Source organism: Benincasa hispida, chromosome 10 (assembly GCF_009727055.1).
Source record: "Benincasa hispida cultivar B227 chromosome 10, ASM972705v1, whole genome shotgun sequence".
Taxonomy (NCBI): Eukaryota; Viridiplantae; Streptophyta; class Magnoliopsida; order Cucurbitales; family Cucurbitaceae; genus Benincasa; species Benincasa hispida.
Window position 1 is genome coordinate 9,519,849 of NC_052358.1, and position 72,089 is coordinate 9,591,937.

At 32.7% G+C, this 72,089-nt stretch overlaps 4 protein-coding genes across 8 annotated transcripts; 2 read left to right on the forward strand and 2 right to left on the reverse strand.

Moving 5' to 3' along the window:
- Nucleotides 1-20,830: 20,830 nt before the first annotated feature.
- On the forward strand, nucleotides 20,831-22,126 carry LOC120087983 (F-box/kelch-repeat protein At2g44130-like). Its single transcript, XM_039045006.1, has one exon. The coding sequence runs from the start codon at nucleotides 20,883-20,885 to the stop codon at nucleotides 21,924-21,926; it is 1,044 nt and encodes a 347-aa protein (XP_038900934.1). The 5' UTR covers nucleotides 20,831-20,882; the 3' UTR covers nucleotides 21,927-22,126.
- A 1,059-nt stretch (nucleotides 22,127-23,185) lies between these two features.
- LOC120087984 (lipid phosphate phosphatase gamma) lies at nucleotides 23,186-26,350 on the reverse strand. Of its 2 annotated transcripts, XR_005484762.1 has the most exons (3): nucleotides 25,300-26,350; nucleotides 24,762-24,888; nucleotides 23,186-23,582 (listed from the first exon to the last, which is right to left on the reverse strand). XR_005484762.1 is itself a non-coding variant. In XM_039045007.1 (2 exons), exon 1 carries the CDS (start codon nucleotides 25,992-25,994, stop codon nucleotides 25,326-25,328), a length of 669 nt encoding a protein of 222 aa, XP_038900935.1. In that variant the 5' UTR covers nucleotides 25,995-26,348; the 3' UTR covers nucleotides 23,186-23,582; nucleotides 25,300-25,325. The 2 variants fall into 2 exon arrangements, 1 of the variants encoding a protein (XP_038900935.1); XM_039045007.1 differs by lacking the exon at nucleotides 24,762-24,888 and having other exon boundaries at nucleotides 25,300-26,348.
- A 30,207-nt stretch (nucleotides 26,351-56,557) lies between these two features.
- Nucleotides 56,558-62,592, forward strand: LOC120089361 (importin subunit alpha-9). Of its 4 annotated transcripts, none has more exons than XM_039046801.1 (11): nucleotides 56,558-56,781; nucleotides 57,125-57,364; nucleotides 57,811-58,209; nucleotides 58,342-58,495; nucleotides 58,848-58,950; nucleotides 59,443-59,627; nucleotides 59,770-59,849; nucleotides 60,206-60,356; nucleotides 60,838-60,919; nucleotides 61,049-61,107; nucleotides 61,195-62,198. In XM_039046801.1, exons 3-11 carry the CDS (start codon nucleotides 58,205-58,207, stop codon nucleotides 61,666-61,668), a joined length of 1,293 nt encoding a protein of 430 aa, XP_038902729.1. In that variant the 5' UTR covers nucleotides 56,558-56,781; nucleotides 57,125-57,364; nucleotides 57,811-58,204; the 3' UTR covers nucleotides 61,669-62,198. The 4 variants fall into 4 exon arrangements, with proteins under 4 accessions (XP_038902729.1, XP_038902727.1, XP_038902725.1 ...); XM_039046798.1 differs by lacking the exon at nucleotides 57,811-58,209 and having other exon boundaries at nucleotides 56,562-56,781; nucleotides 57,151-57,364; nucleotides 61,195-61,500; nucleotides 62,056-62,592; XM_039046799.1 differs by lacking the exon at nucleotides 57,811-58,209 and having other exon boundaries at nucleotides 56,559-56,781.
- Nucleotides 62,593-63,128: 536 nt separating this feature from the next.
- Nucleotides 63,129-69,402, reverse strand: LOC120089360 (probable acyl-activating enzyme 18, peroxisomal). The gene is made up of 14 exons (XM_039046796.1): nucleotides 68,992-69,402; nucleotides 68,743-68,872; nucleotides 68,389-68,642; nucleotides 67,696-67,897; nucleotides 67,286-67,326; nucleotides 66,569-66,697; nucleotides 66,299-66,372; nucleotides 65,370-65,590; nucleotides 65,157-65,251; nucleotides 64,862-65,078; nucleotides 64,640-64,765; nucleotides 64,325-64,423; nucleotides 63,685-63,891; nucleotides 63,129-63,593 (listed from the first exon to the last, which is right to left on the reverse strand). Exons 1-14 carry the CDS (start codon nucleotides 69,258-69,260, stop codon nucleotides 63,480-63,482), a joined length of 2,178 nt encoding a protein of 725 aa, XP_038902724.1. The 5' UTR covers nucleotides 69,261-69,402; the 3' UTR covers nucleotides 63,129-63,479.
- Nucleotides 69,403-72,089: the final 2,687 nt, after the last annotated feature.

Sequence of the window (72,089 nt, forward strand, 5' to 3'; positions counted from 1 at the left end):
CGGAAAAAATACATTTTTATCCCTAGATTTAGAGTCTAATGTTTATTTAATACTTAGATTTCAAAATGTCACACGTTTAGTCTTTAAATTAATTTGGTTTAGAATTCAAAAAGTTGTTATTTTACTCTTAACATTTGAGTATTGTTTGAATTTGGCCTATAGATTTCAATATTTTACAATTTTCACTTTAATTTTTCATTAAATACTCGCTTTCAAATATTAACGTCAATGTCTATTAATTTAATTTAAAACAATTGTGAAGTAAAAGTTTGAACTTAATTTTAAAAGTGATGAAAAAAAAGTGAAACTTAATTAATTATAATTTAGTTAATTAAGTACATTAACACTGAAAATAGAAAATAAGTATTTATGAAAAATTAAGATTAAAAATGTAAATTTTGAAATTTATGGATTAAATTAAAAAAAAAACTCAAACGTCAAGTGCATCTTAAAATTTAATGACTAGATTGAAATTAAACTCAAAATTTAAGGATTAAATTTATAAAATTTTAAAATGTGAGGGCCAAATAAAAATTAGATTCCGAACGAATAAAAAAAGATATTTTTATCTAATAAATTAAATAAGAGTAAGAATGACTTTAAAGAAAAGGAAAACAAATATTACGTCTCCTTTCTAAAAATAGAGAAATCGAGAAGTGGAAAAAAAGAGAGAAAAAAAAAATGGAAAAGAGGAAAGGTCAGTCACGTCTTCTAGAAGAAAATAATTAGGGAATGGAGACACAGACAGGGACATGAAATTATTTAAACGGTCGACGACAAAAACATAACCTCCGTTTGTCGAACCGGGCCCACTACTTTCCCCTAATCTCTCAACCGCCATTAGATTCCCACAGTCTCTTGCTTTTCTTTTTTTCTTTTTTTCTTTTTTCCTTCTCATTTTCTCTCTCTTAAATTGACTTGATAGGATAGGATACAATAATTAGTGTCATTTGAGAGTAGGCTAATTAAACCATTTAAGAAACGGTCTTTTTAATTATAAAATATTTACACTTTATACCCCAAACAAAATTTAAATTACAAAATATTTTTTGAAAATTTTTTATTATAGAGTGTAAATATTTTTGAATTTTTTCGATTTATAAGAATTTTACTTTAACAAATGATAAATCATCGACCTATCTTTTTTCGATCCCTACAATCACACAAAAAAGAAAAAGAAAAATAGTTTGTCACATCAATGATATATAATTCAGATTATTCAATTCATATTATAAGAATTAAGTTTATATTTTTAAAAAAATTTATTATGTTAGATTGGATCTCGTGTTGAATAAATTCTTTTCGATTGATCCAGCTCAACCTGAATTACATATATATTAATAAAGAAATATATATTTATTTTAGAGTGGATGAATTTATGAATTTTTTATGTTATTCTTTTAGGAATGTTTGTCTTTATTTAAAGTTTGTAATAAATATCATGGATATTTAGAATTAACATTTGAGTTTTATGAGATTTTAGTTATTTGACCTTTGTTGTAGATAAATTAAGTATTTTAAATTAATAAGAAAATAAATAATAATCCGACAATCCAATCCGAACTGGGTTGAGTTATAGACCATATTCAAGTTTTTCAGGTTCAAGTCAATCAACCCGAATTTTTGGGTTACTCCAAAAAAATCCTACCGTCCACTCCATGTACATCTCTATGCCACATGATAAATTATAATTAAATGATTTATAGATTACCAAAACATAGATATAATTATGATGTATCAAAATACTTTTTTAAGAATACGTGAATCTTTATGTTTGATGACGTTTTAATATATACAATTAATACGCCAATACCAATAAAAAAATATCTTAGTTCATTAAAATATTGTTTTTTTAAAGACCAGACATTCGAGTTTTTACTTTGTTAAAATTTCTTTTCAAGTTTAGTGATTAAAAAAGATGCAGCATTTTTTTTTCTTTTCTTTTATCATTTTTTAAAAATATGTTTGAAAACATAATAGAGAGAGAATGAAGAGTTAACAATTAATGAAGAAAATGATTTTTAAATCATCAAGGTTTTGAAGTATGGGCCTAGTAATTTGGAGCAATATATGTTGATTGAAATGGAAAAAGAAATTATGGATTTAATTAGTTGCCATGAATTTAAGTTGTGATATGAAGAAAATTAAAAGCCAAAGATCCATTTGATTTGGATTCAAAAGGATTGCTTCCCATGATATTATCCATATCAATTTTATTGCCATTTTGGTCTATGTAAAGAGATTAAGATGTGACACAACAATGGTAGCACTCTTTAACAACTTATTTGGTAAGGCCCCACCTAATATAAAAAGAAAAAAAAAAAGTGTCATAATCAAACAAAATAATAATAGGACACAATTAGGAGGGCCGACCTCTCATGTATTTCAACTCAATTATTATACAAAACTATACAAGTCGTCTTATTTTTTCAAATTGAAAAAATATTTGACGCATCACGAACTGCATTCATCTTTTTAGAATCTATTCAAATGTCTAAACATAAATTACCATGTCTTAAATGTTTTTCCATTTTTAAAAAAGATATATTTTTAAATTTTTCTAAAATGTACCAAAATGGTGTAGGGTGATTAGGGCGGCACCTCAGTATTATTCTTACATTTTTTTTTTCTATTTGAATTCAAATTTAAAATCTCATTTTCCTTGGGTGCATATTATCCAAACTCAAATTATATTATGTTAACTTTAAAAGTAGTTTTCTTCTAAAAAAAAAAAAAAAAAAAAAAACCTGAAGTATAATAATCCAATTTTTAACAAAACACTTCCTCCTAAGATTGTTGCAACACGATTAAGTTGAATATATATCGCGATTGATCAAAATATTATTGGATCCAATAAAAAAGAAAAATAGATTAAAGGTATTACAAAAAAGAACCATTCGCAAACATAGCAATTAAGTCTAAAATATTTGTAGATATAGTATAATGCAAAAGAATTTACAAATATAACAGAATTTATATCCAAATTTTAGAGTCTATCACTGATAGATTTTTCTATATTTACAATTATTTAAAATTGTTGTTATACACTTATTGGTTTATCCTAGAGGGACCGTTTGGAGCAAAGACTATTCTAAGACTATAATAACCACCCCTTACTATAATAAATGTTATTTTATAGTCTCCAATTTGCTATAGTATTTACTTTTTGCCACCAGTTTTACTATTTTACATTCATCATTTTATTTATTCTTTGCTATAGTGTTTACTATTTCTTTCTCAAATTAAAATAATTTACACCTCAAACACATACTATTATAACCCAAACTAAAATAATCTACACCTCAAACACAAATTATTATAATTCAACTATAATAACTAGGATTATAATAACCAATTCCTTGCCTCAGACAGTCTGAAAAATATTAATTTTTTTTAGAAGGAAACAAAAAACTTTTCATTAGTATAATGAAATGTCACACCCCCTCTCGAACCTACCTCTATAACCCGAAAGGAGGCGTGAGGACGACAGATACCACCGTTTGATGATACTTACTGCCCATCTGAACTTTTTTCACTCATTAACCTTTAAGCCAAGGATATAAACAACAACTGTTTGGCTAAACTCATTTTATTACAAATAGTATAACATTTATACAACTCTCAGATTTAACTACAAAGTTTACAACAACTTAGAACCGGAAGTATGGCTGTGACGTGGCAGACCTTAACCTTAGCAACACCCTGGAACTCCTCATCTTTTACTACCTAGGAAGAAAAACATAAAAGAAAAGAATGAACTTTAAGAAGCTCAGTGAGTGGTAAACAGCTTATAGAGTTTCTTTCAACTCATAATAATACAAGCATATCACAATTACGAAGTTAACATCCAAACCTCAATCTCCAATGAGTCTGTTCTCAACCCTACCTATACAACGGTAGATAGTTAAACTAAAACTCAACATAAATGCATACTCTCCAGTGTTCCCTATGGGCACATAGATCCCCACTTATGGGCTCATAAGCTTAGGCCCGTTGACCCTCTGACCATCTCATACGAGGTTCCTCTCACAGGCTCAGGAACTAGGTCTCATGGCCCTCTGACCATTTTGTGAGATTCTGCTTCAGGCTCAGGAACTAAGTCTGCTGACCCCCTGACCATCCCAACTACATATTCTTATTCTCGTTCCGGCTACTCATTTACAACATTAACATAAACATGAAAGATATGATTAAGACCTTAAAGGAAATACCACTCACATTGATTGGTTGGAACCTTTTTCTCTTTCCAAGTTCCTTGGTTTCCTCTGGCTTCCTTTTGAACCCTAAATTCCATATTCATTTTGAAGATCATATTACTCATCATTCCAGACCTTATTTTGAGACATTATCTTCTATAAATAGGTTTAGAAATGTCTTAACTTACTTTAAAATCTTAGCTCAGAACTCCTCGTGATTTGGCTAGAATTTTCAAATCATTAAGACTAGTTCAAGCTTACCCGAGAGCTCAACCCTTCTGTCTTTCCTTCACTCTACAGCTCGATTCCTTTGTTCTTCTTCTCGGAAGCCCTACCTTGAAAACTAGACACACAGAGCTTTCACATGGCTTTGAAATCACTCAAAACGCACGAGTATTTTGGGAGTACTCCTCGTTCCAAGTTGATGCTATTTCATGACCTTACTGTCCAATAGCATCTCCACCTCTTGGAACCACTTGACCAACACATGGTTGTGCTACCAACGCATGCCCGCTTGGATCAACGCAAAGCTTCTTCTGAATCAGCCCTTAAACACTCTTTCTAATATCCTTTGAAGAGAATTTGTATTATGATCTGAAGTGAAGCCTTGGGGTGGTATTTATAGGCTTTAGCAACCGATCCTCATCATCTTTTAAGGCTCCAACGCATGAAACCTCCTACTAAGGAACTTTTGGAGTGTCATCACCGTGTTTTGCCACCACCTACTTCCATGCCACTTCCTACTTGCATGAAGTTGTGTTGTCCTCCCCATGCACAAGTCCTCTTTGCATGCCTTAATATTCATCCATCTCCTCCTAGCTTAAGCTTAAACTTCTCACGGTTTAGTCACTTGTCCGGATGAATTGCTAACTCAGCCTTGCTCTCCAAGTTCCCCTTGTCATTGCATCCTTCCATTTACATGGTCGCATGCTTACTTGATCGCATGACTTGATCATCACATCACTCTCATTTGTGCCACACGAACCTCAAATGCCTTAACCATCGCATGGTGCCAACCTAGTCCCATCGCATGGTTGCAAGCTTTCCAACGCCTATCCCTTTGTTGGTTGCATCCTTGGTCATCACTCAACCATCGCTTGGCCTATTGTCCACGCATGACACCATCGCATGCCAAACCTTGGGTCAAGCTAAGTCTCAAGCCAACACCTCATGGTTTGTCTTATCGCATGCCCTCACTGCATGCCTACTATTAATGTGCCCTTGTATCAACGCCCAAGGCTTTCCTTGCCATCGCCTAACCTCTTGCCAATGCCCATAGTCGCGTGCATAAAACCAACACATTCACCACCTAACCTCGCAAGCTTTGTATGCCGTAAGCCCCATCAATGCATACAATACACTATGCGCCATCATGGCTTGGCCCATCGCATAGCTTCATCGTGTAGTCCCAGTGCACATCACACAGCCTTGCATTCATCGCATAGCACATCACTCACTGCCTCAATGCACGCTGCCTTAGCACGCATCGGGTAGCCAGTGTCTTGCGCTCAACGCCGCATACAAGCGCACATGCACACCCAACCTCAATCGCTTAGCTTTGCGCTCATCGTATAGCACTTCGTGCAACCTCACAAGCAGCTATGCGATTGCTCTCGCGCACGATCCAATGCCCAGCGCCCATGCTTCGCACGCAACCGATCGCATCCTTGCTAGCTTCATCGTGTAGTCCCAGCGCACATCACATAGCCTTGCACTCATCGCTCACTACCTCAATGCATGTTGCCTTAACGCACATCGAGTAGCCAGCGTCTTGCGCTCAACGCTGCATATAGGCCCGAATGCATGCCCAGCCTCAATCGCTTAGCTTTGCGCTTATCTAGTGCTATTGTTTGGCGCTATCATGCAGCCTCGCAAGCAGCCATGTGATCGCCCTCGTGCACGCTCCATGCCCAGTGTCCATGCCTCGCGCGCAACCGAACGCATCCGTGCTCGCGCCTAGCCCATCCTTGCTACTTGATAACCTTTCCTTGCTACTTGATCACGTTGCCTTTTGTCATCCCAACGTCTCATGCCAATGCTTTTGCCAACATGCTTCCATCATGGTTTGACCCATTGCTTGGTGTATTGACTACATACCCTATACCAACGCATGGTTCTTCATGCGTCCACCACTTTAGCCAACGTGACACCCTCCAATGTCAAGACCAACGCATAGCCAACTTTCACCATGTGCTCATGCCTCACAAGCCTCAACGCATGGTTGTCCTAGTGTTCAACACTTAACCAAATTTTCACTTGTTAAGCTTCAACTCAAAGCTACTCAAACGTTTACTCCAATACTTAGAATTTTATTCCGTTTAACATAAGATTTAACTTATACTTAGTTTATTTTCTTAAATACTTGCTTAAGGAGGGAAAATAGGATTCGGGTTCACATGAACATGTTCTAATGTTGAGATTATAAGAAGATATACTGAAACAAGATATAAGATAAATATAAAAATGTTAGGAAAATTATTTCAAATGGTAAAACTGTTGAAAATATTGACAAAATATAACAAAATTTTAGAATGATTAATAATAGACGCTGATAGACTTCTATCAGTGTCTATCAATATCACTGATCTATCATTGATAGTTCTAAAATTTTGCTATATTTTATAAATATTTTGCTATATTTTTTTATATTTAAAAATAACCCAAAATATTAGCCGAGAGTCTTTCGTGCTTACATTAAAGCCAACTGATTGATAGTTGGCATAAGCACGTTTTATTACAACCTTAGATAACATCTTTACCCATACTCTGAGAGTCCTTAATTCTAAATAATTTTTCTGGAGGGGTTTCTTTAGCAATTAGCAACAGCTAATCAAGAAAATATGCTGTATTAAATATTTTTTTTACTAAAGTCAAGATGACATTTCTGCTCATAATAAAATTTTTAATTTTTATTAAAATGATGCAATTAATAGAATAATTAAATGAAAGCTTTGCTTACATCGGACAGCACAGTACACGATGTCCCCCTCCCCAATAAAGTCTTTCTAAAAGATTAAAAAAATAAAAATAAAATAAAATACCCAATATTTTAAATTCAATACCGTGGTGATTAAGCCATTAATTTAATTGCACCATTATGCAAGTATCTTTACGTTACTCGTAACAATTATTTATACAATACTTCCTCAAATTATTATTAAATTTTTTTTAACACTTTCTGTTCTTTTATTATTATTTTTGGTTTACTTCATCAAAATGAAAACGTTAGAGAATCATAAAATATATTATTGAACAAAAAAAAGTTTTTTTCCTCATTATTTATATTTGTTCAGTACAATAAAAATGATGTGAGGATTGAACCATAGTCTTCTTGATCGCTAACACATATATATGTCATTTAAACTATATCGGTTCATTATTTAAATTGGTTTAACATAGTAATTGATTCTTTTAATTCAACCAGTGGGTCAAGAGATTTAAACCTCTAATTTGTTGGATGAAAAATATATATCCAAATGGGTAATTAATGGGTGCAACAATTATTTGCATGCATCTCCTTCAAATCATATATATTAAAATTATTTTTTAGATAATTCTTGATTCCAAATTAATAAGAGAATAAAAATAAAAGACGGGAAAAAAGTGATACGTTGCACCATAATAAACAAGTGAGAATGAGATATTTCCTTAAAGATTCTTTTCTTATACTACAATAATTTTAGGTGGGATTGAACTTCCGACCTTTACAGAAAAAAGGTCAAATCAATTATCGTTGAGTTAAGCTTATTTTGACATGTAAAAAAACGACAATTTAAATATATATATTATGAATTTTTTCCTTTTTTTTTTAAAAAAAAAATAGAAGACTTATAAAATTGGGAAGAAAGTACGAGTTTGAAACTAATAAAATTCAGGGTTAGAGTTGAACGTGATTATATTTGAGTAATTAATATCAATTAAGCAAAACCCTTCACCTCTCTACTTCCATCTAAGTTTGAAATTGGGACAATAATAGGGTCTCCTTGAAAATTAACACCTAAGTATTTTGGACCACTCTGTTTCATTTTAATAATTCAACGTGTCGCATAATTAAATTAATGGCGGTTTTAATCAATTTACTCTATAAATAAACAAAATTATATATTCAACCAAAGATGAGATGAGTATTATATTAGAGGGAAAATCATCTAATTTGTTTTTGGAAGTGATTTGATATCTTCAAATTCTTCGGGGATTCGGTACAATTATAAGGGATGACCTTGAATCACTGAAAGTGATAAATTTTATCAATTGATGTTGTTTATCCTTCCCCTTTAGATGAAATTTTTGCTATTCTTTAAGAGATAAAAGTTTTCTTCTCAAATGAATTTTAAGGAAATCTTGTTATAATCAGATTACTGTGAAACAATTAACCTAATATCTAATCTCGAAAAAAACGTTTTCTGATAGCAACGTATATATATGGTTGGAAGAGATTCGAGATTCTCCACTCCTTTTGATTCCATTAATTTTATATTTATCCCTAGAAATAGAAATAAGTTTGTTGATATTGTAGCTAAAAAAGGTAGAATATTAGAGATAAATGAAATTTGGGTAGATTCCTTTCGTACGTGGATTCAAAATTTTGATGTAAATGATGTATCTCAAATTTTATACTTGAAGGGTAATAAAATACTTCCTTTCTCTTAAAAATATATACATACACATATATATATAGTTGAGGCAATATGTTATTGCTTTGAAAAAATTGATCTCTAAACTATAAAAAATTGTCCTTCAATTTTGTATCCAAAATATTTTTTAACTTAAATTTTGAATTTTTGATATAATAAGTTTCTAAGGGTCCATTTAATAACGCTTTTGTTTTTCATTTCCTATATCTTGTTTCTCGTTTTTTGTTTTTTGTTTGTTCTTTTTTTTATAACAAGAAACATGACTATGTTTGATAACTATTCCTATTTCCCATTTCTTGAAAAGAAAAAAAACAAAAAATTGTTTGATAACTATTTTTGTTTATTATTTTTTTTAAACAATAATATATATATCGAAAAAGATATTATTAAAGTTTGTCATCTAACACAAGTAAGAGGGTGTACTTGAAATGCATTTTTTAAGTGTTTAATTTAAAAAATAAATTATTTTAGAAAAAATTGGAGTGTTTGGCAACCACTCAAAATAGCTTTTGAAATGTATTTTCAACAATTTTTATAAAAAATTCTTAAATAAAAATAAGTTTTTTGAAAAACATTTTTTCTTAAGTCAATCTAAACGGACCCTAAATCTCAATGACAACTAAATATATTGCCCAAATTTGATCGGCACTATCATATCTAACTCGAGTCATTTGTCTTAAATGATGTCGAGTCAAAGTCAACTTAATTATATAATTATATAAATGTCGTGGTTGTAAAATATTAAAGTTAAGCTCAATGAATATTTTAATTAGAAAAATTTATAGATAGTAAATTTCACTCGGATTCATATATACTATTAGAATTAAAATAATTTATAAACACGTATATTGCAAAATTTAATACTAAAAAATTGAAATATAAAAAAATTAATATACATATTGAAAATTAAAATAACATATAAATCTAAAATATTAGAGAGTTTAAATTTTAAAATTAAATAAAATATAAATATAAGTATAACTATTTTTGTAAATAGAAAAACTAATGAAGAAAATAATAAAAAATAAAAATTAAAGTGCCAAAGTTGAAATTTAAAATATAAGAATAAATAATACGTATCGAAATTTAAAATAATATATAAATCTAAATATCAATATTAAAGAATTATTTTTGTAAAATAAAAAATTAGTAAAAAGAAAAAAAAATAAAAATAAAGAGATGTAATGAAAGAAAGCCAGAATCTTCAAAATAAAAATAAAAATAAAAAAATCGAAAATGTCAAAAAAAAAAAAAAAAAAAAGCTTCAAAGTGGGATTTGATGCCTATATACCAAAAGCTAATAATGATTACTTGTGGAAACTGTAAAATAGAAATAGAAACAGGAATAGGGAAGCTATTTTTTTCTTTGATTCTCGATTTTGGTCCATTATTTTAGAAATCTTTCTTAAAGTTTAGAAACAAAAAACGAGAATAAATATCCAACAGTTTATTCCTTAAAAAATGAGATACAATAGAAAACGAAAACGTTATCAAATATGTCCTTAAATTTTTTAAGTTTGTTGTTTAATAGGTATCTAACCAATTTGATCTTTTTTATTTATAAAATTTTGAGAAATTTTCATAAATAAAAAAATGTCAATCTATTTAAAAAATAATAAAAAGAAACTCTGATAAACAGTGATAGACTTCTATCAGTTTTTATCACTGGTAGATACTAATAGATTTCTATTAGTCTCTATCAACTTCCATAAAAAATAAAAAATAAAAAAAATAAAGTTTTGCTATTTTGTGTAAATAGTTTCTCTTATTTTTCTATATTTTGAAAATCTCTCCAAAATTTATGTACTTACTATATACAAAATTGATAGTTTAGAGTATTATTAGATATAAAAATCAATTCTATATCTTGATCATCTAATTATATATTAAAAAATTTTGAATATGATATTGGAAGATCAATTAGATACAAAGCTAAAATTAAAGTTTATAGATTTATTAAACAATAGAAATTATTTTAAACGGGAAATTTAGATCTTCAAAGAAACCTTAAGTAGACTCACATCGCATTATGTATAGAGAATTAAAGATAAAGTTTAGTTGCTATGAGTATGAGTGAGTGTGACAAGCCAAAAATCACAAAAAAAAAAATAATGTAATAACTTAGAGAAGAAAGTGACATGTTTGCATTTGCATATGCAACTAAACCAATATTCAAATTGGGATTTGGGCTGTTTCCTTTTTCTTTATCCTTATCTTTTTGTTTATTTTCCTTTCTTTAGACTTTATGCCATGTGATACCCAATTATTATTTATTTGGAGTGCTCCCTCTTCTTTTCCTTCTTTTCCACACATCACTCTCTTCTTTCCACATAACTTATTTTTTTTTTTTTTTCCATTTTTTACTCTCTATGTTCCCACTTTATTTGCTTTTTGCTCCCCCACACAAACTTGCTTCTCTTTTTCCCCCCTATTCTTTTCAATTCACTCCAATGTATTTTTCATTTTTTGCATTTTGATACTTAACCCCAAGTCAAGCAATCTCTCCTTTTTGCCCCCCACCATTTGCTTTATTGTCACTAAAGTTCTCTTTTCACTCATTATGTGTAGCTTTTATAAGAATAGGGTTGATATTAACTATAGGATATAATATTGTTATTTAATTCGGTCCCTAGTCTTATTAAACTCCAAAAAAAACCTTTTATTTTCCATTTCAATTTCAATAATTTATTTTCATTGTTTCATGTTAAATATACCATCTACTAATGTTGTTTTTGATGTTCCATTTTCAAAACTTTGCACAATTCTTGAAGGCATCAGATTTACTTTTCAATTTTATATCTCGAATCTATGGTTGACTTAGATAGTCTTCAAGCAATTAAACTTCTCATGGTAAGAATCGTACAATAAGGAAGGAGATTTACTAGATTGAAGAGATTTGGGAGAAGATTAACTATTTTGATTCTTGTTGCTTTAATTTTTGTAACGTTATTGCATATAGAGTAGCAAAACAGGCTAGGGTTCAAGATTATAATTGGATGTGGTTGTCCCCTTTTCCTGATTGGTTATCCAAACTGATTGTTTTGGACAATAGTAATCCTTAGCCTATGTGATAATATAAATAATATTAAATATATTTTTTTTCTATCTTGATTGTAATGAAAAGTCAATAAATTTCAATATCAAATTTAAAATTATAGTTCTTCTATAATAACTTTATTTAATAGATTTATTCTCTTTTAATTCATATTTTTCCTCTCTAGAGTCGATAACACTTACAAATTTCAAGACTTAATTTAGAGTTATTTTAAGTAGAAAGGAAAGGGAAATAAACTCATTAATCGTGCACAATACGTCTAATTCTTTATTTTGTGATTTTACCTTAATTTTTTAATTTAAAAATATTTAAAATCAAATATTCTAGTAGTTGCTTATTCACTATCCCAGCCATCAACCTTCTAGAAGCTTTTTGTAAATGGTAAAAAAGGTGCAAACACAGTCCTTTTCATAGCCATAATGGACACTTTGGAAAAAGCCCAAATTTTTCAATATTTGCAAGTTGAGAAGTGCTTGCCTGGACATGATCGTTTTTTTTTCCTTTCTTGATATATCTTTTTGCAAAAGAGGGTATTTAACCTTCTAGAACTTTTTTTCCTCAAACAAAAGAATAAAAAAGAAAAAAGAAAAAAAGAAACCTTCTAGAAAATTTTGCTTGTGAGTGGTGGAAATTATGTGTCTTGCAAATTTATCCAACCTAGACGACCTGAGGATTTCTGTAACATCCTGAATTTCAGACAAATTCAATTTAGTTATCTAAAATTATTAAATTTTAATTTTTCTTTCATTTATGAAAATTAAGATTAAATTGAAATAATTGAAAAGTTTTTATTGGTTAAATTGAATTTAATTGATTAAATATTCGAATTAATTATTTTAAAAATATTGAATTTTGCGTCCTTTTGATTTTGGATTTTGGAGTTAACTTAAAACAATTAAGAGATAATTAATTTTATATAGTTTTAAATTGAGTTAAATATTTGAAAGAATTTAATTTGTATCGGATTTTATGCCATTTAATTTTGGTTTTTGAAGTCTGAGGAGTTAATTGATTTATTAATTTAATAGAATCTTTGGAGATTTTGGGATATTGTGATGAAATATTTTATTTATCTTTTTAAAATTTGAAAAAAATGAAAGAATTGAAAATTTTCGAAATTAAAGGAGAGTGAAAAGAGGTAGAAAATCAGGAGAAAGCAATTCGATTTTTCAGCGATAGCTTCCACAAAATTATCAATTGCCAAAGTTTAAACCGTTGGATCGTGCTCAAATTTGGTTAGTTTGTTTGGGACCTATAGAGTTTCATTTTGAACGGTTGGATCGTTGTTTAAAGTTATGATTTATTCGTAATCGCTGCTAAATAAAATCTATAAACTCCCATTCTCTCACTCTCGCAAACTCTCCTCATGTAAGACCTTCCCTACCAGCCGCTAGCCTAAACAATTTATGCCGTTCGACAGCAACACCCATCGCCTATCTATGGTTGCCACTGCCGCTGGCGCCATTGTCATCGGAATTGATATCTTGGGTAAGGTATTTGGTGTTTTATGGGTTTTCTGGGAAGATCTTGAATACCCATCAAATTTTTGTTTAAGTTTTGTCTTCTCATATTGTTTTCATGTTGAAATTGGATTTTATAGACATTCAAAGGTGCTTTTCGATAAGATTAAAATTGTTAGGCCCCCTTTTTTTGTTGTTGTAAGGTTTGGGGTCTTTGTTGAGAATTTTTGGATACTCACTAACTGTCGGCTTAACTTTTGTTTTAACTATGATTTTTGCAGGTTGGATTAAAGGTCTAAAGCTGCTGTCCATTAAATTAAAGGTTGATTTTGGTGATATAGTTATTGGATTGTGTTGATTTTGAAGCTTCAAAGTGGTTTTGGGATCAAACCACATGTTGGGTAAGTTGTTTGGAGACATTCGAGTTATGTTGTGATTGAAATTATGTCCTAAATGATGGAATTAATTTTGATTTTTGGTATATGATTTGATTCAAGAATCGAAAATTTTGAGGTGTTGTTCACTAAATTTGACATCAATTTTGAGACAATTTGTGTAAGTAATTGGACATTGGGACTGTAAATATTTGGCCTTAATGGATTATATAAATTGGATGATTAGGAATTTTGGCCTTATTTTGGAAATACTAATTTTTGGTTTATCACTTAACTTGGTTCGTGACCTTTTGGGCAAATAAAAGTTAAGGTTGTTTGAGGTCGTATTGACTAAAACTTGAGGTAAGTATCCTTCTATTGGTTTGTCTTTGAACCAGTCATCCCTACCAATTAGACTCTTTATTTAAGATTACTTGAACTGTTTACATGGACTGGTTACTTAAGATTACATAGATTGTTTCTTGAGACTGCTAAGACAGATTTGAATGATTATTCTACCTGTTGGGACTGATAATTTATGATTGATTGAATTGCATGACTTAATGGCATTGACTGACTGGAATGGACTGTTTTGTCTACGATGATTGTACTGTTGACTGATGATATATATAAAATTTTCCTTAAGATAAACGACTATAAAATATAACACAAGAATTATATGAAAACTGATGCATGCTAAGTTATACTGTTCTTGTTAGTTTTTCTTATCTGGGCTGGTGTACACACTATGACTGATTCATGTTCCTTCGGGTTCATGTCTATGACTGATTCATGTTCCTTCGAGTTCATGTCTATGCCTGATTCATGTTCCTTCAGGTTCATGTTTATGACTGATTGGTGGACCTTCGGGTTACAAACTGTGACTGATGCATGTTCCTTCGGGATCACTACGACTAATATGATGGGTGTACACCGATTCCTAGATAAACTAGCTAACAGGTAACCTAGAGGGCTCAGTAGCGGGTCACTTACTGAGTATTGTTATACTCATCCTTTCTTCCTTTATGTTTTTCAGGGAATGATAGGAATAGGTTGGCGAGTGACAGACGGGACGTGTGATAGAAAGCCATATGGGGACAAAAGAAATCGCTTCCGCTCAATCTATATTTTTGTGATTTGAATGTTTTGAAACTATAATTTAACGTGAGACAACAAATTTTAATGTTTTGAATGTTTTCTTTATAAATATTATTTTTAGGGGACCCCAAATAAAAGTTTTATTTATTTATTATTTATAGTTTATTTTGAAAAAACTATCCTTATTGTTTTAATGAATTTTTATGGCCAAAATATCTGGACTTTAAATGTGTATTTAGTTGTAACGGTCCCTGTCAGAGTACTCGAAAGTCGGGTCGTTACAACTTCAAATTTAAATATGTACTAAATTAATGGGTTGGGAAGAGGAATAATATGCATTCATTAAAAAAATATTAATCATCATAACCAAAAATGAATAAAAAGATATTTTAGTTTGTCAATCTTAAATCGACCCAAATGAAAAAAATCCAAAGTGGGAGAAAATAACATCGGTGGCTTGAACATAAGATTTCTTTGAACCACTTACTTTGATACCATCTTAGATCAGTGATTGACCAAAAATCTTAAATTAATGGATAAAGACAAATTTAATATCATATCATCTAACATAGAGTTATTTTCAACTTGGTCTTGCATATATTAAAAGTTTCAAATTTTTCTTTGATATATTCATTTGTTTTCATTTAAGACCTAAATGAATATATGTTATTGCTTCAAATTTTAGTACAACGATGTTAATAGGTTGATTTTTATATCAAATAATAATAAAAAAAAACTAAGCACATGTTTGAAAATAATTTTCGAATTGTTAGGTTCAAAACCATTCCAAAAGCATGTCCTTAATCCTTCAACATTAATTGAATATTTAATTTTACACTTTTAAAAGTAGTTTTCATAACATCAAAATTGGTTTTAAATAATTAACAACATATTTCACAATAACTTTGAAAATGAAAAAAAAAAAAAAAAAATTTAAGGATCACTCCTAGACATGCTGAGTCATATGATTTTTTTTCCTTTTTTTCTTTTTGAATTTTATGGATTATAATACCCCAAGTTTAGGAGGGGAATATGAATGAACTAATATCACATCCGAGAGGGATCCTAAGGATATGAAAGTATGATTAGGAAAGACTTAATATTACTATTTGTTGGTTTGTATGTCCTAAAGCCCAAATGTTATTTGAAATAATGGTTGATTATTTTATATATGCAATTATCCATTAAAGAAAAATCAAAGATTATTTTGTGAAATATGAATAGTATGTGGTAGACATACACGTGGATCATGTTCAAGTAATAACCTAAATGATCTATAGTATATGAATAAGGTTGGGTGTCTTATCTTGGCGAAATTACGGATATGATTCACTTTGTAATTGTGGCAAAAATTGTAAAGTGTTACAAATGATTTGATCCTAATCTTTCATGTGCAGAGATATGCGAGTGGGTATCCTATATAAAGAGTTTGTATAAGACCGGACCGCGACACGATTAATCTCTCTTTATAACACCGTTGATTGAAGGGATTAACATTTCATAAGATGACCATAGGTGACTCGACCTTAATCCTGAGTAAGTTATGAACTCCTATCTATGAAGGCAGTCATTTGATTTGTATGGGTGTGAGTTGCCAGATTCGTCGACTCAATATGTCTACTATTTTGGGATTTGTCTGAGTAGGGAGTTGGGAACATAGCTACATGAGATGGAACTCACTCATTTCTGTCTTGAGGGTAAGTAGATGAATTGCTCCCTTCAGTGTTGAGTCTTGAACAATGGGACCTTTCCCTCTCACTGGCCCGATAGAGTTTTAGTTATGGTAGGACCATAAATAGGCTGTTCATTAGAGGATTAGTGAGACTTAAGAAATTAGATGTAATTACAGGAGTAAAACGGTAATTTTAACCCAGTTGTAATTTCAATCGATTCGTGAAGGGAAGATTTACTGTTGGTTGGTTATATCTATGGATACATAAATATATCTACAGTGCGAATAATGCAACCGTGGGCCTTTTATAGAGTGACCTTCAGTTAGTGAATGTTGATTAATTTAATTTTAGAGTTTAATTAATTAATCTCGTATCACGGAAGTTTTTAATCTGTATGTCCATAAAGTCTCCTTGCTAGCTTACTAAGGGTAAAAACAAGAATCATTTGTTTTTTAATTAATTTGAAATGTCCAAATTAAATAAGAGAATTAATCGTATGAGATTCAATTAGTATAATGTACATGCATTGATACATTATCATATAAAGTTAATTTTGAATAAGATTCAAAATCATACTTTATTATATGATAGAGATAAATATTTGAGTAAGATTCAAATTTTAATCAATATGAATTAGATTCATATTAAAACTATAGTTCTAATTATTATGAATGAGATTCATATTTAAACTATATGTAAATGAGAGATATATATTCAAATAAGATTTAAATATTAAATATATGAATAAGATTCATAATAAAACTATAGGTTGTTGAAAGGATATTACTTGAATATGATTCAAATGAAATTTAAATATACGAAATTTAAATTTATTAATTAATCCAAGGAAGTTATTCTGTTTGACAAAATGGAATTGTAACTCCCACTCCATCTATCACTCCCACTCTCAGGAAATTTTTACATAATTTTTTATGTGATGTTGATTTTGAACACAAAAGAACTCTCTGCAAAGAAGATTCTCTTAAGGAAAACCTCATATCTCTTAAAATGAACTTTTACATAACCATTTACTTCTATAAAAATTGTTCTTCCATTCTTCAAAGTTGAGATCCCACCATCTGGATTCTTATTGGAGAATAACAAGGAAGACTTTGTGGTGGTGTCCTCATTCGTGGTTCATGAGATTGCAGAGAAGGAATTCTTGAAGAAAGTCTTCCAGAAATTCGAGTAGAAGAAAGCATCGAAGAAGGTCTTCAAGAGGTATCTTTCTCATTCCCTAATAGCATGTTGTAGATTTATGATTCATGTATTTTCTCTAACTTTCAAATTTTTCAAAATGAATTTCATTGGCACATGCGTTCGCGCGCTTTCGATTTCTTTACTATTTATACCAACAAGATGTACCTTCATTTTCAGTGGTTCAATCATATGAATTACAAAGTTACACATGTTTAGCTTGGGGCAATCCTATGTTGGGTGATCTCCTAGTACGCTCGATGTTCATCTGAAATTTCTCTTTTCGGTCACTCGCCAAGTCACCATCGCCTGACACTTTCAGTCGTTCTCACCATCGCCTCATCGCCTCTCCCCAAGTTGCCATTGGTCTCCCTTTCAGTCTCCTCTTGATCTCATCTCTCATAGTATTCCTATTAAGGTCTCAATCTCATAATGTTTCTTACTCTGTCTCTCAATCTTTCAATCTCAATCTCGTTTTTCACGGTCTCACACTCTCAGACCTCAGTCTCAATCAAACTCTTTCTCACGGTCGTGTCCCTCTCCCTCGCAATCTTTTCTAATAACCTGCCATCCCCTTCAAGTTCACGCTTAATAGCTCCATTGTTCATTATCAGACTCATGACTTCAGCTCACGGTCTCCCTTTCAATCATAGTCCGAAGAGAGAGGAAAAAAAAGGAATATGATGACCCAACCAAAAAATATATGGGTTGGGTTAACCCTTTATTAATAACCGATCGATTCACATATCTTACCAACCTAAAATTTCGAGTTGGCAAAGAAAAAAAAAAGTTTGTAACCTGACACAACCCATATACCCGTACTCACAATCATATCTCTATTGTTTTTTTGCCCTTGAATATTTCAATAATAATTCATATGTAGTCCTCATATCATTTTATACTTTTATCGGTTCTTCACTTTTTTTTTCCTTCTTTATTATGGATTCCTCCCTCTTTTTTTTCCTCTTGTTATTTAAATTAAGAAAGGATAAACTAATTGAAATTAAAATTCATATATATATACATCATTTAACAAATACATATCCCTTTACATGATAGTGACACTCATGTATCTTGCATCCTCATATAAGAAATACAAATATTTATTTTACTTTATTTTTTCCTTCTCCCAAACTTCATTTTATTAGAGAGTTCAAAGTCTTCCATAGATAATGAAATTAAATTTTTTTTGTTCTTCATAAGAGACGTTGAAATGTAATTGAAGGGAGAGAACTCAGTATTTTATTATTCTATGAAAGTTCAATTTTTTTTATCTAAACATTTTTAATTTTAAGAAGATATTACTATCTACCAACGACTTATTTGAAAATATATCGACATGCCATTGAAAAAACTATTGGGAGGTTTCATAAAAAAAAATAGTAGATAACTTTTTAATAATATCGAGTTTTATTTTTCTAATAAAAACTGATCTTATATCTAAACTTTTTTATTTTTTAAAATTTTTTTACTTAAATTTAATTAAAAGTATATTTATTTAAAATTTTATGTTTTAAAAGATTCACATGTCTTCCAACTAGTTTCTTTAAAGATACTTATAAAAAAGAATTGATTTAACTGATTTTTTTTTTTTTACAAGTTATTCCAAATACATCATAGTTTTTAGGAACTATTTTTTTTTGAATTTTTTTTTTTTAAAAAACAAAAATATCTTATACCCATACAAAATAATTCGTACAATAAAAACAATAAATCAAAAAGCAAGATACATGAATATAAAATCACAATAATGCAATATTGGCATAACATTATAAACATTTTAAAGCTATTTTGTAAAGATTTTTTGTTTAAAGCTTTACACGTCAGCCATCGTTTCATTGAAGAAGGTCAAGGAATAACATTAAATTAATACAAATTAATTGAGAAAAAATATTTTAAGTGAGAAAGAAAATAGAGTATCGTCTCTTCTCTTCTCACTATCATTAATGCAATCCTATCCACACCAAAATATTAATTAAATAACCTTATGCCAGGTGTCAATCTTTCATTGGAGTAACTTTGTCGTGGGACCACACACATTTGGCAGACTTCCGAACCAAAACATGCTCTTCGGTCCCTCGCCTTATCTTATCCCACTTTCTTTCACTTTCTAAGCACAAATGAATTTTACAACATTTCTAGTCCATAATACCTTTCTTCCGTAGTTAAGTTTATAAATATTATTTTCATTTTCAATTTTTTTTTTCATTTGTTACCTATTTTTTATAAATGGTTTAAAAAATTAAGTTAAATTTTAAAAATTAAAAAAATATATCTTTTAAAATTTTGTTTTTATTTTTAAAATTTGATTATAAATTCAATCATTGTACTCAATAAAAATCCAAATCATCTTAAGAAATAATGAGAAAATAGACTTAACTTTTAAAAACAAAAAATAAAAAACGGAATTGTTATCAAATAAGACCTTAGCTTATGAATTTTAGTAATTTTTTTATTTTAAAATTTGTGACAATTTAGTTTTAATGTAAAAAAATTATCAAAATTATATGTCAATTTTTATTATTGTATTCTATAAAAATATTCAGTTTCTAATTAGTTTATAAAGCAACAAATCTCATTGAATATTAACACTAAGTTTCAACAATATGGACTAAATCGTTACATATTTTTAAATTTATATGCTCGAGTCACTGAAAAGAAGGTGCACATTTTTGGTATAGATAATAATTTTCAATTATTTAAAACTTTTCTTAAGTATATTTTTATATATTATGATCACCTTCATTCTGATGTGATTTCGATTTATTTATATATCCATCCTAAATTCAGGTATTATACATCTTATTATAAGAGGTTTCACTTTGATACCATTGGCAAGAGCCCACCCTTTGTGAATAAAAAAGAAGAGAAAAAAAGTAAGTCTTCTTTGTATTGGAAAAAGAAAGTACGATATAGTCCTTGAGAATCAAAAAAAGGGATAAGGAAGGAATTTGGGCCATCAATAATTATAGTTTAAACCCACCGTCTAGTTTTTCCCTTTTTTTTTTAAGGAATAAATCTCACCGTTAATCCGTGAGGAATTTGGAAAAGAAGAAAATTTAAAAAAAAAAAAAGAAAAAAAGAAAAAAAAAGAAATCGTAATTGGAATTATTCATTAGTTAGTTGTATAAATAGGAGAGTGAAGCCGAGAAATATTCGGCATTCAAACAAAAATCAAAACCATCCCATCTCACAATGGAAAGATTCGAATTCGAGTTAACCGAGTTGATTCCGGGTCTTCCGGAAGAACTCGGTCTAGACTGCATAACTCGTTTGCCTCACACAACTCACCGCCTCGCCTCCGCCGTCTGCCGCCGTTGGCATCAACTCATCTCCAGCCCCGATTTCTATTACCACCGCCGAAAATCAGGCACCACCCGCCTTCTCGCCTGCTTCATCCAAGCTCTTCCCCCTGCCTTCTCCACCACCGGATGGAAGCTCTGCACCTCACTCGCTTACGGACTCACCGTTTTTGACTCACTGAGTCAATCCTGGGAACGAATCCCTCCGATTCCACAGTACCCAGATGGCGTTCCTTTGTTCTGCCACATAGCCAGTACCGAAGGAAAATTGGTGCTCATGGGCGGCTGGGATCCAGAGACTTACGATCCGATCGTTGATGTTTTCGTTTACGATTTTACCCGATGTGGCTGGAGGAAGGGGAAAGATATGCCTTCTAAGCGCTCTTTTTTTGCAATTGGGGCTTCCGATGGACGAATCTTCATCTCCGGTGGCCACGACGAGAGCAAAAACGCCTTGAAATCGGCTTGGGTTTACGATCTGAGAACCGACGAGTGGACCGAGTTGCCCCAAATGAGTCAGGGGAGGGACGAGTGCGAAGGGCTGATGGTCGGCCGCGAGTTCTGGGTGGTTAGCGGCTACGACACCGAGCGGCAGGGGATGTTCGACGCCAGCGCCGAAGTTTACGACATCGATTCCGGCGAGTGGCGGGTTGTGGATCAGGCATGGGAGGCAGGGCGGTGCCCGCGGGCATGCGTCGGAATGGATAAAGACGGAAAACTAACGAACTGGTCGGAATCGGCGCCGGCCGTGAGAGTCGGAGCGTGCGGGACGGTGATCGGAACCCGGACTGTGGTGACCGGATCGGAGTACCAAGGGGGCCCGCAGAATTTCCATTTGATGGAGACGGAAGGAGGGCAAAACGGTAAAATGAGCAAAATTAATGTTCCAGAAGAGTACAGTGGGTACGTGCAATCGGGATGCTGCGTGGAGGTGTGATTGACGAAAAATATCTGAGGGGAAGGGTAGTATCGTAATTTTGCTATGTTTGGAATATTATATAATATTATAGTTACCGACGACGATGTACATAAATACATAGAGAGTGGGAAGAGATTACGAAAATTTTTTGTTGTGGTGCGTAATTAAAATTTCCCTAATCTTCCAATATATTATGTAGTTTTTAAACTTTGGACCAATTCTCCTGTGTGCGGATTTTATTTATTTCTATTTTTGAGTCTTGTAGCCGACGGTAGTGAGTGAGCATAACATAGCTTCTTCACAAAACTTTTCACCAATTTAAAAATTTAAGGAAATTTCAACAGTTAAGATCAATTTACTCAAAATATTACAATTAACCTTATACATACTCAAATGTGCACAAACAAATTCTAAACTGTAATTTGGATTATAAGGATAAGTTCTTTTTAATTCTACATTATTTGAAAACGATCTTCGAAACTACTTTGAGATTGATGTTGAACTGTCATTCGATGATAGAATAGTTTCACCTAATTTTTTGGAGTTCTAAAATGATATATCGCAATTTAAACTCTCATGGTTGGAGTTGAATTGTGAGGTTTAAAGAGTTATAAAGTAGAGAGTTGTGAAGTCTTACCTCTTGTAAAAAATTAATAAGGTATAAAATTGATAATTTTTTAGTATTGAGAATTACGAACTCAATAGTCAAACAAAGAGTGGAGTTTTTACTTCTTAACCCCTTGAACTAAGTATGCCAGTAGGGAAGACTTATAACTAAGACCTTGTGATTCTAAGTTGGGAAAAAAAAAAATATGGTGAATAAATAGAGAGAGCAGCTGCTGCTTTAATTTACAATAAAAAATGATGAACTTGGAGACTGATTGTAGAGCACAACAATCAAAACCCCAACAACATAAGTTTACTATGGGAAGTGGACAAGTGAGCAGTTTTTATCAACAATTTATTGGTCTCCTTTTCATAAGAGAAAAGTGGAGTATCTTGTATTATCACTGTGAGTTTAATGAAAATACATGTCAAACTTTCCTTCTCGATAAGTCATCCATGGAGGTCGTCTTGCGAACCACTGAGTTACACTTGCAACTAAACGATAAGAAACGAAGGTTCCAACAAATCTGTGAATCCATTTCAGCTGAGAGAGTGGTTGAATTCCCAACTCAGACACTTCAGTAAAACTTTAATGAATCCCTGGTGATAATTTGTTATGGCGTAAAAAAAATAATTTATTTATACCTCTGGGGACTGTGCGACTTAAAATCTCAAATTAATAATTTTATCAATTAAAACACCAAACTTAATTCTTAAACCATTAAATTTTACATGTGTATGAGACTTTGTTTAAATACATGAAAAAGACATAGCACATTCAATCCAGTGAGTGAATTCAACTTTCACACGCCACATTAGCCTATCCAATCCAATATGATATTTTAAACTAAGTTTATATATCAAAGTATTTGATGATCAAATCAATGTTTCTACCTAAATAACGCTGTCTATGGCCAGAAATATTATTGCAGCCACCACGCAAGCTCTCTTCAGTAATCTACAATGGTTAATTGATCCTTTTGCAAAGCTGGTTTCTCTGAGTGTGTTCCTAACCAGGTCTCACATATGATATGGGGAAGACCATTTTCAACAGCATTCTCGGATCTCCTGAAACAAAATAAAAAAGATCGATAAAATCAAAGCATAAGCTCCCTCTTTCTCATTTCATGTGTTTGAATTAGCTTATGCATAGCTCAACTTATGTTGGCAGGTTGCTTACTTATCCTACATATTTCACATCGAAATTATTGATAAAATCAAAATATAAGCTCCCTAGATTGATAAAAGGGAACGGAAATATACAACTCAAGCCCCCTCGCTTAAACCAAGGGCGTTAAAAGAAAAGGCAGACATATATTAGCTAACCAAACAGTGTTTCCGATCAGTTTGCTCTATAGTTGTATGCTAGAATCCTTCTGCCACACTTGTTCTATTTTTATAATATCATTTGAGTTTTCTTCCACACTACCCAAATATATTTCTATAGTTGACAAGACATAGGTATCAAACCGCAAGACAGAATCACAGTTGAATTGACATCAATTTCTTCGCAAAAAGTTCGAGTTTGAACATTTTAAAGTCTATTATTAACAACAGGCAAACAACAAAAGTAAAGGGCATGAAATTTCTAATCTTTCCATGAAAATAGCTGCCATGGATTGCAATAATAACCAGAAGCCATATTACCATTTATTTAATGGATCTCTCTAACTAGTAACTTTCTAATTTAAATTAATTTATCAGAAATTTAGTTCCTCAAAAATCCTGAACCAAGAAAAAGAAAGTGAATCAAAACATACTGTAAAATCCTTCATACAGGAACAAAGAGACAACAAGCTGACCAGAAAACCAGGAGTCGAGGATGGATAGAGAAGTGAGGAGTCTCAATTTTCTTCTCAGAATCTTATGTGCATTGAAATCAAGAAAAATAGTATAACCATAGCAATGAATCAAGAAATCTAGATTGGATGAGTGAAAATTGAATTCCATACTAGTCGTATAGGAAATGGGAAAATGCAATCCAAGAAGTTGGAAAAATTTTACAGGATAATTGTAATGGGTAGCATTTTTAGAGATAATAATTAAGTGTACAACAACATTTTTTAAAAAAAATGCAAATACAACAAAATCTAACGGCGATAGATTTCTATCGTTGATAAACTCTTACCAACCATATAGTCTATCACTGATAAACTTCTACCAACGATATGGTATATCACTAATAGACTATCTAAATTTTGTCATATTTATAATTTTTTTTATATATTATGCTATATTTGCTAATACCTTGGATCCGATTGCTATATTTGCAACTGTCCCTATTTCAAAAGCCAACTCTAATGTTGTTTGGTTCTGGAAATAAAATTGACTAAGTGAAAACAATGCTGTTGACTGATTGATTGGATACTTCTAACTGTAAAAGGAAAAGTCATCAGAATCAAGTAAATCCATTATGCAAGATAAGTTTCGGACTCTCAGTCGTGCAGAAAAAGTAAATATCCGCTTAAGCAACCTTCAGCCTAACAAAAATTTCAGAAAAGTCTATCACAGAATCAATCAATCACAATAGAATCCAAATTCCTTTTTAATCTTCTATGATATCACCTTAAGCTCTTCTCCAAAAGGATTGCTAGCATAAAATTTAACGTCTGATCAAAGTAAAAGTTTCTTTCTGACATATCCAAATCAATGAACAAGCAGCAAGGAGATACAATTATCATAATGAATTCATGGAATCAAACAAAGCATGCCCATTTAAGCAAAATATCAAATTACAGCACAAATTCCAGTTTCTCTTTCTCTAAAGATTGAAAGATATACGTACCTTCTCACATATCAGATCCCACTCGATCAATCACACTTACAGTCCAACTTTTCTCTGGCAGCTCTTGCATTATCATACTCGAACTTCAAAACATTACTTATATGAGAAGTGTCCTTAATGTACAACTTCCTGCCAAATGGGCTCTCCTCTATAGCCGGGAAGTAGCAGAAAAGCACAGAATTGACAACCCAGAACCACAAAGCTCCAAGAAACATACCAAGTGTAGCTCCAGCAAAAACCTGTGCAACGGTATGGTATCCTAAATAGACCCTCGAATACATGGTCAAGAGACCCAGAGACCAAGCCAGGAGATTCAATACCCACTTGCTTTCAGTACCCCAAAGTCCAATCCCTTTATACGACAAAAGAGTGAAGTATATAGCGAAGAAAAACATATACTGAGAGTGACTAGAGGGCCAACCATGCGAATCACACATTTCCAACAACGCACACGTCTCAGGACGGGCTTGCTGAACAGAGGCCTTGATGAACTCATTTATGAATTGAGAGATTACAAGCCCTAGTGCAAAGAACATACCCTGTAATTCACGACGGAAGATGAAGTGAGAGAGAAACCCACCGAGGCTAATGAAGACGGGGACCAAAGAGATCCAAGCCAAGAAATGGCCGAGCTGATCTCCCCTCTGGTACCGGACATGCGTCAAGGACACCGCCTTAAGTGGTGCCGCCGCCATGGAAGTGGAATATGGAGAATCTTTAGGGTTGAATCAGGGCTGAATGGATCACAAATTTTGACGAATTTCAATGGAGGAACTGGACGGAGGGAACCATAAGTAGATCAGAGACGCAACGAATTTGAACGCGTGAGATCGGAGGAAAACCGGATTGAATTGGTGGAAGGGGGATGAAGAATAAAGATTTTTCACGACAGAAGGAATCAAATTACAGATTTGCGATGGAGACTTGAAGCCGTGGATGAAGCAAGAAAATGCTCGTTGTTTCTCAGAAAGTACACACAGAAAATCGACTAGAGAGAGAAACAAAAAATGATATTTTATGTCGATAGTTTACAAAGGGTCCAACCAAAAAATGGATATTTTCAACAAAATGTGGTTCGCAAAGTCTAATAAATCTACTTTACTTGATACTTCATTTTTCAATTTGAAAACTGATTTTGTTTTGGAAATTGATTATATATGCGTGTGTGAGATAAAATCAGGTCACCATTCACATTCTTAGTACATAATCGAATTTCACGACGAGAGCAGGTCGTCGCGTGCCGACCGGGGGACGGACTAAGACCCCCATGCCCAGCCCTCATAGCCAATCCTTTTCCCGAGGTTACGGATTCATTTTGTCGACTTAGTTCATGTTTGGTAATCGTTTCTTTCCTTTCTGAAAAAAGCTGGTTGTACAAATAACAATCGGACCCAAATAATAAAAGATATAACACATGGATAAATATATTAAGGATATGACATAAAATTAATGTCAGATATCACTGATAGCAACTATTAGTGATAGTCATATTGGTAAAAGATTAAAAAGCCCACACGCAGGCCACCATTTCGCTCTTCTTTTTTTCAGTTTCTCAAGTTGAAAGTGTTGGGTTTTATGCCCTAAAATTCGTAGATAATAAATGTTATTAATTGACCGTTATCAATAAAGAGTTATGGATATTAAATCAATAAATGTTATTGTTTGTATTGTTGTCTATTTTGTCTTAATAACCCTAAATCCAATAAACTAACCTCCAAGGTTGTCTTATAAGTCTTGAACTTTATGTGGAGACATACAAGGATCAATGTTCAAGATACAACATAAAAAGTTTGTAGTATAAGGATAAAATTGGTATCTTATCCTGGTAACACTATGGATACAACCCACTTTATATTTGATACAAATGTAATGATCTAACGCGTTTGTGTAGGTGACACGCAAGTGGAGGTATCCGAGTTTGCATAATACTGGGATCGCGAAGTAGTAACCACTAGATGTAACACCGTTAACTAGTTAGGTTTCTATTTCAATAGGATAACCTAGGTGACTTATCTTAATCCTGACTATATTATGAACTCTTGTTCAGGAGGGATTGTCCTTTGATTTGTATGGGTGAGGATGGTCAGTTCCCCGACCAGCCAGTTTGCCGACCCAATATGCCTACCATTTTGGGGACGAGATCGACTGGGGAGTTGGGTACATAATAATATAAAATGGAATTCATTCTGTAACGACCTGACCTTTTTTAGTACTTTGATAAAGGTCGTTACTCATAATTATACATTTACATTCAAAACATTTTGACCATTGAGAAAAATAAATTTCATTAAAATAATAAAGATAGTTTTTCAAAATAAATAATAAATAAGTAAAACCTTTGTTCGGGGCCCCTAAAATAATGAAAAAAATAACTTAAACCGATAAATTTTGACCAACATCGAGTATCAAATCAAAAATTTTAAATAGCTTGAAAACGTAAACTGGGCGGAACCGATTTACATGTCCCATATAGCACAATCACAAGTCTCTCTCGTCACCCACCGGTCCATTCCTATCCTTACCTGAAAAACATAAATTAAGAAAGGTTGAGTATAAAATACTCAGTAAGTGATCCCATTACCGGGATCAGGCTATGCATCCATGAGTAGAGAATGATGGCCCGTGGCTCATACAGCTACATCGATTTTTTATGATGAAAGGAAACCAAAAGACGTACTGTCCTACCTTGATACGCATGTCTAGCGGCCCATAGGAATACCATCAAATATGAAAATAATGTGAATATGAACCTGTTGACTCACGCATGTCGTTGAAAAACCAAATTGCTTTCTCCCCAATTTTTGGCCTCCTTTCACCCTCATTTAATTTCGAAAAAAAAACCAAAATTAAAGGGTATAAGATCCATCAATTTGATACAAGTTAAATCCTTCCAAATATTTAAATCAATTCAAAACCACATGAAATTAATTATCTCTTTTAATTATTTTTTTTAAAAGTTGGCCCTAAAATCCAAAATCAAAGGGAAGCAAAATTCAATATTTTCAAGATAATCAATTGGAATATCTAATCAATTAAATTCAATTTAACCAATAAAAGTTTTTCAATTATTTTAATTTAATCACAATTTTCCAAATGAAAGGGAAATTTAAACTAAAAAATTTTAGATAATTAATTTAAATTTTCCTGAAATTGGGGATGTTATATTCTTCCCTCCTTAAGAGACTTTCGTCCTTGAAAGTTTAAGTCCTTAAAGACTCATGATACTTAGTTCTTGTCTCATCCTCATGTTTCCAAATCGCTTCTTCAAACCAATAATTCTGCCAAAGAACTTCTAACTAGCACTATCTCCAAATTTCAGAAAGTCTTCACCTCCTACCATGAATTATATAACTTATCTGAGACAATATCATGTTACTCGTTAATCTTAAAACAAACACATACCACCATTTAGACCCTTATATGCACGAGTCTGAAAATCTCACTTAAATGAAGCTCTTGAAGTCCCCATATACTGTAGAGCATTTGTCATTCCAAAATACATCACCATAACCTCATAATAGTTGTAACCATTAACTGATGCCAGTTTCTAAGATAAAGACCTTTATGATTGCATACATTTATATTGAGAATGTTCACACTCCATAGAGTGGGTCACCTCACTGTCCATGCAACAGAAACATATCTCTCATGACATCTCAAATCCAAGATTCAGAATTCGGATTTGGCACCTAATTGCCCTAAAAATCCCCTACAACCGAGATACGCTATCGTATTCAATCCGTATTAATTGATACAAAGTTGCGTGAATCATCTTTCTTTCCTAATAAACAAAGTTGATGTGCTCCAAGGCAAAACATTAAGGCACATATGAAACACTTTGCTAAATGGTTCTTGTATCAGTGACTTAGGCTATTCCAACTCTACTAGAGTCCTTCTATGAAGAGCCTTAAGGATAGGAGTTTCCCTCAACTCAAGTTCATCTCTAGTGCTAGGGGTCATTTTAGGAGATCAAATTTACTCAACCTTAATACTCATATAGCTTGTTTTTTACTTTGAGCTAGATTACTTGCACCTTCAAATCAAATTGTGTCCACAATCAAAATCTCTAAACCTTGCTAATACCTTTCAACGTCTTTCCCCTCTTTAACGAGGCCTTACCCCTTCCATTTCCATAGTTTCTAGCAACTATTGCTACTAAACATCCTTTCATAAAACGTTATTTTCTCCGACTCCACTATAATTTGAAGAAGATTGCTAAGCACTCTTCCAACACATGATAGTCTAGCTTAATCAAATTCTCACGCTAAAACTAAGTTCCATGACCAATAGCTTAGGCAGGATATCCATTCAACCAACAAAAACTAAGATCCATAGTTCCAAATAGTAATGAGATTGTTCATACCAACTCTAAAGGTTCATAAACACATATTTCCTATCTTGGACACCAAACCAAACCTTTGTTCTTAATCTCAAAACATCAATTCCCCATACCTTCTCAAAACAACAAAATATTTCTCAAATCATTTCATCTTCCCTTATCTTTTCCAAGACCAATAAATCCAAGATGCTCTATTTCACTTTCCTAGTGAAATATATCTGTACCAAAATATGTGACTATTCGAATCCCTTTTCACAATCTACAATCCAACAACCTAAGCAAGTTATATATTTTTTTTTTAACACTGCATACTGCAGTACACAGTTAGAAATGGTATTGAGAGATTCCTATTTTACACTAAACCATGCCTTATATCCACCCATATCATGTCTTAAAATCCAAATCTTTCTTAATTATTTGAGAATCTTGAACATATTAATTTCTATTTATCTCCCCAAATGAATAACATCTTTTCTTAAATACTATTATTTTCTTCACATTTATCCTTGATTAACCCAACAACTTAAAAGTGCACTTTTTACTTTCCAAGTGAAACATAATCCCTAAACCAAAATATGTGACCCTTTATAACCTTTTCCATAAATCTAAAATTCCATTCCAAACTTGGAACTATAATAGGGTATCCTCACAAGATAACATTGCTTTTAAACTTCAAAAAGTTTATCCTTCCTCTTGTTATAGTTAATTAAACTAGAACCTTTTCATTGCAACAAACACATAGTTCAAACCTAAGCACCTTAAGAATTCTTCAATCCAATAACTCGTTTTCTCCCATCTAAAGGTAACTATAATTTCAACCATCTTGGTATTCTTTGACCAATTCATCCTACCTAGGTCTTGTAAACAGTTCCTCGTGCTATTGCTTTATGCTCCAACTAGTAATTCTTCTTCCTTTTAGGCATGTTACATGAAGAACCAAAACACCATACATTACTCGATCCACCAACTTCGATACCATGAAAGTGATCATGACCTATTAATCTTTTCAAAAATTTTCTTGGAACATTTTGACTTTAATATCTAGTAATCCTTAATAGAATTTATAGTCTCTTCTTCACCTCTTTTTTTATCTTATAAAGAAACTTTAATCTCATAACTAAGAACGTGTGCCTTGTGTTCGTTGATTTCGTGATTCAAGCTTATGAGTGTTTCGTATAAAATAATTGAAAAAATAAGTGTAAATATGAATGATGCGTTGATGCGTTTATGATGCATTAGTAACGCGTTGATGCGTTAGTGATGTACAAAAGGACGTATGACACTCCTCTATTGACGTTCAAGTTTTCCTGAATCAGATCCAAGTATAAATCCAACTCAGGTTCCTAGTAAGTCTAGGGTCGAACTCAGGGATTCAGATTAAAGCTAACGTAAACCTTGCGTTGTAACTGTTGTAGGGATATCCTAAGTGTAAAGAGAAATGAGTTATTTATACTAAGCTGCTGTGTGTGTGTAAGAAGATACAAAAGGGTCGAGTAGAGAATGATGGGTCATGTGAAAATGGAGTTTGATGCAAGTGATATGTGTCGATCTAAGTTGGATGTACATGAACAAGAATATGATGCGAATGAGATAACTTGTTTTTCTCCGTTTATGCGTTAGACTCTATTCGACACTTTTCAATGCGAATATCATACAATACCTATCTCTAGGATGTATGCGTCAAACATAGGATGCAATAAAACACCAGTGCGTCTATCTTTAGATATACTAGGCGTTCTAACTTGATGCTGGCTTACTTATTCTCTCGAATAATTTAAGCTAAAGATGCTTTTACCAATTGATTTAGTTGGCTTAAGCATTCGAAATGGAATTTTGTATGAAGTATAGATGTATCCAACATAAACAATAAATAACCAATGGCAAAGTATGATAGATCAAATATGTGAATTTATAAAGAAACTGATTGTCTTTACAAAACCAATATTTAATCAAATGAAAAGATGAAAACGATAAGTAAAGTGAAATGAAAGGAGTCAAGCCGCAGAGTGCAATCTCTTGTCCTCTTTGGCTCAATTCTAGTTGTGTACAACCACTTATGGAAGAATTGGAAGAATTGTCTCTCTCGAGCTCAGCTTTCTCCACTCCTTGATCGGCGATGGTGGTGGTTCTCTTCCCTCTTGTTCTTCTCGATACCATAGCACAGCTCTAAAGATCTAAACCTAAGACTAAGCTAAAACTAAAACTAAAAACTGAGAGTTGAGAACTTCGAACTTCGAACTCTTTCATCATGTGGGATTTCTTCTATTTATAGTTGTCGGTCTTCTCCAACTTGATGATGGACAATATTAAATTCCATACCCTGGTCAGCCGCCTGACACTCAAATGCTTTTCAGACGCCACCTGCTGCAGGTGCTCATGCTTGCAAGTGGTGATTTGACACAAACAACCTGAATGAATGAATCTTCCTTGCGTTGAATCCCTCCGACGCATGCCCCATGTGTTAGACTTTTCCTGCGACACTTTTCTTAATCATGCGTTAGCCTCTTGTCGAGATCCTACAATATCATGCGTTAGTGTCGTAGTGTTTTAGTAATAAATATTCTTTTGCAGTGTTCGAGTAATTCCATGCGTTTTCTCAAAAAATGATGAGATTCTATCATTAAAGACCCTAATTGTTCCAACTTTTGAGCCACAATAACATGTCTAACGGCTCGTAGGCACACCGTCAAACATGAAACATGAAAAAAATAACATGAACTTGGTAAAAAATGCAAGACTAGGTCACCTGGCACAAAGGCACCTATAATAGTACCACTTACCTCAACTTGGTAAAAAATGCAAAACAAAATCTTCTTAGAACTTCTTTAGCACACTTAAATCAACCTAAAGTTGTGGGTTGGTCCAAGACAAATTTCAATACTCGATTTAATTAGCCAACCTGATCATGAATTAAATCCAAAATCAATAACTTAATTTTCCCACTATTACTCTCAATCCAAAAGAATAATCATCCCACAACTTACAAAACTTACTGATCTTCACTAATTTTCTACAAAACAAAATGGTCTCTAGCTCGAGGGTCAATGCCTCAAAACTTTCTCAAGTTTCAAACCAAAGAGAGGTTACTAATTCAACCCAAAATCAAAGGGTGAACCTCCCAAATTATAAGGAAAAATAAGTCTTACCTAAGGGTTTCCTCAAAATTTCGGCAAAGATCGGGACAGTGGCGGCCGACAGCGCGTCGACTTGTGGCTTCCATAAATATAAACCTGTCTCTTATACACATCTAGATGTGTATAAGAGACAGGGCATAAATTGTTTAGGCTAGCGGCGAGTAGTGAGGGTCTTACAGAGGGTTTGCAAGAGTGAAAGAGAAGGGGAATTTCTGGTTTTACAGATTTTATTCAGCAATGATTACGAATAAATCAGGGCTTCAAACAACAATCCAACCGTTCAAAATGGAACTCTATATGTCTCAAACAAATTAACCAAATTTGAGCACGATCCAACGGTTCAAAATCTAGCAATCAATAATTTTGTGAAAACTATCATTGAAAAATCGAATTGCTTTCTCCCAATTTTTGGCCTCCTTTCACTCTCATTTAATTTCGAAAAAAATCTCAATTCTTTTATTTTTTTTTTCAAATTTTGAAAAGATAAATAAAATATTTTATCACAATATCTTTAAAATTTCCAAAGATTCTATTAAATTTATAAATCAATTAATTTTTCAAATTATCTTAATTTAGGCTTCAAAAACCAAAATTAAAGGCATAAGATCCATCAATTTGATACAAATTAAATCCAAAATCAAAGGGAAGCAAAATTCAATATTTTCAAGATAATCAATTCGAATATCTAATCAATTAAATTCAATTTAACCAATAAGAGTTTTTCAATTATTTCAATTTAATCCCAATTTTTCAAATGAAAGGGAAATTTAAACTCAATAATTTTAGATAATTAACTTAAATTTTCCTGAAATTAGGGATGTTATACATTCATTCGAGTAAGTAAATGAGTGTTCCTTTAGGTGGTCTCTCTAAACTTGAACAAAGGGCCCTACCCTCTCATTGGCCTCTATTTATTGCATAAACAGGTTGTTCATTAGAGGAGTACTAGTACCTAAGAAGTCAGAGGTAACCTAAAGGTAAAACGGTAATTTGACTTGGTTGGAGTTATGAATACTCGTGAAGAACTAACTTGCTGGTATTGGTCTATATCCGTCGACATAGAAATATATCTGTTGTGGGTCTTTAGTGGAATGTACTCATAGTTAACAAATATTTATTAATTTAGTTAATGAGTTTAACCAATTAATTTCATATCATTGGAGCAGGTTCACCAGGTCCCTTCGTTAGCTTACTAGAGGAAACTTAAGAAGGATAATTTGAATTGTTCAAATTAATTTGAGAAAACTATATATTGATGGGATTAATATATAATTAATTATGAATATGATCTATAATTAAATTGGAAAGTAATATTTGAATAAGATTCAAATTAATCAATTCAAGTGAATTAGATTCACAACGAATTAATTAATAGAGAGGTTTTGCACATATACATGCGATGTTTATGATAATTAAATATATAGATTAAATTGGGTTTAATGTATAGATAGTTATTTAATTATTGTGCAAATTAAAATTAAATAAGTGTTATTTAATTAATTATAGAAAAAAATATTAGGAAAAAGGCTTGACCCTTTCTTTATATAAAGACCTCCCTATGGTCCTTTGGAATACACACACCACAATACATGTTACCATAGTGTTATTATGCAGAATTTTTTATCTAAACCATAAAGAAAATCCTCTTTATTCTCTAAAACCCTTTTCTCCTCTCTCTCCCAATAGTTGGATACCATCTATCCCTCTATTGGATCTTAGAGAATAACGAGGTTACTCTCGTGGTAGTGTTCGAGATTGTTCAAGAAATTGTTCATGATCAAGATCGTTGGAGATCTATTCGTTGGAACTAGGGAAGGATTGTTCATGACACTTGAGAATCTACAAAAGTAAGAATCGTTCTAATCTTTTCCCTAAAGCATGCTAATTTACATATTTATATTATGTTTTAATTCAATGATTAGTTTATGTAAAAATCGGATCATGGGAAGCAAGGCGTTCTAACAAAACGTTTCTGCTGTGAGATTCGATCCCTTTAGAAAGCTATCACTGATAGTCACTGATAGTAATTATCAGCGATAGCAATTGATAGTAGCTATCAGTGATAACTTTCAAATTGACTAATATTAATACAATCTTGAAATAGTAACATTTGAAATATTAGTTTTCAGTTTGCTATCAGTTTTCATTGACTATCATTAATACACTTTCATCAATTGGAATCACACTTGAAATATTAATACTTAAGGCTATTAGTGGCTATCAATGATAAACTTTTATAACTAGTTATCAACTTTGAAAGGAAACTATTAACTTTGAAAGATTAACATTTAAAGCTATAATTGATAAAAGACTATAAATGGGAGGTCTAAAAGTGACTAGCACCGATATCTACCTAAATCATATCACCAATATCATTAATATAGTTCATTTAATTGATAAATACCTAAGTCATATTTGATATGTGGATATCACCGATAGCTTCTATTAGTGGTTATCACTGATAACTTCTATTAGTGGCTATAGCTTTTAGCAGTTGCTATTAATGATAGACTTTCAACAAATAGAATAAACTTTTATAACGTTGATGCCATCGATATATAGATATCACCTAAGTTCTATGATCGATGTCACTAATATCAATTATTTCATGGTTATCGATGATAACTTTTATCATTGATAACATGCTACGAGCGATAACTTCTGTCATTCCATTTTACCATCAAATAATATGTTATTGTTGATAACTTCTATCATTGATAACATGCACCTACACTTTATTGATAGACATTAAAAGTTATCGCTTTATTAGTGATAACTTCTAGGCATCCCATTACACTTTATTTCGATATTCAAATTTATTATTAAATTCACTAAGTTGGCTATCATTGATAATGATAAACTTTTATAAGTGGCTATGAACTATGAAAGAAAATCTTCAAATATTAAACTATCAATTATATAAAATATTAATGGCTATCACTGTTAGACTTTCATTAGTGAATATCAATTTTGAAAGATTAACACTCAAAGCTACCAGTGACTATTATTGAGAAACTTTTATCATGATTATCAATCATAGACTTTTATCACTAATAGACTTCAATCGCTAATATCTACCTAAGTTCGATATTGCTGATACATGAATATGACTAATATCTATCTAAGTTCTATCATCGATATCATTGATAGCTTCCTAAGTTATCTCATCGATATAGATATCACCGATATCTATCTAATTCGTATCATCAATATCACTAATATATACATAAGTTATATCACTGATATATGAATATCACTAATATCTATTTAAGCTATATAAGTGATATCACTAGTATCATATTATCATCGATTTTAAAACGCTAACATTACTAAATTCATATTTTTCACATTTAAACAGGGCTTTAGTGAATTCTCTTCTAATATTTAAAAATGTGAGTTATAGCCAGTGGATTCTTCAATCAATGATAGAATTATTTGTGTAACTAATTTTTAAGTATATCGTGGCTATCACTATTACATTTATAATATTATGTCATAATAATGAAGTCTATCACGGATAGTTACTAATAGATTCTATAAGTTTTAGACATTTAGTTTTATCTTGAGTATTTACTAATAAATTAGTATACGTTAGTTGATAAAAGTCTATAAGTCATAGACTTCTATCGCTAATTAAAGTAGTCCGTCAATGATAAAAGTCTATAATTTATAGACTACAATAGACTTAGTTTCTTAGTGATATCATACGCTGTTAGTGATAGAAGTTTATTGCTAATAGACTTCAAACTGTTAAAGTCCTAAAAAAAACTATTGCCCTGTTTGATAATGTTCTCATTTCTCTATCTCTCTTTTTATTTTTTAGAAATAAACTTGTTCCTTCAAGGCCAGAAGGCTTTTTAGAGGTGTCATAGATAAAAAAAAAAAAGAAGATAAAGCCTTCTGACTATTCATAGAAATAAACTTTTTGTAAATAAAATTTGCACCAGACACCTCTAAAACTGTGAAGAAGATAAAGACATGAAAATACTCACCCTCACGTTCTTCCATCATAGATAAAAAAGGGGGAGGGAGTTAAAACTCCTTCCCATAAATTAATTTCAAAAAATTAATTTAACAAAATAATTCAACTAATTATTTTAATAAACTAACATATATGTGTGTGATAACCACCTTATCATATATTAAACTATATGTTATATCAAATATAATGTAACATTTCGATTTTTTTAGGAAAACTTAAGTTAATTATCTCAAATTGCTGAGTTTTAGTTTCCTAATATTTGGAATTTGGAAACAAATTGTTACAGTTGAAGAAGTTTTATTGGTTAATGTGGATTCTTTGAGTATGAGTTTTAAATTAATTGGAAGGGATAATTGAATTATTTGGGTAAGAAATTTTGAGTTTTTGTGAAATTTGAAAGAGAAAAGAGAAAATTATGGTTTTAAGATTTTACTCTCTTTAAATTTTGGAATTTGGATCCAAAATTTAAATAAAGAATTAGGAAAGTTTGTTTATTTGGAAGTAATTAAATCAAGTACTTAAAAAGATTTGTAAATTTGGATTCAAGTTAATTTGGAAAATTAGAATTTAATTTTGGGATTTAGAATTTTTGGAAAGAAGTGATTTAAAGTTGGTGAATTTATTTTTAGGTTTATTAATTAATGAGAGAAGAGGTGAAATATTTGAGTTTGATATGACATAATTTATTAAGGAAAGGATATATATATATATATATATATATATATTATCTATGTATTTGTGTGATGGAGAATTAAAAAGAAAAGAAATATGGAATTTTCAAAACCATCCACCACTTTCTCACTTCTCTCTGATTTAGACGAACTTCGGCTGTTGCACTGCCGACATCCACATCCTTTCCTCCGTCAAGTTGCAACCGCACCGCTCCGACCTTCACGTCACCGAATCTGCTCGTTGTTAGTCCTCCCCTCTTCCAGTCGTCCTCTGTCGAACGTTGTCGTGAGGTTCGTAGTTTTGGGATAAAATCTAAATGATTTTCATGGTTTTGTTGAGGATCTTGAATACCCAATAAATAACGTGTTTAATTATCATTTCAATCGTGATTTTGGAGGTTGAATTTGAAAATTTGAAGGAGTTTAAAAGGTCGTTAGCGTGCTGTCAAACAGAGTTAAGGTGATTTCGGCAAGAATTTTGGTAAGATTTGGGGCTTTGTGACTTGTTCAATTTGAATGTAATTTATACGAATTAAGTTATTAAGTTTTATTGCTGATTTTGGCTTGATTAAACGCTTAGGTGTGAACCTAAAGGTTAGATTTTATTTTGGTTTATGTACTAGGATTTAATTCAAAGATTGTGGAGATTATAAGGGGTTAGTTGCTCAAATATTTTGCTCGATTAAGGATTCAAGAATTTCACAAAGATTCAATTGCTTTTTGGTTCAACCTAATATCAAGGTAAGTAATCTTACTACCGGAACTGCTCTCGGGCCAGACACTAAATATATGCCAGCATGACAGATGAATATAATGACAGAATGATAACATGATAGATGGATAGTATAGTATGACCGATATATATTTTTGTATGAGAATCTGAAAGATATTTGTGCACATAGAGACTTGCATGCTAGTAAGAGGTGATACTTGATTCACTGAGGGTGTATTTGATATAAGGATATAGAGGCATATATGCATGTTGTATAGCCATGATGTTGAGGTGTATATGTACGTTATAAAACCATATTGTAATAATTGTGATGTTGAGACTGTGATAGTGTCTTTACTGATTAGTTAGATGCCTACTAAGTATTGTGCTTCCTTCGAGATTCACCAGATTATGTTTCCTTCGGGATTCACCAGATTGTGTTTCCTTTGGGATCCACCAGATATTGTGTTTCCTTCAGAATTCACCAGATATTGTGTTTCCTTCGGGATTCACCATATTGTGTTTCCTTCGAGATGCATCAGATATTATGTTTCCTTCGAGATTCACTAGAGGTAGTGGGTATGCTTAACTACAGTAGGATAGAAACCAGTTTGTCATGTATGTATGTGTCCCATGAGAACTAGAGCAGTTTTTATGTTCCGCCAGCGGTAGGCATCTAGAGGATATAGATGCCTAGCCCGACCCCAGTAGTGGGGTTGCTTACTGGGTACTTTATACTCATCCTTTCTCTTGTTGTTATTTCAGGTAAAAGTAGAGATGCACTGGCGATTGACAAGTGGAATCCGTGATTGAGCCACTGAGACCAGTTTTATGCTTCCGCTCATGAGATTTAAATTTCTTTTTCATATTTTTCTTAACTTTCAATTTTGATATTTGAAACTTACTATTAAGAATTACTTTCAAACTTATTCGTTATCATTTACGATTTATAGGTACCCTATTGTTGTTTTTAATATTTGAATTTAATGAAGGGCTTTTGAACTTACCTTATTTATTTAGCATTTATTTCACTATAAAAAAGTGTCTGTTTTAAGTTCCATGCATGCACGTATTTAGTAACAGCCTAACTTGAGTCCTAGGAGGTCAGATCGTTACATATAACATATAACATATAGTTTAATATTGTATCAAATACAATATAATCTATAGTTTTCATTCTCTCATTAACGCATGGTATTTAATATAAATCCCATTTAAAAATTATTATATGAATCCAATTCATATATTCAAATATTTATTTTCTGTCAAATAAACTTTATATTGTAATGTATTAAATACATTATAGAACAAAAACACACACACATAAACTATTGCCTCGCTCAGGGCTTTCACATGTTCCTTCAAGAAGTTTGTCACTGTCTACCATTGACTTTTTGTTTGTCTTTGATTTGTGTCTTTTGTTATAGGAATCTCATTCTTTTCATTATCTTTGTGTTTGATTCATGTTTTTTGTTTTAGGAATCTAACTTCCAGACACAAGTACTCGAAACACAAGATGATTTCGAACTTATTCCAATTTTACATTTGGAAACCCCAAAAACACAATGATTGACACCAGAGTCAGAGGATGGTCAAGTACAAACAATAGGAAAGGAAAAGTTTTGATTCCTCTCTTAAGCTACTTTGTCTTAGATTTAATGTTTATGGACACTGATAGAAGCACTTCTATAAGTCATACTCACAATGATAGACTTCTATCGATAAACTTCTATCATTATCTATCACTGATAAAAACTGAAAAAATTATAATAGAAACTGATTGAAGTCTATCATTGTCTAACTTAGGTAGAGAATAATTACTCATTGTTTTATTGCAGGTAGGGGTGGTCATTCAAACCGCAAAAACTGAACCGTTTCTAAAAATCGAACCAAAAACTCAGTGAAATCGAAAAATGCAGTTCGATCCGGTTTGAAGAAATTTTGGAACCGAATTAATTCGGTTCGGTTCGATTTTACTTTCGAAAACTGAATTTGAAACCGAACCGAACCGTTTTTAATTAATATATATATTTATTTATTTGTATATTTAAAAAAGAGTAAAACTGAATTTAAAACCAAACCGCTTTTAATTTAAAGAATAAAATCGAATTTAAAACCGAACCGAACCGTTTTTTAATTAAAAAAGAATATAACATGGATTTTTTAAAAGTGCCAATACCGTTGAAACCGAACCGAACCGCATATATGTGGTTCGATTTGGTTTCACACTTTAAAAAAATTTGTTTGGTTCGATTTGACCACCAAACCGAATCGTTTTCACCCCTAATTACAGGAAGTATTTGAAGCTGATCAACTTCAGAAGAAGGTAAATATATGCACACAATGATAGAAGTCTAAAAAATCTAAATGATAGACTTAGACTTCTATCAGCATGTATCACCAATAGACGTCGATAGACTTTTATTAGTGTCTGTTATTGATAGACACTTCTTGATAGAAGTCTATCACTTTATTGATTCTTCTGAGGTCTATCACTACTATCAATGATAGACACTGATTGAATTCTATTAATGTTTATCACTGATAGACAATGATATACTTCTATTACTTCCTTGATTCTTATGAAGTCTATAGTGTCTATTTGTGATAAATTTCTATCACAGTGTTATCAATCGTCATAGATAGAAAACAATAACACATTGTATTATTGTAGCAAAATGAATTAGAAGTTGTGGAACATGTAGAAAAAACTGATCATGTTGAGAAGAATAAGGTAAATATCTAGACACGATGAAAGAAAGTGCTTAAGTATTTTAAAATTTTGGATCTCTTGCAGGAAGTTGAGCTTGAAGAATTTAAAGAATCTAATCTAGAGATATGTGATAAAGAAAAAGAGAGAGAGAAGATCAAAATTTAAAAATGAGAAAAAGATAAATATAATTAATGATATTTATAAAATACTATCAATGTCTAACACTATATTATTACTTTAAAATACTTTATTGCAGCCTGTAGAGGAAGAAAAGAATGTTGTTGAGGAGGAGGAGCAAGTTGTTGAGGAAGACACTAATGAAGAAAATGAGAATGAAAAGAATAAAAGAATTGAAAATAAAAGAAAACAACTAAGTGAAAAGATGGTACATAGTTGCCAATGATAGTTTTCTAGATATTTGTACATAGTTGTTGATATCATGATAGATAGAGTGATAATGGTCTATCACTGTCTATCATTAATAAAGAATGATAGACCACTATCATTGTCTATCAATGATAGACAGTTTTTCCATTCTAATATTTATATCACTAACATTCTTTCTTAATACAATTATTTTAGGTTGCTAGAGGAAAATGAAAACATGGAAAGTTTAGACCAAAAGTATTAGATGACGATAACATAGTTGTGAATGAGAGGTTGAAGAGACAAAGAAAACCAACAAAAGGCAATGAACAAAGCCTCTCTAAAAAAAGAAGGAAAAGAAGGAATTAGGGAAAGTCTCCACAACAACAGCAACGTCATTAATGGACAGTGCTCCAAGCTTCGACTCAAACATTTCTCAACAAAAATCTTAAGCTCAATCTCAACCTTTTCCACTAAAATCTCAGAATCTCACTTAACTCCCCAACTAACATAGTGGGGAATGGGAAGTTGTTTAATTTCATCCACTGAATATGATTGGATAACTCTATAAGAAAAGGATTGAAGATTCTACGCATAGTTTTCAAAGAAAAGAAAAATGACCTCTCTAAAAAATTCTCTCAATTTCAATTATAGAGAAGTGTTTCTTTACAGAAAATTTCTTCTCCATATTCCTCTCTCTTTCATTAAATCACTCCCACAAATGAGGCTTGCCAGAGAATACCGGAAGGCTTTTTGGAAGTGTCTGGTGCGAATCGAGTGTTTTTGTTCGTGATTAGAAGGGGTGGAAAAGATTTCAAAGAAAAGGTTTTCAAAGGTATTAATTCGTCATCTATTAACACCATGCTTAATCTATTTCATAGTATGTGTAATTTGTAATGTATGTTATTTAATTATGTATTTTTCTCCCAAAATCAATAATAGAAGCGATTTTACGCTTCCGCTTTGGGATTCACTGTCATTACTATGATATAATGAGATCTATTCATTTGTTCTTAATCATGAACTAAATTCTCTAAGGGGTTCAATTATGTGAATACCCTAGACTTTATGACTTGAGCAATGCTTATGTTTCATACATCTTTGATTTTTGCATTTCCTTTGTTGAGTTTATGGATAAATGTCGTTTAGTTAAACTGGTCACTTAATTTAGTGGTGGAATCTTAATACCGAGAAGATTAGGATATAAACTGATTTTACAAAGGAATATGAGACTACGAGCCTTGAAATAAGATTGTCACATTGCTAGAAATAATGGACACTACTGGATAAAAAAAATTACATGTGAATTAATCTAAGATCCATCTAACCATAGAAATATAGACATTAGTTGCTTAGAGCTTCTAGAGGAACTTGACACAATATCGAATAGAAGAAGTTTTCTATCTATGTTAAGTCAGTGTCCCGGTATGATGCGGTCCGCATTACCCAAGACACATTGCCCTTTTGATTGAAATATATTGTATCTTTGTTCAACACTCTTGTTTACTACTTTTGTCAACATTCAACCTCAAAATCATTTATTTATCTGTTACCCCTTGGTTTGCATAGAAAAACATTTTCTTAGAAAATTGAATTGTATAAATAGTCTTATGAGATTTGACTCTTGCAATACTCAAAGATTTATTACTTCATCGATAGTGTATGCTTGCACTTAGATCATATGTATTCTCATTTTCATCACATACGTTTAGTCGATCATCAGTTGTGTCGAACCACTATAAAAGAACGATATCAATTTCTCTATCTCTATCCTAATTTGTTTTGCAATTAATTTATTATTTTATTTTATTACATTAAATTAATTGCAATATTTGTTCTTTAAATAATTGCTCCTATTCATTTATTTTGATTGGTAGTTTTAAAATTTCTATATTCATTACCAATCTTTTAATCCTAATTAAAGGGTTGTTTTCAAATATAGAAGAATGAATCAAAATATTACAAATATTACAAGATTTCTCTTTTCAAATATAGAAGAATGAATCAAAATATTACAAATATTACAAGATTTCTCTGTCTATCTGCAATAGACTGCGATATAGTCTATCACAATATATTGCAGATAGGCTGTGGTATTTTGCTATTATTTGTAAATATTTTCAGCAGTGTTATTATTTAAAATAATTTTCTATAATTAAATAGGGTGTTTTAAAGTGTGTTTATTAATTTCTTGTTTAATTCAAAATGAAATTATTTGCACGAATTTTTTGTTTAAACTACTTACTAACAAAAAGTGTATTAATATGTTTAATTAGGTCCACGTTAAGAAAAACTCATTAGTTGAAATAAACCCTATTCACCACCTTAGGATTGTCATACCGATCCAACACAACCCACTAAAGTATTTCTAAGTGTGTCTTAAAAAAACGAGGGTTAGATTTATTTTAACAACCATTTTACAATAGCATTATTTACAACTTTAAATAACCAACTCTCATTCCCTCCAACATTTTTAATGAATCGTTAACAATTTTGGCAGTAACCACCTTCGACATCTAATTTCAAAGACAATCACCTCCAGTAGCCAATTCTGGCGACCGCCTATGCAACCAACTCCATCGATCACTCCAACAACCTATTCATTCAATTTAATAGTCATATTTTATAGTAATTTGACATTAATAGAAACATTTTGAGTGTATAGAATACCAAATAAACTTGTGTATAAATTACTTGTGAGAAAATGGAACCAAACACACGAGTGTTTATTATTTTAAGTAGTTTTTATAATAAGTATTTAAATGAAAATCACTTTTTGAAAAGGAAAATTATTTTAAATGACAAAATTGCTGAAAATATTTACAACTAATAGCAAAATATCACAGTCTATCTGTGATAGACTACGATAGATCGCGATAGATTACTATCTGTGTTTATCGTGACTGTGATAGTTTACTATTAATTGTAAATATTTTAGTTCATTTTTCTATATTTGAAAACAATCCTTTTGAAAAACATTTTCCCTAAATAATCTAAACATGTTCTAATATATAACTTGTTTATAGGCACAAACAAAGTGTAAAGCAAGAAAACTATTTATATATGGACAAAAATCATTCATAAAATTGAACAAGCGAATAATATAATAATCCCCTCAGGAATCTTTTTAAATGATTTATACATTTTTAATTAATATATATGATATAATAACTTATATTAGTAATGTGAATTCGTTCTTGAAAAACATATTTGAACAATTATTCTTCTTGAACTATCTTTGAACGACAATCTATTATAAGTTTTTTTTTTTGGATTTATGTATCTAAGTTGGTAAAATATTCTTTTGTGTATAATCAAGGTGGTGGTCTGTACTTGACAACTATCACTTTATATATACGTTTTTGTGTAATAGTATTGAGTTAAAAAATTGGTTGATTTTGTACGGTTCAAAATATAGAGCTTTCTAATTTAGTTAATGATATAAATTTTTAGTCTAATCTCACGTATTTTTAGCATGTTCAACAATATTGGTAAAACCCTAAAATAATGTAACTTAAAATGTAGCACATTTTTAAAAATGGATGGAACAAATACTTTTATTTATATATACAAAAATATATTTAAGGTATTGGTCTTGTATAAGACAAATAAAAAAAAGTTAAAAAAAACAACCATACACCCTAAACATGTAATACTTAAGAACTCAATGTTAAACAAATTAGCGACCCAAAATCATAAAACCTAAACTATAATTAAATATTATGCATCCAAACACAAATGTCTTAAAGTCAGACTAAAATAATATGTATCTTAAATACAAATTATTCAACTCGACGGTCTATTATAACCCTACATATTATAGTCATAAAAATTTAAAGTCAATAAACCTACCATATTTGAATAATAAATTTAAAACAACCATATTATTCCATTAAGTTTTTTAAAAATAAAATATTGATAAAAAAAATTTAAAAAAAATCTCAACAAGTTGCTGTGTTATGGCATAAGCCAAAAAAATATAAGGAAGGGTGCAAAAAGGACAAATCTCAATTTATACCCCTAAATTTTGGGTAGTATCAATTTAAACCCCAAAATTAATAATGATATCAATTTAAACGTTGAACTTTCATAAGTGTGGAAAGAATATTTGAATGAATATTTTCTTTATAGATTTGAGATTCCCATAAGGAATTTATACAAAAAGAATGATTAACTAATTCCTTAATATAAAGCATAAATATATGCATAATACATAATTTAAGGCATAAATATCGCAACACCTTCCCTCAAACTCAAGGTGGTAGAGATAACTTGAGTTTGTGAGTGGATAAACGACTGAAGTAACTAGATGACAGAAACTGAAGCAGAAACTAAAGCAATTCTGAATAAAATCACGGTAGATCTGGACGAAAAACAGAAATCATGAAGAACGAGAATACAGAGAACTTCTAGGTTGTAAACAGGAACTCACGAATTCTAGGTTGGAAACAGAGACCTACATGAAGATCTAACAAAATCCAGAGTTGAAAACAGAGATCTACATAAAGATTAGAAAATAAAACGAAACAAAGATTCCTAAAGTAAAGATTGACAAACTAACAAAAAAAAAACAAGTGTTAAAACCCACGAAAAGAACCCAATTTAGTTAATGAACTAAACTAAAGCCAAACCATAGGACAGAACCAAATCGGACCAGATGAACCGGACCAGTTTGAATAACATGAAGCAGTTTTTTTTTTTTTTTTTTTTTTTTGAGAAATTTCTTCAAAACCCACGATGAAAAACAGGGATCTTAGGAAGAAAGGGCATGAAGTAAATCTGAATTGTGGGCATGATTTTTGGATCTGACAGCAACAAGTAGCAATCTTAGGGAGGACTTTAGCAAATGAAGTCGGCGGACGCTTGCGGGTGGATTTGAGCTAGGCAGCGTAGAGGATTGGCGAATCTGTTTGTACTAAGACAACTCTAGGGTGCTGGCGGAGATGGTTGGAAAAGGCTGGGCTGCGGTGGGATTGGACAGATCTTTGACGGTGATGAGTAACAAAAGCAGATCATGGCTGAACGGCGTAGGAACGAGTCTGGGCGATGCAACAGATCTAAGCAACCGGGAAGTGCATATCGCAGGGGGGAGCACGACGGAATTGACAGCAGATTTGGGCGCAAATCGGGTTGATGAGAGGGTGTTGGGTTGTATGTCCTGAAACTCGCAATTTGTAAAAACATATTCTATTTGCAATAAAGATGTTATTGACGTTTATTCAAAGAGACCGTTGTTGAATATATAAATTGTGCTAGTAAAGACTAAAGCCAATAAGCAAAAGATCTATGACTATTAAATGAATATTAAATCCAATAAGCAAAAGATCCATGACTATTAAATGAATACTTGAACTTTATGTGGAGATATAAGAGTGGATCAAGTTTGATAAATAGTATATAGTATACGGATAAGATTGAATACTTTATTATGCCAATTGGATGTGGCGGCCCATTTTGTAAATATTACAATGATTGTAAAGTGATACAAACGAAGTGATTCTAATTCGTTCATGTGGAGACATGCGAGTAGGGGTGTCCCATGCAATGATTTTACGTAAGACCAGACCTAGAAATAAGTCACTCTTACTTTATAACGTTGTTTACTTTTTAAGACGGACTATTTTCAAAGCGATGACTTAGGTAACTTAACTTTAATCCTCAGTTAACTATGAACTCCTGTTTATTTGGTATTATCCTTAGATTTGCATAGGTGAGGGTTGACTTAACAGTGCCGGCTCAATAAGCCTCCCATTTCAGGGGTAATACCGGGTGGATAGCAAGGGACATAGGGTGCAAGATGGAAATCCCTCTTACCCGCTTTTTAGGGATAGTAGAGAGATTGTTCCCTTACTTTAAGTTATGAACAAGGGGCCCCACTCTCTCGTTGGCCCGAGAGGTACTCGATTTGGTGATTAGATCACAAACCAGTTGTTCATTTGAGGATCAATGGGCTCTAAGGAATAAGAGGTAATCTCGAGGGTAAAATAGCTATTGACCCAGATGTTATTACAAACAACATGTGAAGGGTTAATTTACTAATGATGGTTATACCGGATATAATATATCTAGGGAGTGCAACTACTGGGCTTTAGTGGAGTGACATGGTAGTTAACGAATTGTAGTTAATTAAGTTAAAAAGTTTAGCCGGTTAATCTCGGATCGTTGGAGCCCATGATTTAAATATTATATTAGCTCACAAATAGAATAAACCTTAGAATAGCGTGATGAGTTTAATTTGAAACGTTCAAATTCGAATTAAGAGAATTAGTAATCATATGTGATATAATTATACGTTTAATTAACGAATTAAACGAAATTGAAGAATTGGATATTTAAATATGATTTAAATATTAATTTCATTCGTGATTGTGAAATTGATGTTTAATTAATTTAATATTTAGTATTAAATAACATAATTAATTAATTCAATTAAATTTAAATTGAAAATTGAATTTTGTGAAAATTCATATTTAGAACATCAATGTTGTTTTAATTTAATTTTTGGAAACTTAAATTAAAATTGTCATTAAAAATTCAATCAATTGATTTTAAATCAATTTTAAAATAGAATTGATTTTTTTGGAAAAATCCAATTTCAATTTTGATATAATTGAAATTGACTTCGACTTGTCAAATTGGAAAAACCCAACTTTAGTGGGTTACTCTAATTGAGTCACATTCCACTTTAAATCCACCTAAAACTCCAAGTATGAGGTGTCTTCATAGTATGCAATATGATTGCGTGACTAAAAACAATTAAAACCACCTTGTTTTAGTTGATGGTATGCCATTGTAAAGCTTTTTTTCCCCTCTAAATCTTAGAGATTGAAGAAGAAGTTTTTCGAGTTTCAGCAGAAAAACTCTTCTCCTCTGAAGTTCTTTTCCTAAATTATGTTCATTTTGAGTCTCACAATTAAATCTAAGGTCTAAGAGAATAGTAAGGAAGATCTATTGGTGGTCTACACCTTGTTGCTGATTAGATTGAAGTCTTCAAAGGTGAGTTATTATAAAACTCTTTTTCTTGATATGAACATGCTTACTTTGTTGCTAAAATTAATAAATTAGAGTACTTAATGATTCTGAATTCTTTCGCTGATTGCTTACTTTTTCCATCAATTGGTATCAGAGCAAGATTTACGCACTAAATTCGTGTTAATTTTAGTTTGGTGAGTGTTTTTCACAAGTAGTATGAACATGGTGACTGATATGTTTTTTTTTCTTCCAATTTTGGCATTAAATTCTCTTCAATTTTATTACAATTATTGTAATTGGCTCTTGATTGATGGACCTTAATGTGTGTTTAAGAGTCTGTAATTTTATTAGAGTCAATAGAGTTGAAATTAGGGTGTAACTGAAGAAAGAAGCAAAGGTGGTCAACAACAAAAATTTGGAGATGAAGCTTCTACCAGGTAGCGTTGCAACGCTACCTGTAGAGCATTGGAATGTTGCTTTTCATTTTCACCCCATATTTGAAGATTAGGCCATGGCGTTGCAACGCTGGGACGCAGCCCTGAAAGTGCGCACGTGACCCAAATCGGCGGTCCAAATGAGCCAATTCGGGTCTGGGAGGTCCGATTCAACCTGTTTTGGTTTGGTTCAGCACCTTTTGAAGCTTTGGAAGATCGATTCGGGCGGCTCGGGTTGGTTCGTGCAGTCCATAAGTGTTTGAAGTCGGTTTTGCTGATTATTGTAATAATTTAGGCCTTTTGCTTGTTTAAAAATGCCAAAACTGGTCCATATCAATATATGTTTAATTATTTATGCATGTGATGCATGTTATAATTAAATAAATCTTGTATGTGCATGTAGTATGCCATATAAATTTAAAATTCCACCATAAGAAATATGTTGCATGCATTGAAAGTATGTTATAAGAAATTATAATATGTTGTATGCATGTTTAAGGTTTCAATGTTTAATATAAGTGTTATATTAAATTCTGACAAGCTTGATGAATATTATGGATGCAAAGGATGTCTAAAGTTTTATAAGTTGCTATAAAATTGGGTTAGATATTTATAATCCATGACAAATATAAGTTGCATGCTCACGTAGTTTAACAACTTGTTTTAATAGTTAAAATATGTTGTTATCTTGTAAAATTGTGGTTACAAACTCAACCAATATATAATCCTGTCTAAGGCTAGAGGTAGTTAAGTTGACGGTCTATGGAACACCTCCTACCTGAGGATTATGGCTGAATAGTTAAGCATTGTTAACCCGGTTTTATAAGCACATGTGAGCGATGTGAGATTTTAAAATTGGTTTATCACATAGATATCGTAGATTAAATCTAAATATAAACGTTATACTTGAATAATCACCTAGACTTAGGCTGTTTAATTAGCCAGAATATACCTAAGTAAAAATTTACCCAAAAGATATAGAACCCTTCAGTGGGAGATTAATAACATATAAGATATGTTATTCTTAGTTCTCGTATCCCCAAGAGTTCACACCGTGAGATTCATACTCGGCTTTGCGTCACCTTAAGAGTGACCTCCGTTCGAAAAGTGTTTTCATGGGTCAATAGCAAGGTGATTAGGGGGAAATAGTTCATAGTAAATGGGTGAAGATGTGTGTCAAGGTGTCCTACAGTCTCTTCTATTAGTTTAGACCGTGAGATTTCTATGTTGCGCCTGCTTGTCGACTTTATGCAATCTACGCTAGTCGTTTGACGGCAGCTATCCCCTCGGAGGGTTGTAATATGGGATCCAGAACAACTCAAACTCCATAAATGGATAGGATTTCTTAGGTCCATTCCCAACTTTGACTTTCCACTTTGGTAGCATCGTTGAGGCCGACCTTTGCAATTTGAAAATGGAAGGTTACACTTACAGAATTACTAAGTGTTAGTAAGTTCTTGATCGAAAACGGTAACTAAATAATTATAGGAATAAGAGTTATTCTGGATATAGTATTTAATCAAGAATGTCTTACTTTAGTGAAGGAGTATTTGGCTACCCCTCGGTAGCACTTATTCTGACTCATTATAGTATCGTTGGAAATAAATAATGAAATTTTAGATACATTATTAATTTTGCTAAAATTAAATTGGGTTTAAAAGCAATTTACTAATTGGGATTTGTTTATAATTTCAGCATCTTGAATTCTTCAAATTTACTCTCTTATGACACGTTTAACGGTAATGATTATTCAATATGAAAATTAAATTTACTAGCATATGATGATTTAAAATCTGTTTTAACAGAGAAATGTCCTCAATCTCCCAGTTCTTCTACAGACCAAAAGGTACAACAAAGTAATTATGATTTATTTGTCATTGAGACATGCTTAGTGGAAAATGATAAATTAACCTAGATCTAGATTCAGGCAGATGCTAATCATATCTGTGTTTTCGCTTAGGAAACTAGTTCCTGGAGACAACTTACAGAAGGCAAAACAACCTTTAAGATAGGGACTGGTGAGGTTGTTTCAGCTAAAGTTGTGGGAGATATAAAGTTATTTGTTGGAGATAGACACATTTTATTTGAAAATGTTTATTACATTCCTTCTATAAAAAGGAATTTAATCTTTATCTCATGTTTGCTAGAGCAAAATTACAAAGTCTCTTATGAAAATAATGAAGTGTTCATTATTTCGAAAGGTAGGCAAAACTAGAAATAACTTATACGTGTTAAAACCAACTGAGGTAAAAGCCATTTTGAATATAGAGGTGTTTAAAACAGTTGAAACTCAAAATAAGAAACGAAAGATTTCTCCAAATGCCTATATTTGGCATTTAAGATTATGACACATTAATCTTGATAGGATTGGTAGATTGATTAAGAGTGGACTTTTAAATCAGTTAGAAGATAACTCTTTACCTCCATATGAATCTTGTCTTAAGGGTAAGATGACCAAAAGATCTTTTACAGGAAAACATCTTAGGGCCAATTAGAGCTGGTACATTCAGACCTTTGCGATCTAATGAATGTTAAAGCTAGAGGAGGGTATGAATATTTCATCAGCTTTATAGATGATTATTCGAGATATGACTATATTTACCTAATTCATCATAAGTCTGAAACACTTAAAAAGTTTAAAGAATATATGGTAGAGGTTGAAAACCAATTAGGTAAAAATATTAAAACACTTCGATCAGATCGAGGTGATGAGTATATGGACCTAACATTCTAAGACTATTTGATAGAACATGGATTCAACCTCAACTCACAACACCTGGCATATAACAACAAAATGGTGTAAAAAAAGGGAGAAATAGAACCCTGTTGAACATGATTCGTTCGATGATGAATTATGCTCAGTTTTCTATTTCTTTTTGGGGTAATGTAGTGTATATTTTGAACATGGTTCCCTTGAAAAGTGTTTCAGAAATACCTTATGAGTTATGGAGAGGATGTAAAGGTAGTTTACGTCACTTCTGGATTTGGGGATGCCCAACACATGTGTTGATATAGAAACCAAAGAAATTGGAACGTCGTTCAAAAGTATATCTATTTATAGGTTATCCTAAAGAGACAAAAGGAAGTTATTTTATAATCCTAAAAAAGATAAAGTATTTGTATCGACAAATGTATTATTCCTAGAGGAAGACCACATTAAAAATATTTAACCTCACAGTAAGCTAGTATTAAGTGAGATGTTCAAAGAAACTATAAATAGGTCAATAAGAGGTTTTGATCAAACAGGTTCTTCAACAAGAGTTGTTGACAGAATTGAGAATACCTCAACATAGTGAGAGGGCAACAGCCTGACCACTACATGGATTTAATAGAAGCTCAAGTCATCATGCCTGATGATGGCTTAGAGGATCCATTGATTTTTAAACAGGCAATGACAGATGTGGATAAAGATCGATGGAAAAAGCCATGGACCTCGAAATGGAGTCTAGGAACTTGTAGATCAAATTGAGAGGGTAAAACCAGTTGCAAATGGATCTACAAGAGAAAACAAGGTCAAGCTGGTAAGGTACAAACCTACAAAGTTAGACTCGTGGCAAAAGGGTTTATCCAAAGAGAAGGGGTAGACTATAAAGAAACCTTCTCTTTGGTTGCCATGATCAAGTCCATTAGAATACTTTTGTTCATTGTTGTCTTTTATGATTATGAAATCTGGCAAATGGATATCAAGACAACTTTTTTGAATGACTATCTTGAAGAGAGTATCTATATATCTCAATCAGAGGGGGTTTATTGCACAGGGCCAAGAACAAAAGGTTTGCAAGCTTAATAGATCCATTTATGGGCTAAAACAAGTGTCTCGATCCTAGAACATGTGATTTGATACTGCGATCAAATCTTATGGCTTTAAATAGAATGTTGACAAACCTTGTGTTTACAAGAAAATTGTCAACAAAACTGTAACTTTGTGGTTCTATATGTTGATGATATGCTACTAATTGGGAATGGAGTAGAATTTCTAGCTGACATTAAGACATGGCTAGCCACGCAATTCTAAATAAAGGATTTGGGAGAAACACAATATGTTCTTGGGATTCGAATGTTTAGAACCACAAGAACAGAATGCTAGTATTGTCTCAGGCATCTTATATGGACAAGATGTTGTCTAGATATAAAATGCAAAATTCTAAGAAAGGTATGTTACCTTTCAGGTATGAAATTCCTTTTTCTGAGGTACGTTGTCTTAAGATACCTCAAGAGGTTGAAGATATGAAACGAATTCCATATACATCAACAGTCGGAGCTCGATGTATGACATGTTGTGTACACGTCCCGACATATGCTATGCAGTTGGAATCGTCTGCAGATATCAGTCCAATCCTGGATATGATCATTGGACTGCCGTTAAAAATATCCTCAAGTATCTTCAAAGAACGATGGACTATATACTCATATATGGTGCTAAGGATCTGATCCTTATTGGATACATTGATCCTGACTTCCAAGCCGATGTGGATTCAAGAAAATCAACTTCGGCGTCAGTATTCACTCTAAATGAGGGAGCTATAGTGTGGAGAAGTATCAAGCAAAGTTGTATTACTGACTCCACCATGGAAGCTGAGTATGTAGTTGCATGTGAAGCGGCTAAAGAAGCAGTATGACTCAGAAAGTTATTGATCGATTTGGAAGTTGTTCCAAATATGCATCTACCCATCACTCTTTATTGTGACAACAGTGGAGCAGTTGCCAATTTCAAAGAACCTAGAAGCCATACGCAAAGAAAGCACATTGAGCGAAAGTATCATCTTATCAGGAAGATCGTACACTAAGAAGACGTGATTGTCATGCAGATAGCCTCAAAAAACAACTTAGCTGATCCATTTACAAAGGCCCTCCCTGCTAAAGTGTTCAAGGGTCACCTAATGGGACTAAGACTACGAGGGAGATAGAACTAGGGTAAGTGGGAGAAATATTGGGTATCTGATGCCCTAAGTTTATTGTATTTATTCTCATGTTACTCAACGATGTATATATTTGTATGTAAATCTATTGGAGTTTTAGTCCAAGTGGGGAGTTTGTGGGTTGTATTTCCTAAAACTCGCAGTTTGTAATAACATATTCTATATGCAACAAAGATGTTAATGACGTTTATTCAATACGACTGCTGTTGAATATGTAAATTGCACTAGTAAAGATTAAATCCAATAAACAAAAGATCCATGACAATTATATGAATACTTAAACTTTATGTGGAGACATAAGAGTGGATCAAGTTTTGAGTAAATAGCCAAAACGGTCTATAGTATACGAGTAAGGTGGATGTGGTCCACTTTGTAAATGTTACAACGATTATAAAGTGATATGAACAAAGTAATCCTAATTCATTCATGTGGAGACATACGATTGTAGGCGTCCTATGCAATGAGTTTGTGTAAGACCGAACCTAGAAATAAGTCACTCTTACTTTATAATATTGTTTACTGTTTAAGACTGACTATTTTCAAAGTAATGACCTATGTTACTTAACCTTAATCCTGAGCTAACTATGAACTCCTGTTTATTCGAAATTTTTCTTAGATTTGTATAGGTGAGGGTTGACTCAATAGCACCGGCTCAATAAGCCACCCATTTCAGGGGTAAGACCGAGTGGATAGCAGCGAACATAGGGTGCAAGATAGAATTCACTCTTACCAACTTTTTAGAGATAATAGAGAGGTTATTCCCTTAAGTGCTGACTCCGGGTCATGAACAAGGGGTTCCACCCTCTTGTTGGTTGGACAGGGACTCGGTTTGATGATTGAATCACAAACCAATTGTTCATTAGAGAATCCGTGAGACATAAGGAATAAGAGATAATCTTGTGAGTAAAACAACTATTGACCCAACCATTATTACTAACAACCTGTGAATGGTTAACTTACTAATGATTGTTATATCGAGTGGACACAATATATCTATAATGAAGGGAGTGCAACTACTGGGCTTTAGTGGAGTGACCCGGTGGTTAATTAGGTTAAAGAGTTTAGTTGGTTAATCTCAAATTGTTGGAGCCCATGATCTGTAGATCTATTAGTATTAGGTCCCCCTACTAGCTCGCAAACAAAATAAACTTTAGAATAATGTGATGAGTTTAATTTGAAACGTTCAAATTTGAATTAAAGGAACTAGTAATTATATGTGATATAAGTACACATTTAATTACCAAATTAAACGAAATTAGAGAATTGGATAATATTTAATATAATTTAAATATTAATTTCATTTGTGGTAGTGGAATTGGTGTTTAATTAATTTAATATTTGATATTAAATTAATAGAATTAATTAAATCAATTAAATTGAAAATTGAATTTTGTAAAAATTCATATTTAAAAAATCAATTTTGTTTTAATTAAATTTTATTAAAAATTCAATCAATTGATTTTAAATCCATTTAAAAATAGAATTGATTTTTTTTTTTTTTTTGGAAAATTCCAATTTCAATTTTGATATAATTGGAATTGAATTTGACTTGTCAAATTGGAAAAACCTAACTTTAGTAGGTTACTCCAATTCGACTCACATTCCACTTTAAATCCACCTAAAACTCCAAGTAAGAGGTGTCTTTATAGTATGCAATGTGATTGCATGACTGAAGACAATTACAACTAACTTGTTTCATCTGATGGTCTACCATGTAAAGTTATTGTTGTTGTTTTTTCTTATGAATCTTAGAGATTGAAGAAGTTCTTCGAGTTTTAGCAGAAAAAACTCTTAATCCTTTCAAGTTTTCTCCTAAATTTAGTTCATTTTGAGTTCTACAACTCTAAGGCCCAAAGAGAATAGTATAAAAGATCTATTAGTGGTCTAGTGGTCTACACCTTGTTGTTGAGTAGATTGAAGCTGAATCTGTGGATTGAAGTCTTTAAAGGTGAGTTATTATGAAACTCTCTTTTCATGATATGAACATGCTTACTTTGTTGTTAAAATTAATGAATTAGAGTGTTTAGTGATCCTGAATTCTTTCGCTGATTGCTTGCCTTTTCCATCAGAGGGTTTGTTTTGCGTGGGTGTTTCTAGGCAGCGTGGATTTGTGTGAAGGGACAGTGGATGGGGGCACAAATCGGTGCTGGACAGAGCTGAGAGGCATGTACGACAACGTTGAGCGACGGGTCTGAGGAAAGGATCTACAATCAACGGGTTGTGTGCAACGGAGGAGGAACTGACTGGCAGTGGATTGAATCGGATTTGGGCGGCTACGTAAGACATTCAGTTGAGACAGAACAAATCTGAGACCCAATGGAGATAGATTGGAGGCGAGATGACAGATCTACACGACGCAAGCGAGAATGGTCGAAGAATTACACAAATGAGAGGTTGGGAACAACGGATCTACAAGAGCAGCGACAATAGTGTGCTAGAAGGAGAAAAACGTGGAGAGCCGAAAATCTATGGAGGCTAAAATAGTGCAAAAACCTTATAACTTGGTTCTGATACCTTGTGGAAAGACTATTTTCTCTATTGATTTTAGATTCCCATAAGGAATTTATACAAAAAAGAATGATTAACTAATTCCCTAATATAAAACCTAAATATATGCATAATACATAATTTAAGGCATAAATATCGCAACAATAAGTATATCAATTTTAACTCTTAACTTTTATAACTATATTAATTTAAACCTTAACTGTCATAACTATATCCAAATAAAACATAATGGAGGGTTTAAATTGATACAACCATGAAATTTCAAGGTTTAAATGGATACAGTTGTGAAAGTTTAGAGTTTAAATTATGCAATTATTAATTTGGGGTTTAAATTGATACACCTATGAAAATTCAAAATTTAAATTGATATAATTATTAATCTAGGATTTAAATTGAAAAGTTTAGGATATGAATTGATATTTGACCGGATGATAATATAATAATAATAATAATAACAATTGTCTTATGTGGCAAAACCAGCAAAATACCAAATCTTATGGGGAGACATTTATAATTTCGGCAATTTTCATTTTTCAGAAGCAAAGAAATAATGGAGGCGGCACCCCAATCGGCAGTCATGTGGTACTTGGCCCGCGAAAATTCTGTTCGGATTTCTCCGATTGCGCCGTTCTATAAAGCTTTAATCCATTTCTTTGTTCTGCTCTGAATACATCCCTTCAATGGCTGACTCTAGCTTGCCTTCTCCAAGAAGAGACTCAATCAAGTCTTCGGGTGCGTTCTTTTTCTCTCCCGGCTACCTCTTTTAAGGATTGATTGCAATATTTGAATTTAGATGGTCTTCTTGCTGCTATGAGTTCGAACGTGAGGAATATTGTTGATGTTGTTCGAAAATGAATGAATTTCGTGTAGTTGCGTTCGACATGTTAACTTGGTTTTTGGATGCTTAGTGAAGAAAGAGGAGATTAGAAGTTAATTTGCATCTAATTCCTAAAGGATATGTGTGTTTAATTTGATTGGTATTTTGGGTGGACGGAGTTTATTGATATTTGCAGTAGGAAATGGATGATTTTATTTTCGTGTTGATTTTTATGAACTTCGTTCGTAACTAATGCAGAGAATGCGTCTGTATTCTGTTCTCAGTTGGGAATGTTGCGGCTCATCGAAGAAGACAGCATGCGGTTTCAGTGGGAAAGGAAAGAAGAGACTTGTTGGTGCGCGCGAAGCGCTTCTGCAGAATTGGGATTGGCGATGACACTGTCGTCGACAGTGAAATGATAATGGACGAAGAGTTGTCAATGTTGGAAGTTCAAACTTGTTCAGCAGTGGACGAGCTAAAATCCGCAGTTGCATACCAGTAAGTGGGTCCTTTTCTTTCTCTTATCCTCAGGTTAAAGGGGGGAAAAACACTTCCTTTTATTTTTCATATCTGAAAATCACAACTTGGTTACTTATTAATTGCCTTAACTATCCCGTGGAAGAATTGCTGTAGGGTGAAGAATTTGAGAGATAGGAGGTGCTATTAAGTTACTCTTTTTGCATACCTACTTGGTGCCGTGGATTCATGTAATACTAAGTAGCATGTGTGCTTTCTCTAACTAGTTTAAGAGTTCTACTTTTTTAATAATTTTTCAATTTTTTTTACAATAGTTTAAGAGTTCTAATTTTGGACATGTAAGTTCATGCTCTTAAGAAATCAAGTACAACCACTATCTAGATTGTCTGAGAGCTCTCGTTTTTCAAAGCAAATTTGAAGTATTTATACAATCCATCGAAGCTGATGGGCGTGGTTTCATTTCTCAGACTTGAAATGGGCACCGAGATGAGAAATCATTCCTGATCATTGCTGGAAGCACAGATATAGGAGGAATGCACTAAATTGTGAAACGCATATCAAGTTTGTCTTAAAATTATTAAATTTCTTAAGAGAGCAATGGTAATCACAAGAAAATCGATTTAGACCATATTTACATCCATATGCTATTCATTTGTCTTCATGAAGTAGTACATCATTTGTCAATAGGTTTTCTCCGCCAAAACCAAATATTTTTCCATAATGAGCTGTCAAAGATTTGGACAATAAAATATTGGTTTTGAAAAATGATTGATGTGTTTTAAAATGGACAGACTTGGGCATTGTTTTCTGCCCTTTTGTTTTAGGTGAAGGGGACATGGTTTGACCCCATGGTGAACAGTAATGCAGTAAGTGATGAACATTTCTTAACTTCATTTATAGTTTTTAAATGAACCATTCTCCACTGTTTTGCTATTTATTTGATTGGTAACTAAACAGTTAATATAATTGGTTTTAAGGTCTTGCTATTTACATTGTAGGGGAAAAGGTGCAATGCAGAGGAGAATTCATGCCCTTCGAGAACTAAGACGCTTGTTATCGCGATCAGAATATCCTCCAGTTGAAGCTGCTCTTAAAGCAGGAGCAGTATCTCTGTTGGTGCAGTGTCTTTCATTTGGTTCTCCTGATGAACAGGTAAAAAACAGCTTGCCTGAGACTGGGGTTTGATTGGTTTGAGTTATGTGCATTATAGGTCCAACTGCATTATGCAAATGCAGGGTGCAATTTTCTCACAACGCTGTGGCGAATCATGCTGATTTAAAAAATGGAAATGGAATACGTGACTTTTTACTTCTTATAGCTTGTAGGTGCTTATTGTTGATTGATAGCTTTCAGGAATCTGATTAATGTTGAATTGATATTCAATGACTGTTGAACTTAAATGGGCAATTCAGCATGAATCATCTTTTCTAGGTCTTGTAAAGTAGCAGATATTTTATAGACAAATATTTGTTTTGAAGTCTTTACTTCTATTCGTTTGCTGCAGTTGCTTGAGGCAGCTTGGTGCTTAACGAACATTGGAGCTGGGAAGCCTGAAGAGACCAAATCTTTGTTGCCAGCGTTGCCGTTGCTTATTGCTCATCTTGGAGGTTCACATTACCTATTAAATTTTATTTTCCTCTCTTCTGAAGGCCTGATTCCTGAAATATCATATGTTGAAGTCAAATTATGGTTTTCAAATTAAGCCCTTTATTTGATTATCTGTATTCTTCCTCTTCCAATTTCATGTTGACAGTAAGTTGACATCATTTATGTATAGTATGATTATTAATACTCCTGTTATATGCTTATGATCACTGCTTAACCAACTGTAACAGGCAGACTTTGTCTATACTGGCTTGTGTAGTTTACAATAGTCGAGGTAGTTTCTTTAAATTTTAATATTTACAATGTTATGGAATAATTTGGCTCATTCATTTGGGAAAAGATACAGATGGGGATGAATTGGAGACTTCAAATGTGTATTTGCTAGTGTCCTTCCTGCAAGTTGTCACCAAAATTCTATCAGTAAAAATTTAGATGGTCTTTGCTTTCCCTGTATTAGTTTTTATTTTGGATTTTGACTGCACATTTCTGCGCAGAAAAGAGTTCTCTGCTTGTTGCGGAGCAATGTGCATGGGCGTTGGGAAATGTTGCTGGTGAAGAAAAGGAGTTGAGGAATATTCTGCTTTCGCAAGGTGCTGTACTACCTCTTGCCAGAATGCTGCTACCAAACAAAGGTTCATCCGTTAAAACAGCTGCTTGGGCACTATCCAACTTAATTAAGGTTTGAGTTTTCTTTTACTAGCATAACAAACCTTCTCCTATCAACAACTATATTATGTCATCCTGTACATACCTCAAATCACAAAATTTGAAAGATCTGTGCATTTTTATTCACGGAGTACCTCTTATGTTTTCTCATATAGGGACCAGATTCAAGGGCTGCTACAGAACTAATTAGAATTGATGGGGTGTTGGATGCCATTATTAGACACTTAAGAAAAGCGTAAGTGTAGTTATCAAATTTTGGGGTTCATGTATTTTGATCATAAAGGATTTAATACAATGATAGTCAATAGATATATCCCTTATTCGTATCCTGACTTATTTTTTCTCTTTCTTATTAAGCTTAACTGATTATGTATAATTGAGGGTTATCTACTTTTCCGGAGAATAGTTGTTCCTAACCTAGGTAGAGATGAGATTTAGCACAATGCAAATTTCCCTTGCAACTTGCAAGCATTATAATTCCTCATGATTTTACCTGTACAGTGTTAATACTGCTACTATTTTGAAGAGGAATTTTTCTATGATTGTATAGGTGGGCAGGGTTTTAATTATATTCAAAATTACAAAGTGCAGGGATGATGAGTTGGCAACTGAAGTTGCCTGGGTAGTTGTGTATCTCTCAGCACTCTCAGATGTTGCTATCAGTATATTGGTGAAGAGTGATGTTCTCCAACTACTTGTGGAAAGATTATCAACATCAAATAGTTTGCAATTACTTATTCCGGTAATGACAAACAATGTTGGCGTTCTAAGATTCACTTTTCTGAGTACGGGCTAATGTACAATACATTATCTTGAGATGCTCAATGTACCTTGATAAAGATGTTAAGTGTTTGTATCGATTGTGCATTTTCTCTAAGTAACAATTTTGTATCCATTTTCCTTACCATTTGGTTCTTCTTTAGCATAGAAAGGTCAGCAAGACCAAGTTAATTGCCCGACAAGAGCTTTATAAATGATACCATACGTTCATGCTACAACTACTTGGAGAATGCCTCCTTATAATCTCCTCTTCTGCAAATTATTTTGAATGCCAGGCACATTATTTTGAAGTTGAATTGCTGATCATTTTTAGATCCACTAGCTAGTGTCCACATTAGCACTGCCTGATACTTGGACATTCTATGAATATCAAGCAATTTTCAATGTTTTTTATCAACTACTTTGTGGGTTTCTGATTATTTGAAAAATTACATCTTAAATAGGTGCTTCGAAGTTTAGGGAACCTTGTGGCTGTGGATTCACGTACAATTTCTGCTATTCTCATCCCTGGAAGTGAAACTACAGGTAGGTGATTTACTTTTTTCTCTTGCTAGGAGGGAATCGCGGTACATAGATTTCAATGAATATCAAACTAGGAAATAATCACAGTGACTAGTGAGACTTAAATGGAATATGCAATTCTATCGTTTTCAGGTAGTGTTTTAGAAGTCCTGATAAAATGCTTAAAAACCGAACACCGAGTTTTAAAGAAGGTAATTTTCATTACTTTGTTAAAATATTAACCATCTCTGTATAGATTTGGACTTTGAGTATATTATCTGAATCCCTATTGCAAGTAGGAAGCATCTTGGATGCTGTCTAACATTGCTGCGGGCTCCATGGAGCACAAGCAATTGATATACACTAGTGATGCGATGCCCTTATTGATACGGCTTCTTTCATGGGCACCATTTGATGTACGGAAGGAAGTAGCATATGTATTAGGAAATCTTTGTGTTGTGCCTGATGAAAGTGAAGGAAAAGCAAAACTGCTAGTTGAAAACTTGGTCTCACTTGTTGGCAGAGGATGCCTTCAGGGTTTCATTGACTTGGTAAGATCTGCCGATACAGAGGCTGCAAGGCTAGGATTTCAATTCATCGAGATGGTTAGTATATCTGATTGTTCGTATACAGTGTTTAATTTGGCATTCTTCTCATTTGTTATTTTTCCATGCGTGGGGTTTTTTTGGGTTAGAAAGCATCTTCTTCTTTCTCCACTTATTGAATCCTTAAGTCACCTCATTCTCCACGTTGACCGACTACGTAGGAGCTGAGGGAAGAAAAAAGGGAAGCAATTGGAGGCCTCCCATGGCTTGTCTTGGATTAATAGATTATACAGCTAAAAAATTTAATATTCTTAAGCTTTTCTATCATTTGCCTCCCTTCAATTTCTTGAATTGAAAGTTTATACGAATATAAGCCCTTACAAGCACACTACTTATGTGTTGCTTCCCCCTCCCCTAACCAAAATAACACATTCATATCTTATTACTGACTTTTTGGGAGAAGCCACGATCCCTTCTATACATATTTCTTATTGTTCTCTGAAGACCCAGTGAGTTGGTGATGCCCTCCGATAATGGTCAAGAGGACTTCCAGAACAAACTTTGTTCTACATCTACTTCATATGATCATGCATTTTTTTTGTTCTTTGGCCAAAGGTATTAAGAGGTATGCCAAATGGGGAGGGCCCAAGGCTGGTTGAGCAGGAAGACGGCATCGAAGCAATGGAAAGATTTCAGTTTCATGAGAATGAAGACTTGAGAAATATGGCAAACTGTCTGATCGATAAGTACTTCGGCGAGGACTATGGTCTGGGTGAGTAGACAGTTCCGGCTTCCAAGACTTAGGCTCACTGTTTTCATAATCAAACTTTCATACCTCCGTTCGTGGCGCACTTGAGTTTACTAGCTGCTTTATGAAATTCAACATCCATGGAGGAAGGTAGAATTGAGCTTTCAGTATTATCTTTGTTTATTTGCAACTTTCCTGATGAGTTTGATCAGAGCCTGTCTTACTTGAGCTGTAAAATCTCGCGCACGTCTTTACTATATGGAAAATGCTTTGCAAAATTGGACAAACAAAATGTGATTTTGACGTCCCTTGTCACTCTTCTTTTTTTTTTTTTTGTTCACAATAAGTTGTAGACTTGTATGGGTTTTTGTTATTGTTTCTACAGCTTTAATGGTGACTCCATATAGATAAATACAATCTGGCTGTGTTTGGAGACTTGTATGTAAAATTTGAAATTCATTTGTGGATACAGTAATCCTCCCTTTGGTTGAAGAATTAATGAATGATTTAAATTCTGGTAGTTTATTTTAAAGGAGCAAATTTCGAGCTAAAATCCAGTTTTCAACCGAGACTCTGAAGCGTCATCTTTGAACATAAAATTTTAGAACCATACTTAGTTTGACCAACTTGGAGCATAGCGTAGATTTTGACTAAAAATTATGTGAAAAAGTTATATGAATTTGTCAACATAAGTATAGTTCAACTATTAAAAGTAAGGATAACACAATTCTATCTGAAAAATTTAAATGAATTTGTCAACATAAGTATAGTTTAACTATTGAAAATAAGGATAACGTAACTCCTACATAGTTCAATTGGTTAAAGTTCAAAAGTAATTTTTAACCTATTTTATTTAATAGCACAATTTTCTTTAAGAATGAAAAGTATTTTTTAGCTTATTTTATTTACACACATTTTCAAGGACAAGCAGCATATCAAACCAAAGTAATTTTATTGGAGGCCATGTACTTTCCAATTTTCTTCAAATTGAACAGAGGGATTTTTGCTATTTTTTGCTATCTTAAATGTACTTTTTGAGACTTTCAAATAGCTTAAGGGAATTGATGTAAAACTACTTATTTCAATCTCATTGCAAATTATTATGCATGGAGACAGAGGGATTTTTGCTATCTTTTGCTATCTTTTGCTATCTTGAATGTACTTTTTGAGACTTTCAAATAGCTTAAGGGAATTGATGTAGAACTACTTATTTCAATCTAATTGCAAATTATTATGCATGGAGTCAGTGAACTTCATACAACAATAACTTAGAAAGATGATTCCTTGGCCTCTAAAGTTGACTTCGAAGGGAAAGCTCATCCTTCATCTGTTTCCTCAGAACTCTTCTCAGTAACTTGTTAGAAGCAGTTCGTGGAAAGCTTGGTACAATTTTCACAAACCCAACCTGCAGTTTCATTCATGTCAAAGTTCAAATTTTCTGCAGCTCTTGTTTGTAAAAAAACTGGAAAGAAAATGAACTTTGCTTAAAATGCTACCTTGAATAAGGGGTTAAGATTACTCTGAATTGCTTTTGAGAATTTGACTTTCAGCTCTTGTGGTGACCTTTTATATCCCTTTCTCAGCACCACCAAAATGACTAGTCGTTCTGGACCACCTTCTATAGGTGATACACTAACCGCAGCTGTTTCCAATATACTCTCGTCCACATGGTTGCATATCTGCTCAATTTCAACTGAACTTGTCTACATGTGTTAAAGAAACAGATGTTAAATGATCTAGCAGTTCGTAAAGAAATTATATGTAGCTTTTAACAAAAAGGAATAAGCAAGTGACAAGGTTGGTCGAACTAGCTACTACTTGGCTTCTGTAAGGTGCCCAGTTAGGGATTTTAGTATGATATTAGTAAGGGGCATAAGGGTAACTAGATAGAGAGTTATAAATAGGAGGGTGAGTGAGGGAATGGAGGCAATCGTTGATCTAGGGCTTGAGTTAGCATACTCAAGAGGGCAAGTTTCAAGTTATCTTATAGTTACTCCATCTTTTATATTTCAATATATTTCAAATCTTATTCTAGTTAGAAAGAATCCTAACAACTTTACAAGTCTATTGACTTTTACTAGAAAAATGTCATTCGTGTTAGTAGCAGCAGAAAATCAGAGAAACAGTATGCAGTACCTTGATGCCGCCAAGGTTCATGGTGTCATCGGCCCTGCCTTGAACGACAAAGTAGCCTCCAACACTTCTTTTGATGATGTCTCCATGTCTTCTCAGTTGCTGCAATGAAGTGAATCAAGGTAAAAAGCTATTCTGAATGCCTGCTTACTTATTTAAGAAATGAGATCTCCCTTGCATTCATAATCAACAAATACTATAACCCACATTCATTCGGATGCTGAAGCATAAATACAGATAAGTTTCGTACCAGAAGTCCCTGGGAGATTAAAAGAAATCCATAAACAACAAGAAGGGTGTGCTTGAGCCTGACCATACCATTCCATTGTATTTAGGCATTCCCTTGAAGTAAACTTCATGATGATCAGCGTTTAGCAATTCGCTGCTAGCTCCAAGACATAGAGGGAATAGCCCTATTTCACCAATACAAGGCTGATCTTCTGGCTGTTAATCACAAGAAAACACAGAGAAATATGAGATACTAGATTTCTTCATTGAGAAATTCACTAAATGACATAAATGTCCATTTCTCGCCCTCACATAAGGTATCCCATATTCATCAAGGATGACAAATCCTGTGGTCATAGATGGTGTGCTAAAAGCTCCAAAAGCCTGTGGTTGTAATGGACTTCCCATTATGTAGCATGATGCAAGTTCTGTGCCACCACAACATTCCAGTACAGGTTTGTAATATGACCTTGAGGAAAGCCAGAGATCATCATCGACATTTGACGTTTCCCCAGTGGAGGCGAAACGCCTGCAGATATCAACTTCCAAGTCCATTTAACTGATATTAAACGTTGTAACTCAATCAGAAGTACGTGTAAAATATTACCTTATCTTTGTCCAATCTAAGCCTTCCATGCAACTTGTATCCTTCCAAGTTTTTACCAAGCTTGGAACTGTTCCCAATAAAGTCACTCCTGCATCCTACAACAAATGCAGAGGAAAGAAATGTCTAATATTAGTTGTCTTGGCAATTAAATCGGGTAGTCGGGCTCATAAGCTCTATATAAACTCAAAGAGAGGCATCTAACAAAATTTCCACCTGGACGAACTTTCCAAATCCACGGCCAAGGGGAGATCCATGATAGAGTGCAAGAGTTGCACCAGATAATAAGGATGAGTACACTGAAACTGGGCCCATCACCCATCCTAAATTTGTGGGCCAACAGATAACGTCACCAGCCTGAACATCCATGTGAGCCCAGGAATCAGCAGCAGAGCGGATAGGTGAAAGTTGTGTCCATAAGACTGCTTTTGGCTCTCCTGATATGGACCAGAAGTTTATAAAAACTTGTAACTGCCGATGTCAAAATATCGTATTAACACATTTTCTTCATCAATACACAGTATAACATATGGTCAGTGATGGATATAGCTAGGGCCCGAGCTCCCCTCTCAAACTTTTGCAGTGAAGTAATATTAATTAGTGGAACGGATTATTTAACAAAAAGTGTTCTTGCTATAGCCTCAACCCAGGTTCTCGAGGCCCTACCCACCCCATATTTTGTATTTTTCGCCTCATCTTTATATTAAAAAATGTTAAAAATACTATTTTGGTCTCTATACTTTAAGATTTGTTTCAATTTTAGTTCATGTACTTTCAAGATATAAGATTTAATGAAAGTATATTGATTTTTCTTTTTCATTTTCTTTAACAATAAAAGTACATGGATTAAAATTGAATAAACTTCACGCACCTACCTAAAAAACTTGTAGACCCTCGAATATTTGTCAACCATTCTTGGTCTAAAAACTAGAATTATTGATTAGAATTATAATATTTGATACCTATAGAATAATTACAAAAAGGACCTTTTTAGCCTCAAAATCATACTCTTACTAAACTTGAAGTTAAGCCCCCTCTGACCAAATATTCTGGATCCGCCGTTGCATCCATGCTAGGAGAGAGTCATGATGTAGATGTAGCTGTTTTTTTTCAAAATAATAATAATAAAAAAAAATTGTTTTTACCTGTGGTCCCAGATGAAAAGAGAATGTTAGTCACGGCATCTATTGAATGATATATTGGAGAGTAACAGTTTGATCTGCAATATAAAAATGATCGCATCAGCAGTTCAAATTTTACTGATTCATACATGGTAAAACATAATCAGTACTGTTGGTAATATTTGGAACGTCACCTTCATCTGCAGCAGAATTTAAGTAGGACATTGTTTATTGAACTTACAAGAGGGTAATAAGAAAGCAACAAAACAAGTGTAAACATTGCCATTGCATTACCTTGGAAATTCCTTTGCAGTCGAAAGAAATTCTTGCCATGATAGATCATGTTCCCGCAAATCCACTTCCAGCCTGTTTCCAGTTGCGGGGATCACAATAGCCTTACACGACCCCCCTTCTATAACCCGACTGCAAGGACAAAAATATTCCGTGAGAAATTGCAGTGCCGCTATGAGTTCTTAAAGAACCAAATCTGTGTCAAATGGTAACATCAGCACATGAGCTTCCAAGAAACCTAAGATTAAATCACCGACTAACCAAAAAACTTAGCTAATTGATAAAGATAAATTTAATATTATATCAACACTTAACAATCTCCCTCACTTGTGGGCTTGGAAATTTGTAGATGACCCACCAAGTATCAATATAATTGGGGAGTAAATAATATTGCAGTAGTCTGAACACATGACCTTCTCTTCTGATACCACGTTAAATCACCGATTGACCCAAAAGTTTAAGCTAATGAGTGAAGGTAAATGTAAAATTATATCACACTTTAACACCTACAATGGAAGAGTTCTAAGTTGACAGATTAATCAAGCTATGAATTATTAATGCCACTCCATCTACAAATATGATTCTTGGTGTATTGCAGATAAAGATACTAGCCACTGTGAAGTGGAATATAAAAGTTTGCATTTTGTCACTGTAACTCATGACTCTCTTGCACCAAAGACCGGGTAGGAAAACGTAGAGTTTTGTGTTGATTAACTTCACCTGTACAAAGGATACTTCTTGCCTCCTCTCAATATGAAATCCTGCTTGAAATATGAAATAAGAATTAAACATTGAAAAACACTGAAAACAAAGTCAAATGTAAAATGTTAATGATATTTGAATATTTCCCTGTTAATGGCAACATATATAATCTAAGCGTCAAATTTTGTATATTTCTTGTTCTTCGCTTTGAAAACAAATACACAATAACAAAATGAAATCTTCAGTTTTCAAAGTCATGTAATCATCAAGACTCAGTTAAATTCATCAGAGGAAAATCAACAACAATAATAAGCTCTATTGAGAAATGACTGCTTAGTAAGAGGTCATTTTCCCCACTCAAAATTTACTATATAAAGCTCATGAGATTCCTCACCTGCCCCTGTTTTTTAGGTTTTTAACAAAATTACCTGAGTAAAGACTCCCTTTGCCTTTGATATACGCAGACGAATTGCAACTTCATTAGCAGCAAAGCTGTCAGCAATAGACACAACAACAAGCCCTGATAGAACAATAGCTAAATATATGACAACTGCATGAACTGTCAATGGCATGTCAATGGCAATAGCATCGCCCTTTGAAAATGTTGCATCAAGTGCATTTGCCACCAACCTGCACAGCATGCCAAGATCCCATTAAAAAGAGTAACATAATTCAGGAGTTTGGTTTCATGTTGGCTCCTTAGAAGAGTGTCAGTGGTTTGATCGCAAACCTCTCCTTCACCTGCCTTTTAGGGAGAAGGGTTGCTTTTGTTAGAGTGTGCACTTCGTTATGAGTTTTATGGGGAGAGAAAAATAGTGATGCTTGATCTCTGGTTAAGTTTTATGTCTCCTTTGGGCTTTGATTTCGAAGACCACTCTTTAGGTAACATTTTACTTAGTTGAATCCCTTTCCTTTAAAGGAGGTTTTTGTGGGTTTGGTTTTTTTATGTCTTTGTATTCTTTCATATTTTTTCCTCAATGAAAGTAGTTATTTATATTGAGAAAAAAAGAGTAATAGAATTGTATAACGCTTTTCAAGAGAATTGCTTAATATGAAACCTCTCTCGTTATAATCAGCAATATAATTTAATGAAACATCGGTTTCTAAAGAGAGGAGCATACATTACTCTCTCTCGAAGTTCTTTGAGAGTCATACGGTTCACATTTGAATTATCACAGCCTTCATCCCTCCACACAACTGCCAAATGATTATCATCTTTTAATGGGCGACTTGAAGGAAGCAAACAACACTCAGCAATATTCAAAATGGAGTCAGGGAGCCATTTTCCATTTGACTTCTCAGTCCTATCTAAAATACACCTCGGTGCTTTTTGAAAAGTAACAGAAAGCTCTTCAAGAACAATTGACCAGTAAATCTATAAGCATCAAAAGGACAAGACAGTGGTCAGAAAAATGAATGCAATTTCCATACTAAAACCAATATGGGTAATCCCAAGCACAGAATAGAATCCAAACCTCAGGATTCTGAGAGGAGAATTTCTGAAACAGGCTGAAACTTGAGATAGGATCTTTATATGAAGCTCCCAACAGCTTTGGACCATGTAACTCCATGATCTTTCCCAAGTTTGTCAGTTTAGATTGATCACTACAAGTAGACAATATTACAAGCAATTAGAGCACAAGGGCAAAGCATCCCAGAAAAATGTGCATTACAAAGACACAGAAACTGTATAAAAATTGAGTGAATGACACGAGAGACATTACAGAGAAGGAAACCAATAGGGAGGAGGTCCATTGGAAGAGACATTCCAATTGGCATAGACAGAGTAATAAAGAAGCCGATGCAACTCATATGGGTACGTGGGTTTCAAGGCTCTTCGAGCCATGAGCTCGCGCCAAACCTCTGCAGGGTCTGATCTTTGGGCCGTGGACACTGCATTTTGAAGAATCCTGTTGAATTCCACAGCTTCATCGAGGTTTAAGCCTGCCTTCACAAAATCTTCAATACCCAATTCCCAAATGCTCTTTCCCATTTGTTCTTCTCTGGGAAATCAAATCTCCATTGAGGAATTATTAAAGGAGACTCTGAAGTAGGCTTCATTTACTGCGTTTTTAAAGACTGGGCAAAAGGGTGTGGCTTCTGATCAGCCACGCTTCTATTCTACCATTTTCAGAATTCATGATTAATGACTTTAAAGGAGCTTCTCTATAGGATGAGGGTAATGACCCCCTTCGGAAATTTATGATTTCTTGACGCAAGGGAAATTGTCAAAATAGGAAGATTAAGGTTTCAACTTTTTTTTTTTTTTTTTTTTTTTTTTTTTTTTAATTTTAATTCTTAACGATAGTTTTTATTGGTACATCTATCCTGGTACATATGGAGATTTGTGAAATTTTGATGTAATGTTTCCAAATTTTATATCAAATCCTATGTCTTTTAAATTTTTTTCAAATTTGATTATCTTTACTAAATATTATGCAAATTATTATCTAATTTTTCAAATAATTTCTGTTTTCGCAATATATGAATTTTTAAAATTCTATTCAACATTTTCAATTTTTTGAAAACTTAAATTTTACGAAAATTGGGTAAAATTTGGGATATATATAGAAATTCGGTGTTAATCTTGTTGAGATTCCAGTGACAAAGCTCAAATTTATCAAATTTGGTATTAATTATGTCCGAAATTTCACCAAAAAAACTCAAATATATAGAAACTTGATTATTTTGCTCGGGAATAACACCGAGATCTACGTAATTTTTTCAAATTATATGCAATCTCCCTAAGGGACCGTTTGGATCGAGATTTTCTCATGCCCAAAAATTAAGGATGTTTGGGAATTATATGTCAGCGAATAAAGTTACTGGGAATCAAGGATGACTATGTTTGGTTGTGCATGGAAAAAAAATTGAGAGTATGAAAACAAATCCATGAGGGTTTATGCCCAAATGGACAATATCATACATTGAGGGTTTTGTCCCTATCAAGCATTTGTTGAAATGCCTTGAATCTATTTGTTAGCGCTTCAAACAACGTCCTTATCAAACCTATTCAGAATTCGTATTCAACATATTTATTTATTTGTAGTTATTTACGATTATGACCTTAGGGTTTAGAGTAGTGTGCTATATAAACTGTTCTCACTCTGCCCGTGGACGTAGTTAACACACTGTTAGTGAACCACGTATATTTGTGTGTCGATCTTCTCTATCTCTACGTTCCCTTTTTTGTGTTCTTTAATTGTCGATTTCGTAACAATACGATCGCTTAAATTATCTACACGATCGTTGAGCTCCGCTACACGATCGTTTACAAAATACTATACGATCGCTTAAATTATCTACACGATCGCTGAGTTCCGCTACACAATCGTTTACAAAATACTGTACGATTGTTTAAATTATCTACATGATCGCTGAGCTTCATTACATGATCGTTTACAAAATACTATACGATCGCTGAGCTCCGCTACACGATCGCTGAGTAACAAAATGCTATACGATTGCCTACCAAATGTTATACAATCGCTTACTAAATGCTACACGATCGCTTAGCTCTGCTACACGATCGCCAAGCTCTGCTACACGATCGCTTAGTAACAAAATGCTATACGATCGCCTACCCAAATGCTACACGATCGCTTACCAAATGCTACACGATCGCTGAGTAACAAAATGTTATACGATTTCACGGCTGGAATGAAGGAAAATCGTGGTAGGAAGCGGTAGAAGAAATGAAAACCCACACTTCTCAATGGGTATGCAATTCCTTCATTTGTGTGGGTAAAATATACCTAAGAATTACATTTTCCAAGATAAATAAATAAATCCCACCAACCAAACATGGGTCTTGTAAACTCATTCCCATTCCCACCCTCTTTTCCCTCTAACCAAACGGCCCTAATGTTATACAACTCTGATTTCTACACGAATTTTTAAATTTATTTTTTTATTTTTAAATAATTTACTAATTATCTTTTCAGACTTTTCCAAATTGTGCAATATTTAGTAGTGTGATTTTTTAATTTTGGAAAGATTACATAATATTTTGATCGAGAATTTTTTTTTAAAAAAAACATACTGGTTTTGTAATGTGAAAACTTAAAGGTGATATTACAATTAAAAAAAAAATCCTCAATGTGTAAGTTGATTAAAAGGATCATAAATTCTATATTTATTTAATAATAATTTCGCTTTTAGTTAATTAGGTTTTCCCCTTATTAATGAACTCTATAGAAGAGTTATCTATCGGAACAATATTCTTATTCATCTATTAACCATGAGTAGATCTACGTCAGGGGAATTAGTAATTTGTTGGGAGAAATTGGTGGATTACTTCGGTGACAATTGAAAATCTGGTCTATTTGGAGGAGAATCTGAAAACAGAAATTGAAAACAACGGATTAAATGAAAATAGAATTATATTTCATGTTTTCAGACATGTGTTTGGTAACAAAATTCAGAAATTGAATTCATAATTCTAATAAATAATTGCAAACTAGTGCAAGTTACCTATTAAATATTAATTGATAATAAACTATTATGAATTTTATTTATGAACATGTTTTATGTAGAAAAAATGTAAAATTATTATTTTCTAATAATATATAATTTATTGGGTAAATAGAATTTTTTGTCGATTTGGAAGAAGCTAAAATTAAGATCTTATAATTAATTTGAATTTACCCCTATGGTTTGATTATTTAAAAGGATTTAACAAACCATAGAGACTATTAGGTGAAGTTTTATCAAACCATAGAAACTAAAATCTAAATTTAAAAATCATGACTAACTTTTAATTTTATCATAACCATAGGGACCAAATTTGAAATTTATCATAATTAACATATTACATAATAAA

What these genes read in the sequence shown, in the direction of transcription:
- LOC120089361 (XM_039046797.1), top strand. Translation starts at nt 56,730, where the DNA reads ATGGCTGACTCTAGCTTGCCTTCTCCAAGAAGAGACTCAATCAAGTCT. An exon ending in ATTAGACACTTAAGAAAAGC is followed by an intron (nt 59,850 to 60,205) that starts GTAAGTGTAGTT and finishes TACAAAGTGCAG; the next exon opens with GGATGATGAGTTGGCAACTG. An exon ending in AACACCGAGTTTTAAAGAAG is followed by an intron (nt 61,108 to 61,194) that starts GTAATTTTCATT and finishes TATTGCAAGTAG; the next exon opens with GAAGCATCTTGGATGCTGTC.
- LOC120087983 (XM_039045006.1), top strand. Translation starts at nt 20,883, where the DNA reads ATGGAAAGATTCGAATTCGAGTTAACCGAGTTGATTCCGGGTCTTCCG.
- LOC120087984 (XM_039045007.1), bottom strand. Translation starts at nt 25,994, where the DNA reads ATGGCGGCGGCACCACTTAAGGCGGTGTCCTTGACGCATGTCCGGTAC.
- LOC120089360 (XM_039046796.1), bottom strand. Translation starts at nt 69,260, where the DNA reads ATGGGAAAGAGCATTTGGGAATTGGGTATTGAAGATTTTGTGAAGGCA. An exon ending in ATGAATATGGGATACCTTAT is followed by an intron (nt 64,766 to 64,861) that starts GTGAGGGCGAGA and finishes TGTGATTAACAG; the next exon opens with CCAGAAGATCAGCCTTGTAT. An exon ending in TGAACCTTGGCGGCATCAAG is followed by an intron (nt 63,892 to 64,324) that starts GTACTGCATACT and finishes TAACACATGTAG; the next exon opens with ACAAGTTCAGTTGAAATTGA.